The sequence below is a fragment of the Lathyrus oleraceus genome, chromosome 4 (assembly GCF_024323335.1).
Source record: "Lathyrus oleraceus cultivar Zhongwan6 chromosome 4, CAAS_Psat_ZW6_1.0, whole genome shotgun sequence".
NCBI classification, from domain to species: Eukaryota; Viridiplantae; Streptophyta; class Magnoliopsida; order Fabales; family Fabaceae; genus Lathyrus; species Lathyrus oleraceus.
The window spans coordinates 360,804,060-360,865,007 of record NC_066582.1 but is presented as its reverse complement, the minus strand read 5'-3'; the positions used below and the strand labels follow the sequence as shown (position 1 = coordinate 360,865,007).

Sequence of the window (60,948 nt, the reverse complement as noted above, 5' to 3'; positions counted from 1 at the left end):
TCAAATCACCATTTGAGAGAAAGAAAAATCAGAGATCGAGGAAGAAGATGAAGTGAGAATTTGATTCATTGATTGATAATGGAAAGTAGTTGAAGATTTAGATTTATAGTTGCACTAACTATTAAAGTTAGTTATGCAATGTAAGCACCTCTAACTAACTCTCCAAGACCGAAAAGAAAAAGATACATGAAGTGAACTCATCATCATACATGATCATGCAACTCCATGCATGATGGAAAAAGATACCTTGCGCCATAAGTCATTTGTACTCATCTGATCTTTTCTTCTATGAGTTATATCACACACACAAGTTTGAGATTGGTAAATGTCTACCAAAGCAAACTTGGACAAACATTCAAAGAAAGTTCAAGGACTAAGAGTCTTGTGAATACATCATTCGCTTGATCTTGAGATGAAACGGGAAGCAACATTATAACACCAAGTTTCTCTTTAACTAAACGACACTCAATATCCAAGTGTTCCGTGCGTTCTTGAAAAAAGGGATTGACAGAAATATGTAGCGCGCTTTGATTATCACAATATAGAATTGGGAGACGTGATGGATGTTGCTTGAGGTCTTGAAGAAGAAAGAAAAGTTAGTGATGTTCTCTAGTAGCTGAAACTAGGGTACGATACTCAGCTTTTGTAGAGGAACAACTGATTGTGATTTATTTTTTGGATTTCTATGACACGGGAGACTGACCAATGAAAAAACAATAATCGGATATAGAGCATCTAGTATCAACGCATCTACCCCAATCTGCATCACAGAATCCAAAGATTTGTAAATCCGAAGATTGGGACAGAAAAATACCTCTAGTTAGGGATCGTCTGAGATACCTCAAGACGCACATAGTTACATGATAAAGAAGTTCAGTAAGAACACTCATGAACTAACTTAACTATATTTTTCTACTAAATTCATATGTGAAAGTAACTAAATTCATATGTGAAAGTAATAAAATGTCTACTACCTTCATTTGATGATGGTTAATTGGTCCACAGCGTACGAGTTATAGTTTGGTAATGGATCTCCATGAGACATGTTTAGGGATGGAATCCCTATGTTGTTTGCCAATCACACAACCTGAGCATATATCATTCAATTCCTTCAAAGCATGCAAGTCTTTCACCAAGTTTGTTTTGTCACAAAAGTGTTGAGCCCTTTGAAACTCAAGTGACCATATCAGCAGTGCCACAAATAGCTATTGTCTTCTCAAGCAGTAACAGGTAATAAACATCTGTAATGACCCGAGTTCTTCCTCATATGCACAGATTTAAATTTCCTCTTCCCATGACTGGTATCTTAGAATCATTTCCAAATTTGAATGATTCTCTAAAAGAGTCATCAAAATCAAATAATCATTTCTTAGTTTTTATCATGTGATTGCTACATCCAAAATCAAGGAACCAAACCTCTTCTTTGACATTGGTACTTACATGATCTTGAGTCATGAGTAACAATTCTTCATTATCATCGAATTTTGATAGTGTCATATCTTGTGACGCTAGAAGCATTCTATAAACTCCCTTTCAACTTCTTGATCCTACATGCCTTCTACCACGACCAAAACCCATCTTGATCCTACATGCCTTCTACCACGACCAAAACCCATTATGGAGTGAGACATATCGCTTCTCATCTTTCTCTTTATGGTAGAAGCATTCTATAAACTCCCTTTCAACTTCTTGATCCTACACGCCTTCTACCACGACCAAAACCCATTATGGAGTGAGACATCTCGCTTCTCATCTTTCTCTTCATGGGCCTTCATTTTGTGTTCATGCACAAGCTTTTCAACTCATCGATGGATATAGTAGTGACATTAATGGATTCTTCGATGGAGCATACAACATAGTCAAATGATTTCATCCATCTTCTCCCTATGAGAAGTCATATTGTTGACAACTTCAAGAGTTCTTGCAAAGTAGTCATTAACAGGTTCACTTTCAACCATACCAAGGATCTCAAAAAAAATTGAAGGGTTTGCAGCAAGACACGTTTCACCTCGGTAGTGCCTTGATACTTCTTGTGAATGGAGTCTCAAATATCTTTTGTTGTGTGTCGCACCAAAGTTGTCTCTAGGATGGAACGATCAGTGGATTGAAACAAATAGTTCTTCACCTTCAAATCTATGGAGCGACCATGACATCATCTTCAATAAAACTCCAATACTCCTTTGATCACAACAATTTCTCCATTAGCTATGCCCAATGATCTTAGAAACGGTCAAACCATAGAATTGATGGTGGTGCATAATTCAAATTTGTGTTCATTGCAAAAAATATGAATTGATAAAACAGAAAAGAAAAGAAAATCTTGATGGATATTAATTAACTCAAACGGTTTGCATTCAAACAAACAAACAAAACTGCATTATGTGATCAAAGAGAACCCGAGGATGGCTCTAGATACCAATTGTTAGATAGTGACTCCTCTTTTAAAAAAATATTGTAGACAGTTAGACACAATCTTCTCCTGAGGTTTTCTTTTCCACTGAAGAATCAGCAACAGCAACGACAATATTATTACTTCCTTCATTGTCGAGCAAACTTGATTTTTAATCAAATTTGTTTGTAGTGAACAAGCAACATCTAACATAAGAACTACTCTACAAGGCACAACACATTTATTGGTTCAAACACTTCCTATAAATATCTTCTCGGCCTAGTTCAATTTGGTTCCATAGTGAGGTTCAATTCACTATTTTCTTTGTTGTTGTTAATGAGTCTAGCGGTGAAAATCTCACACACATGAAGTGTTGAAAAGTGAAAAATTGTGGGATCAAAACTGCGGCTCAACATATCAAATATCTGCAATCTTTTTTCATCCAAGTTGTACTTACAGAGCAATTCAATATAATCTGGATTTCTAGAGAGGTTCAATTCACTATTTTTTGTTGTTATGAACCTAGAAGTGAAACTCTCACACACACAAGTGTTGAAAAATGAAAAATTGCAGGTTCAAACCTATCAAATATCTCTGTAATTTTTTATCATCTGAATTGTATTTACAGAACAACTCAATCCAATATCTGAATTGTATTTAAAGAAAATTTTATTGCACGATTGCAAGACACTATATTTTATGAAACTAGCTTGAGGGACTTAGATCCTCTCCACCCAAACTCTCTTCCGTCTTCTTCGTCTCTATCTGTCTCCTCTCATAAGGGTGGAGTGGATCCGATTACCTTTTGGAGATGTACTTCGAATCGTTGATAAATTTAGTAGACCAGATAAAAAATACTAGTAGTACAACAGTTAGAGAGGAAGGAGACAAAAAAATTATAAACCAAACTATTAAGGTAAATAATCAATCTTTAGAGTAATATGGGCGATCTTTAGGGTATCTGTTGATCCATGTAATCAAAGACACCTCCTGTAGAATGACTTGAATCTTGATTGTTGTGGTAGGGAAATACAATAATTAAATATAAAGTTTAAATCTGATTAAACTTTTTCGTATCTTCCAGTCAAAAATGTTAAATATTGAAGGAGGTATAAAAATTATAAAGTTAAAATCTTGAGTAATCTGATTTGAATATTGATTAATATGGAATGGGAAGAAATGCACTTGTATTTTCTTACTGAAGCTAATTTAGTTAGGGTATAAAATAAAATATAACTTCTCTTCAAGAAATCTATTTTCCACAATGAAAAAGTGTAATTTAAATCTTGAATCATAATATTATAACAATTCTAATTTACAACACAGCCTGCTTCTGGAAAATCAGGCTGATACCAAACAGCATACATATTACAAAGAATGAAATGTTTTTACCTGCTCAGATAGCACCGTAAGACTCAACTTTCCTTTGGTAATACAAGGCGGTCTTGGCCTTCAATCAGCTTTGCCGAACGAATGATATCACCGGTTTTTATCTGGGGGAGAATATCTCTCCCAATGGTGGTATATCTGCATAGTGCATAGTACCAGAAAATAAACAACAAAAAGATTAAAGAGAAAAAAAAATGTTAAATTTCAAAGTTGATTACTTGGCAGATTATACAATACTAACACACGGCTTACCCAAAAACTGAAAATTGCCCTTCTTCAAATGATATCCCTCCCAAGCCAGCCTACAACAGAGGATAAGATTAAAAAGAATACTAACTAAGCTTTAACAAATACGAAAAAGAAAACAAAACAAAAAAAGGACGCATTCTAGTTTTGTAAAAGATACTGCATCCGCTCATTAAATTCTGCTTCCAACTTTCACTATTATTTTGTATAACAAATGCTTAAGAAACCAAATATAATGCGTGTAGCAGGGAAAGTGGTGGATTGCACTTACGTTTCGTTTATCATAGAGATAAAAGAAAAACTGATAAGGTGATGAATACTCCTCAGAGGCTTCATTATGAGCCATAGCAACTGCTCCATATACAGATAGAGGCAGAACTGGCAGTTCTCCGTCCTTCCAAAAGACACATACATGAGAAAATAAATGAGAACATGACTATAAATGTCAGTAAAGTGTGCTGCAAAAGATGCGATGAAATAAAACAAAAACATACCTGTACACTTAAAGCTGTTTTATACAGGGGCTCAAATTGTCCGGTTGGCATTATTTCCAAGGGAACACTGTAACCACTGCTCTTATCTAATCTATTTTCCGAGAGAATAGCTTGATTGGAACAGTTGAGCTTTATGCCATTATATGTTCCATCCATCACCTATAGGATATGTGACTGAGTGTGGTGAGAGACCACATTAGATAGATATAGCTTCAAAATACGTTAATAAGTGGGAGGTGTGTAAATCAAACTATCTAGATGATTAAAACAAAACTTTAAAACATGAAAAATACCGCATTGTACAGCTTCATATTCACATTCTAAACAATATATTTTTTACAGAAAAAACAGAATGTTCCAATTGGCAACACAATCTCATTCCCAATTTTCCATAGCTGAAAACCATACTTCCTTATATTTCCAACGTTTGTTTTAGAATTTGACTTGCTCATTATAATCACTTTGGACTGTGTTATGAATATTAATTCTCAACTTGACAATCCATGCATTCCAGTTAATCCATGTGGAAGCCATTCTTTTTTCTCTATTTTAACTATCAAACCAAAAGCAAAATAAGTAATTTTCATAAGAAAAACAAAAAATGACGGATATACCCACAATGATACATGAAAAATTCCAGATAAATAATAAGACAGTAATGGATTGAGACATTAGCCATTGATGATAAACCATTCAAGTAAAAAAAAAAGAACATCGCTGATTTAGTTCACTCAGTGAACTTGGAAATCTGACAGAACGTGGATAAACCATGCCAGGCGAGGAAAACCTAGAGTGATATACACGGGATACTGGGAAGTAATTGCCATACTAAGTTCACAAGGCTGAAGTACTGTTCCACTACCTTACCAGTTTTGCGAAATTCCCTGCAGTTAATGGAGCCGAATATCCATCTATAACAACCTGAGAAGAAATTAACTGTCAGTTAGTTTCAATATAATATCTACGGACACTAAATTATCAATGCACCATTCAGGGAACTACATACTTGAAGTTATGTTATACTCCCATTTTTCCAAAATAAATGTCATTTTAGCAATGGAAAATTTTCCAAAATAAGCATCGCTTTATTTTTTCAATACAACATTAATAAATTTATTTCTATTTTACCCCAAGGTAAATATTGTGTTCATCACTTTCAATTCATTATAACACACAATGCATTTATGACGACTGTTTTATTTTTTTTGGTACACAAACCACAACGAATCGAGAAACCGGAGTTCCCAACAGATCAGCATCCACGAGATGTCTCATCCAAGGAGGACAAGAATCAAAGAAACAGTAATCTTCAGGAAGCTCCATACCTCTTTTAGCATGAGCATCAGCACAATAATTATCTTCCCTAAACACATGCCGGACCTCAATATCCCAATCAAGCTCATAGTATTCTCGAATTTTGCTCATCAACGCTCTGCCAATGGGGTTAACAACCTTATGGTTTTTAATACCATTAACTTCATCAATGGAATCAACATTTATTTCTATGGGTCTCGCACCTAATCTCTTCGCAACTACTAAACCTTCCAACACTCCCCACAATTCAGCAACTATCACATGACACAATCCCAACTTCTTGGAAAAAAATTGTAAAATGGAAAAACTTATTAATTCATATATTGTAAAATTGAAACACTTGTTAATAAAACTGAAAAACCTTAGAGACACTTATTTTGGAACGGAGGGAGTGTTCTTTAATATTGACCTTTTCTTAATGTTTATGGATCATTTAAGAGAATTGGCCTATCAAATCAACAACCAGCAGCTAATCATAAAGAACAAGTTATGGAGTGAGTTTTACCTGAATGGTGGCAGTTTTTCTCTCTTCTCCACCAACTGGAGAAAATGTTGATCCATCTCCTTTCTCAACGATGAACTCAACAGTTCCTCTCCCTGAAAGCCTACAAAGGAATTAGGAAAATGTTGGTTTTCCCCCCATGTTCTATTTTTTTTTTTTTTCGAAAGAATTGTAATACGAATGATTAAACGTCTAATCATTTTTTATGCTTGCCTCATATCAAATGATAATTGTATGTTCAAGATCTAAAGGGCCACCAGGTGGGGATATGAAATGTGTAAGAAGATCCATTATAAACTACATCAACATAGTAACTGACATGAATTTTTAATAGGAGCCACTAACCGTGGATATTGCATGTACTGCCCCGGCAAGAGAAAAGATAGTCCTGGTGCCTGTTGTCACAATATCAAGTTCAGATTATGGACATGGTGTCATATTGTTACATAGATTCAGTCACTTTAATGGAAAAATGAAATTAACTACTCTTGATTTCAAGATAACATCATTTTATCTGGTTTGCATCACCTGTAATGTCTCTAGCTCTGCCACAATATCCAGTGTAGATTGAAGGTTCACTGACACTTTATCCGCATCCTGTTCCTTAATAGATTGAAGGAGAACTTGCAAACCCCCCTGTAAAATACAGATATCATTCTGGTAGCTTCTACATTTGATAAAAACTACCAATTTCTCATAATGCGTGAATTATATAACACTGTTGATGATTAGTCCCCCCAAAAAAGTAAGGAGCCCAGTGATCTGAAAAGAAGTGCAAATAAACAAAGACCACTGAATCATTTATCTAGCATCAGTCAATTAGGAAATAATATCAATGTGTAATTATATTTATCATATTTCTTGGACAAACCAAGAATTGATTTGGTCGCTTTAATATGATTAGTTGTAAATGTTGTAACTATTGTATATTCAGTGAAACGTCAAAACAAAAGGCATCAAGCCAAAATTTCTTACATGATATCAGTTTGGTGACGAACCCAAATCAGGGTTTTGAGTTTTTGCTTCATTTTGGCTTGCATCTTGTACATTAGGTTCTTCCTAGTACGTGCATGTTCGTGACCTGTGTGCAAGTTTTCTTGTCCGTAGCCTCGTTCCTTCATCGCGCCCTCTGCATTGCTGCGTGTTTTTCTGTACATGGTTCTTGAGTTGGAAAACCTTGTGGTTGGAGGTTCCCTGCATCATCTCGTCTTCTCTTTTTTTCCGTTGCTCAGTTTTCATTCCGTTTCGTAATTCATCACTCATGACTCTTGCTTGAGTTTTATTGGTCGCATCTCTCTTGGCCCTGTTTGGTTCAATTTCTTTTTTTTGGTTCAACTATGGTTCCGGTTTAGTTCAAGTTCAATTTCATTTTTTCATGATCCTGTTTGTTGCTAATATGTGTGATTTCATAGCTTCGATATCCCCAACAAAATGGGATGGAAGAATATAAGAATTGTCATTTGCTTGACAAGACGCACACCTTACTTCTATAAGCGTTTGTACCATCCTGATTTTGGATGGAGGCTCTTTCTACAGTGCCTTCTTAATCAATTGTCTTCCTTCCACGATTATTGGTTTCACTTAATCAATTGTCTTCCTTCCACGATTATTGGTTTCACTTTATTTCGGTTATTGGTTTCACTTTATTTCGTGATCTTGTCCCAATACCCCAATAAAATGTGATATCAGAATGCAAGAATTGTCATTTACTTGACAAGACGCACATCTTACTTCTTCAAGCATGCACCATTATGACTTTGGGTGGAGGTTCTTTGTTAGGTTCTTATATGAATATATGGGAGAAATAAAGAATAATTGAATGGAATAATAAAAGAATGAATCGATTGTAAAATAATAATGAAATTAACAACTGATGGTGAATACCAATCAGCCCCTAAGCACACAGTGCTTCCCTCACCAAGATGGTGAATCCTAATTGATTTCCTTGATACCTAAATCCTACCTTTCTGTCCTCTTTTATAGCCACAAGCTTATTCCTATTTTATCGAAACAAACCCACCTAATTAAAATAACAAACTTCTGTAATAACTAATTCCTATAATAACTCTAACAAACTCCTATGATTATTTCTTTTATTCTTTTATTCTTTTACTTCTCTTGTAAACCCTCCAAACCTTTGGTTTGGGCCCACTGTCAAGGCCCACCACTTGATCCATCTTTCTATCAACTCCCGCCTCCATAGAAACGGCCTTGTCCTCAAGGCAAAAATCTGGAAATTGACCCTGCAACACTGCATTATCCTCCCATGTCACATCCTCCCATGTCTTGTGCCTCCATTTAATGAGACTTTGCTGCACAGTCACTCCTCCCTTCATAGTCACCCTAGAGCCCATGACCTTCTCTGGGTACACCTCACTGTCATCTGTGAGTTCCAAATCTTTGGGAAGTTCGCCTAGAACCTGATAGTCTCCCACTGCTTTCTTCAATAGTGATACATGAAAAACTGGATGGATCCTGGACTGATCAGGCAGTTGTAGCCTATATGCCACTTCTCCAACCTTAGCTATGACTTTGAAAGGCCCATAAAAACGTGCCGCTAATTTTTTATTGATCCGTTTAACCACTGACTGCTGTCTGTGAGGTCTTAATTTCAAAAAAACCCATTCACCCACCTGAAAACGCACATCTCTTCTCTTCTTGTTAGCATAGCTCGCCATCTGTTCTTGCGCTCTTTGTAGGTGTGATTTAAGTTGTGTTAGAGCCTCATCTCTCTCACTTAGCTCTAATGCCACCGCAGCCACCTTAGTCTCATTTGATAAAAACCGCAGAATACTAGGAGGATGCCTTCCATAAACCACTTCAAACGGAGTTCTCCCAATCGACACATGATAGGTGGTATTGTACCAAAACTCAGCCCACGAAAGCCAAGTTGACCAAGTTTTGGGTTGATCTGAAGCAAAACATCTCAAATAGCTTTCCAGACATCTATTTATCACTTCCGTTTGCCCATCCGTTTCTGGATGGTAGGCAGAACTCATCTGCAATTTAGTGCCCTGCAGTTTAAATAATTCCACCCAAAAATGGCTCACGAATAAGGGATCCCTGTCACTGATAAGGGACTTTGGAATTCCATGAAGCCGCACTATTTCTTTTACAAACAATTCAGCAATGGACTTAGCTGTGTAAGGATGCTTAAGCAATATGAAGTGACTGTACTTAGACAACCTATCCACAACCACCAGTACAGCCTCATAACCCTTAGACTTAGGCAAACCCGTAATGAAATCTAGCGAAAGATCCTCCCAAATACCATTAGGAATGGGGAGAGGTTGCAGCAAACCTCCGGGAGTAGTGGCCGCATACTTTTGTCTTTGACAGATATCACAAGCACGCACAAATTCTCTCACCGACTTCTGCATTCCCAGCCAATATAAATTATCCGCCAGCTTCCGATAAGTTCTCAAGAAACCTGAATGTCCACCAGTAGGAGTGCAATGAAATTCCTCCAACAGTAGAGGGATAGATGGGGACTTAGGAGAAAGAACCAGCCTGCCATGATAAAACAACACACCTTGCTTAACAGAATAGTCTGGCTTAGAATCAGGAGCAGACAACACGGTTTGTATCATGTCCTGAATTTCTGGATCATCTTTCACCTCATCTAAATTTTTTTTGCTATCGGTCCATTGCGGGTACGAAATCAAGGTACCCAATTCAGCATCGTCATCACGTCTGGATAGAGCATCAGCAGCTTTGTTATCCCTCCCTGGTTTGTACTTCACCTCAAATTGATAGCCAAGCAACTTAGCCAACCAACACTGCTGGTCTGGGGAAGTTATTCTCTGCTGCAGGAAGTGTTTTAGACTCTTGTGATCCGTGTATACTGTGAATTGCTTTCCCAACAAGTAGTGTCGCCAATGCTGGATGCACAATACCAAGGCCATAAGCTCTTTTTCATACACCGACTTTGCTAAATTGCCTTGAGATAATGCTTTGCTGAAAAAGGCTACAGGTTTCCTTTGCTGCATTAACACTGCTCCGATACCTCTACCAGCTGCGTCACATTCCACTTCAAAGGGTAGAGAAAAATTAGGTAATACCAAAACAGGGGGTGAAGTCATGATAATCTTCATCAATTGAAAAGCTGCATTTGCCTCTGTTCCCCACGCAAAGTTATCCTTCTTGGTCAGCTCAGTCAAAGGCTTGGCCACTTTGCCATAATCCTTAATAAATTTTCTATAGTACCCAGTAAGTCCCAAAAATCCACGAACTCGTTTTACATTCTTTGGTTCTGGCCAATCCAAAATGCACCTTACTTTCGCAGGATCTACTGCTACCCCTTTACCTGAGATAATGTGCCCCAAGTAGTCAATCTGCTTACACCCAAACTTACACTTAGCTTGATTTGCAATAAAGCAGTTCTCAAGTAAAACAGAAAGAACCTGACATAAGTGCTTTTGATGCTCTTGAATGTTCTTACTGTATATGAGAATATCGTCAAAAAAAACTAGGACAAATTTCCTCAAAAAGGGCCTAAAAATATCATTCATGGTTGCTTGGAACGTGGCTGGAGCATTCATTAACCCAAATGGCATCACGAGATACTCATAGTGGCCATTGTGAGTTCTAAAAGTTGTTTTGGGAATATCATCTTCATGCACCCTGATTTGATGATAACCGGACGTAAGGTCAATCTTCGAAAAAACAGTCGAGCCGTATAATTCATCCAATAATTCGTCTACGATGGGAATAGGGTACTTATCCGGAACTGTAGCTTTGTTAAGCGCTCTGTAATCCACACACATTCTCCAACTTTTATCTTTCTTTTTTACCAAAATCACCGGACTAGAGAAAGCGCTCATACTGGGTCTGACCACTCCTGCCTCCAACAGTTCAGTCACTTGTTTCTCAATCTCCTCCTTCTGATGGTGAGGATACCGGTAGGGCCTAACATTGATTGTTCCATGATTTGGAAATAATTTGATATGGTGCACTTGAGATCTCTCCGGAGGCAGCTGAATTTGATCTTTAAAAACTGCAGGAAATTGTTCCAGAATCGCAATTACTTCTGTTGGCACAGAGATCTCGCCAGCTTCCAATTGGTGATGCTGAGATCCCCACCATTCAGTTCCCATCCTATTCTGCTTGTCATCCAAAAAGGAGTTCAGATAACTATGCTCCTCTTGCCTGCTACCTTGACCCAACACCTTAACCATCTGCCCCTCATACATGAACTGCATAGACAACACCTTCCAATCCATTATTACCTTTCCTAGTGTGCTCAGCCACGAGACTCCCAATACTATATCCAAACCTCCCAGATCCAGTACCAACGCATCAATGACTACTTTCACAGAACCCATCTTTATTACAATTCCTTTGCACACCCCTTGAGAATTCACCCAATGTCCATCTCCAAGTTTGATGCTCCTGGCAGGGTCAGGAGTGATTTCTAACCCCAACGCATTTGTTATTTGAGGGGAGATGAAATTGTGGCTCGCACCACTATCGATCAACACTAACACATCCACATTTTCAATTTTTCCCTCAATTTTCATGGTACGATTTCCACTCATACTTCCCAACACACCCATGGATTGACATTCTACCTCCTCCCCCTCTTCCTCATCAGTTTGCACTTCTTCCATAGATACGATTTCACCTTCATCGTTAAGAGTTTCTCCTTCACCCAAAATCAATACTCGTAAGGATCTCTCAGGACACTTATGGAGAGTAGGGTGATACTTTCCACCGCACTTGAAACACAGCACCTTCGCCCTTCTCTCATCCATCTCGTCGTTGCGAATGTTGCGAATCCCTTTCCCTTTTTCAGGTCGCGAATCATTCTCACCCTTTTTCCCAGTTGAAGCTAACGACGTCGTAGACAGCGTGTTAGATCCACTTGATCTTGTTTTCTGAGTCGGATTGGCCCAACTGGAACGACTTGTCTCTTTCAGATTTGACCCGTTCCTGTTCCGAAAAGTTGGCCCAGCCCAATCACTACGGCCCCATCGATCCTGCCCTCCTTTTTTGCTACCATATCTGCCCGCGTCATCATCATTTTCTCTCAACTCTTCCTCTACGTCTTTTGCAATACGCATCATCTGCATCCGATTCAGAGGATTGAAAGTCCGAACCCTACGACGAATTTGTGGCTTCAAACCACTCATAAAATAACCCAGATATTGTTCCTCTGGAAGTCTTCCCACTTGTGACGACAAAAGCTCAAAAGCTTCCACAAATTCTTCTACACTACCCCTCTGTTTCAACGTGGATAATTCCTCAAAAGGATTTTCCAGACGTCTTCCTCCATAGCGCGTAATCAGACCCTTTTTCAACTTTTCCCAGGACAGATTGTCCTCTGTTTCCATCAAAAGGTTAAACCAGTGTATTGTAGAACCTTCCATACTCAGACGTGCCAACTTCACTCGCATCTCATCAGTCGTATTCTGCACATCAAAATAGATCTCAGCTCGTGTGATCCATGCAACAGGATCGTCTCCTTCGAATAATGGCAATTTCACCTTCTTCCCTGACAAACGTGATTCCTCATGCGAAGACTCACCCATGGGACCCCCACTCTCCTGATTCGTATTCTTCTGACCGATCTGTTTGCATAAATCAGAGAGAACAGCGCTTTGTTGTTGCATCTGTTGAGCTAACGTCTGCAGTGTTGCTTTGACGTCCACCATCTGTGTTTCGACGTCAACCATCTGTGTTTCCAACGCGTCCATACGATCCCCCATCTTGGGCTTTCGTGGCATCTACAATTTCGGTGTGGTGGTGATTTTTTTGATCCGGTAGGTCGGACCAATTGTTAGGTTCTTATATGAATATATGGGAGAAATAAAGAATAATTGAATGGAATAATAAAAGAATGAATCGATTGTAAAATAATAATGAAATTAACAACTGATGGTGAATACCAATCAGCCCCTAAGCACACAGTGCTTCCCTCACCAAGATGGTGAATCCTAATTGATTTCCTTGATACCTAAATCCTACCTTTTTGTCCTCTTTTATAGCCACAAGCTTATTCCTATTTTATCGAAACAAACCCACCTAATTAAAATAACAAACTTCTGTAATAACTAATTCCTATAATAACTCTAACAAACTCCTATGATTATTTCTTTTATTCTTTTATTCTTTTACTTCTCTTGTAAACCCTCCAAACCTTTGGTTTGGGCCCACTGTCAAGGCCCACCACTTGATCCATCTTTCTATCATTCTTTCTCCGGTTGTCTTCTTCTTGATCAATCGTCTTCCTTTAATGGTTATTGATCTACTTTCTCTCATCTTTTTAAAACTCAGTCTGATTATAATGATTTACACACTTTTTGGTGTGTATGTTTTGTCCACCTTCCTTTGTTAGAAAGACGTGTGCTTGAAGACTCTCAATGTGTATTCATGGGTAGAGTCACTCATATAAAGATTTTGTATGTTATGATGTCACTAACTAATAACTATCACTTCAATATTTTTCAGAATGTAACATTTATTTATAATCAATTCGTCTTTCTCCTTCCAAGAATGATACTGCTATTTTTCCAAATTTTTCTATTATGCCTCAATCTATAAAACGTTATAAACCAGCTAATATATGTGTCAGACGTTATAAACCAGCTAATATATGTCTCAGACAGCGCAGACATCACATTTCCACCCCTTTCCGGACGTTGAACCATCACTTCAGCCTGTATTGAATGAACTGCGATTTTCTAGTCAAATATCTCAAGCACCATATAGATATTCATTAGATATATAGATATTCATTAGATATGTATGATTTCTCGTATATAGATATTCATTAGATATGTATGATTTCTCGTATACTTCTCTGATTGTCTCACTCTCTAGCATATCCATTCCTACTTGTTACTTATAGGATGTTAAAGCTTCAAACTCTCCAAGAAAATTTCACATGAGATATTGTATCTTGTCCTCCTGATGTCAAACCCATAAACGGTAAACGAGTATATTTTGTGAAATTGAATTCAGATGGATCCCTCAACCGTTACAAGGCTCGACTTTATGAAACAAATAGGAATATAGAATTGATTATGACAAGACATGTCCACCAGTTGCCAAAAAGACAACTATTTGCACTGTAATCTCTACAGTTGCATCTAATGGGCAGTATCTACATCAAATAGTATCTTCATCAAATGGATGTGAAGAATGTTATTCTCTATGCTGCTTCTAATGGCAATATCTTCATCAAATGGATGTGAAAAATGTTATTTTCTATGATGTACCTTATGCTGGTTCTTTTGTATGTTGATGATACGGTTATTATTTGTTTTGATAATGCTTCTATTCAGAGAGTTAAACAACACTTACAAGCCTCATTCATATGAGAGATCACGGTAATCTGCATAATTTTCTTGGTCTTGAGGTTCAATCTACACCCAAGGGCATTTTCCTCCATCTATACAAGTATGTCACAAATTTGATTTCTATGACCGAGCTCCAATCGGCTAACCTGGTGGATCTTTTGCCTAATCCATTATTATATTGGCGGCGTGTTGGTAGCCTTAACTACTAGACTATTACCTCCCCTAACATGTCTTTTGTTGTTCAAAAAGTAAGTCAATTTATGCATTCTTCTCGTCATCTTCATTTGGCAGTGGTTCATCTTATAATTTGCTACTTGAAGGGAACCTCTCATCATGTTTTTTTATGAACACGTCAAGCATATTGAAGTCGATTGTCATCCAACCTGTTGTGACACCTATGATGACCAAATTATATCACTTCTTCACGTCAATACTCAGTTTCAAATTGCACCTAATCTTACCAAGAATGTTTGCGCCAATGCTATCATTTTCTTGTTAGCTCATTGATGAGCCACAACAATTTGAGGGAGGCGTCAATCAAGAAATAATATTAATGTGTAATTATATTTATCATCTTTCTTAGAATAGGTTAGACAAATCAGGAATTGGTTGCTCCCCTTAATTTGTAATTATTAGTAGTAAATGTTATAATTATTATATATTCGGTGAAATGTCAAAGCAAAAGGCATAAAGCCTAAATTACTTACAAGCACAAGGTACATCAGCTATATATGAGAAACATAACCAATAGAAAATTCCCGCTACATTGTAATACAAGAACAATCATCTTATGTATGGCCATAGCCCCAAAGTTAAACAATTGAAATCATCATAAGCATATGCGACTTGGTTGAAATGTTAATGTCATTTATGTTAGTAGAAAGAAGAGTTGGAACTTAAATGATATACATACAAATAATGATATAATCAAAGGTGTATTTTCCAAAATACCTTTCCATCTATTAGAGTTGCATGCACCAAAGAAGCCTTTTCCTTCAGTTCTGCTGGTATACTTGCCAATATAGAATCCTTTTCATCTACCGCTATCTAAAATAAGGAAGGAACTTGTCAACATTTGAAGTCCTTGTGTCAATATGACACAACAAAAAGGATATCGCCAAACAAAATTTATAAATATTGGAAACTTTGCAAGTAAATGGTAAAGTTTTAAATTACTCAAGTTGCATTCGCATATCTTTCTATCAACAAAAACGACACACCAAGGCTTTAAAGATGTAATGGAAGCTTGAAAGACCATCAAGTTGCACAAGTATAATGCTTAATAAGTTAAAAATATTTTTCATTAATTAAATTAAATAACAGATCCGTCAAACTTTAGAAAGGAAATAACACCTAAGAATCAGTGATTTTGCATCTACTATTATAAGAAGAAAAAAAAGCTTTTAGATATCTTGAATAAATGATGTATCTGATCATTATTATATACCAGATACATCAATTATTCAATGAACCTAAACTTTTTTTTTTGTTACTTATAATAATGACCAGAGAGTGTACTTTCTTTTCACCTCTTTATCACCATGAAAGAAAGTCTTACAACAGTGCTGTAAAATTTTCCTTGAACTCGAGTATTAAGATATAGTTAGTTGATAATGAGGAGTACTTGTTAGTAGTTAGTGGATGTCTATAAATGGGCTTTGATGTAATCTTTTACTTTTAACTTTCTCACAATTGCATATCATGAATACAAGAGTTATACAATTTCTCTCTCTTTTTTCATGGATGTCAGCTTTCATAACATCCGAGTGTTAATTTTGAATACAAATTGAATATGAATCCTATGGTTTACATATTTTCTAATTCTCTTCATCATTTCATACCATGCATCTAGAATACTTAAACCATGGGATCTAAGGTGGTATTAAAGTATGATAAATAGAACCCAAAAAAAGAGATTATGAATACCTTCAAAACTTTCTTGACATTCCCATCCATTGTTCCATAAGGTTTTCTTTGTGGAATTCTCAACAGATAAGAAATATCTTCAAGAGTCTCCTGAATCAATATCAGTTGTAATACAGTTTGTCAGTTATTTATAGATTAGTTAATTAGTGTGGATCTTATATATAGAATGAAGCACAACAGAAAAGGGAATAGAGACATAAGCTATGAAGCACCAAACACGATTACCCGGGACTGACACGACGACACCGATCATAATTTTAAAAAAATAAATAAATTAAACTTAATCACATAATGTGGGTACAGGTGTTCCCTTTTATCAGAGGGTGTCGGTGTTACATAAGTATTTGCGGTGGTAACCTGTATAGCCTTCATGTTAGAGTTTGCAGGAATGGCTCTCCTAAGAGCAACTTCACCAGTTCTGGGAACCTTGGTATCTGGCGAATAAAGAATAGCCTTGGCAGCAGGAGAAGACACATAAGGAACCGAATCGAGCAAAGGAAAGAGAAAACTCAACTGAATGGTGGAGGCAATTAGGATAGGAACCACACTCTTCAATTGCTTCATTAACCTCACACTTATAGTCGCTGAAGTTTCATCGGGTTGGTCCTTTAGGAGGTTGTGGTTCTTTGAGAAGCAGAAAATTCGAGAAGGAGGTATTGTGGTGCGATGGAAGAAAGGGAGGCGAGTTAAGGGAATGTTGAAGGTGGAAGAGAAAGGGTACGCCATTGTTGATGTGAAAACAAGTGTTTATGCGCGCGCCTAATCTGTTTTTGTGTGAATGTGAATAACCAACACGTGTACTCTGTGTGTCTTCAACTTGTAATCACATGTCTTTAACTTGTCAAAATGTTGTATTTAGAAGACATTTTTACTTTTCTAGTCCATATTTAAAATTAAAATCTCAAATTATTTCACTTTGAAAATAAAGATTTAAAATATCTCTTTTAAAAAGGGACTCGTCCATCCAATAGAAGAGTGTACACTGTTTTTTGCAATTATGAAAAAGTTCGATTATTCATTGGCCGAAGATTAAATATTTTATTATTTTTTTAAGCATGCACTCGTCTATTGATTGGACGAGCTCCTTCATGATTACAAATGCAGTATGCACTCGTTCATTGATTGGACGGTCTCTTCTTAAAAAGGGGAGTCTTAAGATTTTTTTTTTAAAATAGAGTATTTTGGAATTTTAATTTCAAAAATGGGGTAGAATGGTAAAAAGTCTATTTAGAAAAGCAAAAATTATTTATTTACGATGACTATTTTACCGTTGATCATTGAATAATATTCTCTCTTTAAAAGACATGTAGCTTAAATAACATGATGAGACGACGATGTTTCAACCTCTTTCAAAAGTAAAGATTGGGTTGCTTGTCTTTAGAAAGGTAGTCAAGGTTAGTGTGTTGTATAAAATCGGAGGAGAATAATAAGATAATGAAATGTAATAAAATTGTAGTTAAAATTGAAAGATTCTATCCAATTATAACATTCTATTCAATTGTAACATTGAGATGGGTACTGATATCTTAAAATATAAGATTGCAATAAAAATCATAATATTTTATCTAATTGTATTTGTAAAAGTCATAAGATTCTTAGCGTTATCGATCTTGTATTATTTGTAGTATTAGGGTATAGTTTCAAAGGTGTGTTTCTTATCAGGACTTCTAAGTGAATAGTCTATTGAGGCAGAAATGACTATTTATCAAAGTTAAGTAGAATAGCTGAATAAGGCTGCAATGACTCATTCTCAATATCCAATAAGATTGTCTAATAAGGTGACAAGGATCCCTCGTAAGGTCTAGCAAGATAGTCGGAGAAGGTGACAAGGATCCCCTTGTAAGGGTCCAACAAAAAAGTTTAATAAGGCTGCAAGGATCCTTGTATATTGGTCCAATAAGATAATTTAATAAGACAACAAGAATCTGTTTGTAAAGGTCCAACAAGATAACCATATAAGACAATAAGGATTTGTTTGTAGAGGTCCAACAAAAGACACTAATAAGGCGGTAAGGATCCTTTCGTAAGGGTCCATCGTGATAGGCTGATAAGGCGATAATGACCCCTTTGTAAGCGTCAAGCAAGATAGCATGATAAGGCGTCAAAAATCCTTTTGTAAATGTCCAACAAGATTTTCTAATAAGACGACAAGGATATCTTTGTAAGAGTCCAACAAAATAGAATGTTAACGCAATAACGATCCCTTTGTACGGGTCCATCATGATTCCCTCATAAGGCATAAATGATCCCTTTGTAAAGGTTCAGTGAGATCTATAACATATAACAAACTCATGGCACCAGTAAGTTAAGAATATGTGACGCCACATTAAAAACGCATGTCATTGTCGGAGGAAAGAGTGTCACCCGTTGGACTGAAAAGTGACTTAGGCAAAAATTAGGGCATCCCGTTGGATGGAATAAAAGTAGTCCAGGAAAAAATTAGGGATAAAAAGCAGAAAAGAAGGAAAGTAAAAAAGGAGGATTACCAAAAATTATAAACAAAAGAAAGAACAAGAACCAACTTGTATGAATACCAAACAAAAAGTAGGTAACTGTCACCTCAAGCAAAAAAACATAATGGATTCTCAAACCATAACATCTTCACCTTTAAACTCTCTTAGAAATTGAATGTTGTGTAGAATTAGCTGAATGTAGAACATAAGGTTGTCATGGAGAATGGGGTGGGTTAAAATTTGAATTTTAAGCCTCATATCCTTTGTTTTAAAAACAGTGAACCATGCTGATGGATATTTTCCGCAAGTATACGGAGTGTATCTGAGTAATATAAAAGGTTATCGAATCCACGGAGACCTAATGGTCAATCTACCATTTTCTATTGCTACGGTGTTTATCTAAGGTGGTTGTAAAAGATTGGGAATAGGAACAATAAAGTAAAAATAATGGACTTGAATAAATTCATAAATATAATACCGGGATATGGATCTCATCGATCAATAGTACACTTACTATTCCTAAGTAGAACTACTTACGGGACAATATGTTCTTCCTTGTAAAAGAACTAATTAAAAAGGAATCGTCACTCTCGCGTATTCGAAACCAGGTTTTACTCTCTAAATTAGACCGTCCGCTCTTGCTTGCCCGATGCGCTTTGCATTAAAATAGTGAAATCCTTTTTTAGAAATTAGATTCTGTTGCTTAGTAAAAATAATAATTTTGGTTGGAAATTTTGACTTTAAAGGGTTCCCGACTTTCACTCGGATAACCGGATTCTAAACTGCTAAACGTGTCTAAAAATAGTTTTAAAATCACTTTCTAGAAATATCAACTTCTCCTAATTAATTAACAAAGTGCTCTCGCGGTGTTTATTAATCAAAAACTTAACAATTTTATCTTAGGTACCTGACGAATTTCGATCTTACCCCGCGTATTTACGATCCTACTCTCGTAGTAATCTGTCCAATTTAATTTCTGAAAATTTGAGATAAAAACCAAAATAACCCTGATAGTAATCCTAAAGAAATAACAAATTGAGTATCGTCGAATCGACGGTCCTCACATTCCAGCATCAGTAGATTAGTTGGACATGGTCATAGTAAACAATAAAGTGATGGGTTGAAAATTAAACATAACAAGCGATTTAATTAAAATTACGAACGTGCAGTGAAATAAATTTAACTTCGAATTTAAGGCAAGGCAAGAAATAAGTATGAATATTATGAGTAATATTTATACTTGATTGACCCGTGTAGCGGTAAATTCATGACCATCAAGCTATGGATAAGCTAGACATCAATAAAACCAGAGTCGCCACCGTGCTTTTATTGTTTCCAAGGGAAAAGGGAAAAGTACGAATAAAACCCAAAAGATAAGAAGATTTCAAATCAAAACTAATAAAATGGCAGAGATTACAGGTAAGGGGGTTGGTTACACAAAGGGAAGGCGTTAACACCCAAAGTGTCCTAGGTACTCCTAGGGAGCCCTTTTTTGTATGCATGTGTATTTTTGTACAAAAGATGTTTGTAATAAATAGAGTGGATGGATGAGAAAAGAATTCATTAGTTATATTTTTGTGTTTGACAAGACCTTCGGACTTGTGGCTACATACCAACATAAAATGAGGGATCAAAACCTCGTAGTTCGTGATAACAATTTCAAAGTGGATGCATTGCTTTTAACAAAAGTTTAAGTTTAACAAAGGCACAAAAGGCCTAAAAAGGTTTGAACGGGTGTTAGTTCTTTTTGGTTTTTAAAATTTTTAGTCAAGTATAGTTATGTTCATTTACAAGTTTGATTAAGAAAAGAGTTTTAAAATGCAACGACATAAGGCCAAAGTTTCTAATTTGCAATATGGTCTAAGTTAAAAAACACAAGCAAAGAAGATTTTAAAAGGAGGGAGAGATTTGAAATTAAAGAAGTGGGGAAGAGATGAAGAGACTAATCCTAAGCAAAAATTAAAAGTTAAAAGTTGAAAAGGTCTGACCAATGGGCTGCAATCCAATAGACAAGAATGTCATATAGAAACCCAAATTTCCCTTGGACTTTAGAATCAAGCAATATCAATACGCAAATAGCAAGATGAAGAGCAAGGCATCAAATAAAGATAGCCACATCCAAGCTTAGCAACTTCATGATCTTCTTAAAAATTTCCCATGTATCAGATGGCTTCAAAGATGGCATAAGACACATGTTCAAAATAACAGCTTCAATATGATCATGTTGCAGATGAACTCAAATGAATCTTCAACATTGTATCAGGTGAATGTTTTTTTCACAAGTACTTGGTTTTATGAAAGTTGGCATTGGCCAAGTCCTTTGCATAGGGAGTGTTGCCTAGATTCTAAGTCCAATAGTCTCAGATCAAACCAATAGTCCACACAAATTATTTTTTAGGGTTTTTGTTCTTATTATGTACATTAAGGTCAAAAGACCACACAAACAACCAAGTATATACAAAGACAATATCATAAAATATGGCCCAAGTGGGCAAAGTGAAAATGGCATTAAAGTAAACAAATTAAATGGTATGAATAATGGCAAATGAATAAAAGCTTAAAATTTAAAGTGCATAAAAGTAAATGACTTGAAATTAAATGTTAGTTGTTAGCTAATTAGAAGTTAGTGTTGCTTTTGCTTTGTTTTTTTGTTTAAATCATTCTTTGGAGAACACTCAACCCACTTATCACAAGCATTATTCCTTGAGCCAAGACATCTTCCAAAGGAAGGAAAAAAGGTCAAGTTTCCACATAATACCATGAAAGAGGGGAGACTTACAATCTCACTTACTAGAATGCTATTCCTTTTTGTGTCACAAATTTAGCGTTATGTTAAGCAATCGTAATTGGACTTATGTAGAAGTCACAACTATTTGAGGTCGGACAATAGAATTTTGGTGTTAATGCATGTTAGAGCATAGTATAATGGACTATGCTCATGAAACATATCACACACAAAAAGAATATGTAAAGTGGTGGACCTAATCTCATTCATACTCTTGTTGATTTTGCAATCAACTAGCCTTAGGATATAGAGATATCATATGTCCATGATATGAATGAATAAAGAATGAGGATGAGATGAAGAGGGAGGGGGAATGGAATCAACACAAATTGGTCAAAGGAGGACTTTTACCAAATTAAGATCATTCGTTCATTTTGGAAGATGAAATGTACATTTCATTAATCCCCTAAATCCAATGATCTTAACCTAACAAAATCAAATCAACCTTGACCAAGGCCCAACAACACAAGTCAATTAAAATGGCTCTACACAATTTATTTGACATTTAAAAAATTAAAAATAATCAAAATATGCATTAAATTAAATAATGGTTGGTAAATTTCCTAAAACCCCATCAAAACACCAAAGAAATGGCCATGAGATTTATCATAGGTCAAACAAGGTCAAAGGACCTTGGAGAAAAAATTTCATAAGTTTTGAAAACTTAAAACTATTTTTAAACAATTAAAAATATTCACAAAATCAATTAAATCATGAAAAATATTAATAATGATCCAAAAAATCATTTTTTTTAGAAAATGAAAGAGGATTTTATTTTAAAAAAATTGGTGAAGCTCTCATATTTTTTGGATCAATATTAAAATTAAAATAAATTAATGAAAATAACACAATTAAAATGAAATTCAAATAATCAGAAAAAGCGTGTAATTCAAAACAAGTAATCAAAACCAACGCTCGTGATTAAAACAAATTGAATAGATCATGTGGCTCTGGACCTTGCCAACTCACCACCGAAGCAAATCTCCGGTCACCTTCTCAGGCGACCTCATCGGACTGGTCCAATCATAACCATCACTCAAATAAAAAAGAAGGACTTCAGACAACATGTGGCTCTGAGCACGAATTTGACCTTAACTTATCCTAACTCCAAGTATATTGAGAGATACATGGAGTTGAAATTTGAGGTGCATGATATGAGTTGCTTCGATTTGACCTCAAAGCAACTCAATCTTCTTGCCTACATTGGTAGGACTTCAGACAACTAAGGAACCAAGAGAATTATGGAGAATTTAGTGAGAATCAAAGAGATAAAATTTGTGGAAAATACCTTCAATGCAGGTCAGAATTTGCTTGCTCTTGCTTTGATTCGTGCTTGATCTCACTCAGGAAGCTTGCAGAAGTAGATTAGAATCAAACAAAGGCTTTGGATCCATGGAGTTTTGAATCTCAAAACAATGAGATTCAAACTCAATTTTCAAAGAAAATTCTCAGGATTATCCTTTCAAATGGAAGGGTTTGGGGTCTTAGAGCAAAACTAACGCGAGGGGATCCTCAATTATGAACCTAGAGGCTTCTATTTATAGTTGAATCACATGTTATTTGCACCTTCAAATTGAATTTCCAAATTTGGCAATGGATGATGCATGCTTGCATGGGCGTGTACAGGCCCATGAAGTCACTCTTTTAGGTCCATAATCAAGTGTGAATGAGTCTGAAATCAACTTGGAATGCAAGGCAATTGTACACAGTTGTTTGAAGTTTTTATTTTGCCAAATGATGATGCCATGTTCAAGCCATGCGCAGACCATTCAAATCTTATCCAAAATGGATGAAATTGGACTTTTTTGGAAATTTTAGATCAATAGGAACAACTCTTATGTTTAACACTTTTCCATTTGAAGCTTGTATCATGGTGAATTTTGAGGTGGAAGTTTGGAAATTTTAACATATCAAAAAAAATTCTAGTGTCAAGCCATATGTTCACTTATTCTATCTTGGCTAACTTTTTGTGTGAGCTTCAAATGAGAAAAGTGTATTCATAAATGTCATAGATATTTTAAAGTCCTTCAAAATAGTCACAATTTGACCTCATTTGGATTTAATATGAATGAGTTATGCATTTTTGAAGTTTAGGAAAATCACTTGTTCAATGGTATTGGTCCAAAATGACCTATAATGTATCCTCATATCACATGCTCATAAAAGTTGAATTAGCTCTTCATACAAACATAAAAGTTGAATTAGATACCTTGAAATTGATTTTACAACTTGGAAATCCTTCATCTCATAAAATTGAGCAAGTTATGGCCTTGGGAAGTTGACCTCTAAATTAGGGTTTAGACAAAATGACCTATAATCTTTCAACATAAAAAATGACTTTCCAAGAAAAACTAGCTCTAGAACTTAACATGAAAGTTGTTTGTAATGTTATTTAGAGTAACTTTTCTCTTGTAAGTATTTTCATATGATAAACATTGTAGGAGATAGGGTCTAGGGGACCCCAGTTTTGATCAGATGAAATCCTTTGGTCAACCACCATCAACCAACTTGCTAGCTTGCAATTCTCTTGACTTTTGGGACTCATGGGAGATCATATACGCATAAGATAATGGAATTTTAAGTATCCCTTGAAGTATTTGATCAAAGGTTGAAGAAGCTTGGTGAAGAAGTTACACAAGATACCCAAATTAACTAGGGTTTCCAAGGCAAACCAAATCCAAACTCTTGATGCTTTCTTGACCAAAATAACATGTAAAGATCATAGGGACTCATATATGATGTATAAATCCATTTTAGACCAATCTTGATTGTGCTCTTATCCATGAGGGTCTTAAACCCTAAATATGAGCTTGATGGATCAAAGATGATCATGTGCCTTACCTACAAAAGAGTTAGACAAATGCTAAGATATATTTTTGGTATTTTAGTTAGTAAAGATGATAAAATACAAAGTAAGATACAACCAAATGGTGTTTGGTGATCTCTCCCAATGCAAACCCAATGAATGAGGGGTAAGGAGGATGATAAGGTATGATCCCAATGCTAATGCATATTGTAGCGGGGTATTCGTTACCATTAGACATATTGACTAAATCCAAGGTAAACCATACAAGTCGAGTCGCCACCGCACTTCTATTTATCCAAAAGAATGGTTAGAAAGCGAACAAAAACCTAATAGTTTTATCGAATCAAAAACTAGTAAAAATGTCAGAGATTGGGGTAAGGGGGTTGGTTATGCAATGGGAAGGTGTTAAGCACCCAAAGCATCATAGGTACTCCTAGGGAACCCTTTTCACACTTGTTGTAAGGTTGGTATTTTGTGAAAAATTTGTTTGTGCAAACATGATTGAAGAGATGAGAAAAGAATATACAAGTTATTTATGATTTGTGTTTGAATGGATAAACCCATTGCCTACGTACCATCTTAAAAAAGATTAGGATCAAAATCTCGTAGTTCGGGGTAAAAATCTCAAAACAAGTTGGTGAATTGATTGGTCCAAAAGCCTTAAGGTCTTTTGTTATCCAAGGGAGGAAACTCAACCTAAAACCACAAATCCACCATGTGAGGATAGCTTCAACATGCTAGTGAGGGGTTAACCCTATAATAAGCATGAAAGACTCATTGTCCATCACTAAGGATATAGGTGAGTAGTATATCTACCTCAAGAGTTGACTTGCTCTGCTTGGATTCCTGTCAAGAGTTGACAATCCGTAGGAGTGTGACCTTGGATTCCACAGACCTCGCAATTCTGAGTTACAGCAGCCACGGCGGCTGGAGGTGATACGTTTAAACTTTCAATTTTCTGGACCAAAGCGTCCACTTTTGCATTGACGTGATCAAGGTTACTTATCTCGTACATGCCAGTTTTCGTTTGAGGCTTTTCCACCATTGTTCGTTCGGTTCCCCACTGATAGTGGTTTTGGGCCATGCTCTCGATAAGCTGGTAAGCATCAGCATAAGGTTTGTTCATTAATGCACCACCTGCAGCGGCGTCTATTGTTAACCTTGTGTTGTACAAGAAACCATTATAAAATGTGTGAATTACTAACCAGTCTTCCAAACCATGGTGTGGGCAAAGTCTCATCATGTCTTTGTATCTTTCCCATGCTTCGAAAAGAGACTCGTTGTCTTTCTGTTTAAATCCGTTTATCTGGGCTCTTAACATAGCTGTTTTGCTTGGCGGAAAGTATCGGGCAAGAAAAACTTTCTTCAACTCGTTCCATGTGGTGACAGAGTTGGAAGGGAGAGACTGAAGCCATCTTCTAGCGCTATCTCTTAATGAGAAAGGAAAAAGACGAAGTCGAATTGCCTCTGAAGTGACACCATTAGCCTTAACAGTATCAGCAAATTGGACAAATACGGATAAATGAAGGTTTGGATCCCCGGTAGGATTTCCAGAGAATTGGTTCTGTTGCACTGCCTGCAACAACGAAGGTTTAAGTTCAAAGTTGTTTGCTTCGATTGCGGGTGGAGCAATACTTGAATGCGGCTCATCTTGTGATGGAGCGGCGTAATCTCTAAGAGCACGAGCTGGTTCTGCCATCTCGGTTATCGAAGGAAAAATGTTTTTGAAATCAGGAAATTCTACAGGAGGGAGATTGTTTGCAGCACGATATTCCCGGATTCATCGTAGGACTCGGAGATATAGTTCGATATCGTTGATTCGTAAATAGAGCGGTTCGCCTTGTGAGCGAGTGCGTGGCATACAAATCAACGAAAGAAAGAATAGAAGAAAAAGAAACCTTAGTCTCTACAGCGTAACGGAAGAGTTACGATATCGATTAAATAAAAGTCCCCGGCAACGGCGCCAAAAACTTGATCGCTCGACTTCGTGAGTCGAGAATGGGGTACAAACTGCAAGTGCACAGTTCTATCGCGTAGTTTTAAAAGATATCGATCCCACAGGGACTTATGAATCGATATACCGTTATCTAAGGTTACTTCGTAAAGCTAAGGTGGATAATGTTTGATTGTTTGAGAAAAAGCTAAAAACTAAACTAAGATCTAGATTAAATATTAATAAAGCGGATATCGGTATGTAGTTCGTCGTAATTAGGGAATCAATCCTTTGTCGGTCTCTTGGTTTTAAAATAAATCTTTTCAGTTGACTTTATTGATTAAAAGTTTTATCTCAAACTCTCGCTCTGTTGAATAAACCATGATTTTATGTTAATGTAGCTGTCACTTATAATTAAGTCAAAAACCACTTTTTGAAAGCAATACAATCCATAGAAACTCTTTTCAAGAAAACACTGACCGTTTAAACACCCTTATCTCAAACTCTCGCTCTGTTGACTTAGGTTATATAATTAAATTCGAATGCTTAACTCTCGTCCTCACATTCAATCTTTAAAAATACTTTTTGGAAAAGATCGGAATTTAATTAACTCTAAAACTTGCTCTCGCCCTGATCTAGAATTAATGTCTAGTTTACACTGTCCAGTTAAAACCTCAAACTCTCGCTCTATTGATTTTAACTTCTTTATGTCTTTTACTTTCGTAAAAACCTTTGTTATTAAACCTGTAAATTGAGACCGTAAAAAGAGTGATTTTAATTTTAAACTTAGTTAAACCGACTTAGTCCTGATCCCTTATTCCGCTTACTTTACATACCGATATCTAAGCGAATTAGCCAGACATGCTAAACAAACTAAAATACTTATCATGCATAAACAGACTCATCCCAGGCAGATAATATAAATAAATAATAAAACAAAGCATTAAATAATAATTAAAGAACCTGAATAAGTTAAACAGTAGTCTTGAACACTCCACCACAAGCCGGTAGGATTTGTTCTTGGATTCTTCAATTAAACAACAAATTAAAACGAAGGAAATAAAAACTAGATTCTAACGTAAGGTTAGATCCGGTAAAAAGGTACACAATAGTTTCCGGTGTAGAAACTATTGTGCGAAAAGAATTGACTAAATGCTAAAAAGGAAAATAGAAATTGCAAGAAAAATAGTGTAGAACTCGTAAAAATAATAGAGAAACAATGCCTAAGCTGCTGGAAAAGAAAATATGCAAAAGCGAAAACGGCAAAGAAAATTGTGGAAAAGCGTGGAACCCTTTTAGGTTTGGCAAGTGGCTATTTATATTGGTGCACTTGAGTAACTGCTTCCGCTTCCAAAGGTCTTCAACGTGCAAAGTATTTAGGCGTGGACATCGGCTTCAACTCTCCCTCAACGTCTCTGAAGCATTGCTTGCGCCAAAAATGTAGGGGACTGGTGTGACGTTCGTCACACCATGTGTGACGTTCGTCACAGGAGTGTGCAAGGCGTGACACTCGTCACAGCCTCTGTGACGCCCGTCACAGGCACAACACCTGTGTTCTTGTACTTTGGGCTGGGCTTTGACATTTGGTTCATTTTCTCTCTTTTTGCACCTCATTTTCTTCCATTTTTACTTGCGCTTCAAAATAAGCCACCTGAGACAAATAGGAAGAAAATACCGCATAATATCTAATAAAATGAAGTGAACTGGAATAAATAATGATAAAATTTAATTGAATTAAGTCCTAAAATATGATATAATTTCATGTTATCAAACTCCCCCATACTTAGATCTTTGCTTGTCCTCAAGCAAAAATTCAGTATAGAACTCGTTAAAGGTTTTAGCCAGATAAAATTTCAAAACACACATCAATTCGTAATAGGTTGCAAGTGGATTTAGTTTAGAAGCAACTTGAGTTTAATCTTGACATCAACAACCACCGTCACAACCTAGATAACCCTGCCTTATGCAAATCAGTTCAAGTACACTACGATAGCTATCCTGGTTCCTTTACTCTTATTTCACCCGTTTTCATTCAAGCGAAATCACATTAAGCCCTTTATCTTTTCGCGCACATAGTGGAGTAACCGGTTAGTGATTCTGATCCCCTTTTTAGCCTGAAGTTCTGGTACATAAGTCGGATAACTTCGTTATTCAGTCCATTGCAAATTGCGGGGGATCGGACCGTAGTCCGCCCTACCAAGTTCAGTACCAGATACCTACTGAACCAACTCATAATGGATCTTTCATCTTATGCTTTTGTATGATCTGCAACCTTTGGATTAAATGATCTGGTAAGGATCACCTAACTTAATTAGTGCATTTCCTGATATATTTATATTATTTTTTTTTATTTTTTTTTTATGTTGCTTTGGGAATCATTCACTTATATTCATCGGCTCTCCACGTAGTTTGCTATTAAGATGGTGCTGACTTCTCGTATAAACTACTCGGGGTTACTATAAAACTAAAAGTTCAAGGAATTGGTGTAATAGGTACTTATCCTGATCTAACATGTTGAGGTTCTCAGAGCGTTGTTATGGTAATGATTTTGTTTTTGATTTCACTCAAGTTTTATAAAATAAGCAACCTTTATACTTATTGGGTGTGTTAAATTTTTGTTATGGCTCAAGAAAATTGAGGGAATAGATAATAGAAATTTGTTCACACTCGGGACTTAACTTAAAATAATAGATTTTTGTTTTTTTGTTTTTTTTTTGTTTTTTTTTTTTAATAATTAAAATAACAATGAAGGGAAAGGTACATACTTGAAAAATGGAAATAGAAAGAACATGGTTTCCCCCCCATACTTAAACTGAACATTGTCCCCAATGTTTTAAAGAAATGAAATACAATATGGAAAGGAAAAAGAAACTACAACTAAGGCTGCCTTCCGCCTCTGGTTCTTGGGCCAGGTGATCTCTGACGTAAGTCTAAGTTGTCGAACCTGCTGAACAACTCAGTAAACCGCTGGTCGGTTATGGCATTCCTAGCATCCTGTTGTTGTTGCATTTGACGCATCATCTGCATCATCTCGACATTCTGTGCCTGCATACCATCAATAGCATCCATGATGTCGTCGTTGGTTGCAGTCTTTCTTCGTCGACGATGTTGGGAGGATGGGTCAGTTGCATTATCGGAAGGGTTGAGCGGGGCAGATTGTTGTGCAGGAGGCTGATCACCTTGCTCCATTTCTTCAAACTCGTCTATGGGCGGGTTTGCTTGTGAAGGCTCGGTGGCTTCGGGAGCATTTAGATCATAGAGGAGGCGGTTGCGGTTTGTGACATCGGTCAGGGCCATGTTGGGTAGGACAACGCTTGGGATGGCCTGGTTGTTCACCATAAGATAATATCCTCCTCCTACTCTATTCTTAATCATGCGGCTGGATCGACAGTAGTTGATGTCCATAAATAGGGGAGGTAGGGAGTCTAAGGTTTGGAGTCGGTCCCCTAAGTTTAAGCCAAGCGCAATGGTGGTGATTAATCCACCAATTACAAAGGGTTGGCGGCCTCTAGCACATAAGGTGCGGATATGATGAAGTAGAAAAGAGGCAGCGTTTACCTTAGCAGTCGGTTCGAAGACGCATTCGAGGAAGAATAGTTCTTTTGCGTTGACCTTACTGTTGTTTGGTCGTCCAAAAACTGTGTTTTGTAGGATCCGGAGAAAATATCGGATGGTTGGGTTATGTATGTGGGAAAGAAAGAGTTCTTCCCAGTTGTAGGCATCTAGACCGGATATTTTCTTAAAAAGGGTGGAAATGGCAACTGTGCTCCAGTTTATTTCGGGAGGGATTCTGGGGTAGACTTGACCTTCTGTGGGAAATTGTAGCATGGTACTCAATTGGTTTTGGCTTAAGGAGTACTCGGTGTTGAACATTCGGAAGGTTGCAGTGCCGGTTAAAAATTCATCTTCACCTGCGGAAGTGGTGTATGCGTATGAACTTAAGAATTCTAAGGTTAGGGAGGGGTATGTTGGTTGGTTATGGGTGCATAGAAAGGTTAAGTCGGCTTGACGGAGCATCCATTCGATACCTTGGAGTAATCCTAATTGGTGTAAACAAGTAAAATCAGGGTACCTGGTGGAGACGACGCCTCGCTGTTGGAAACGCTCGAATTGCTCCCTTTGATAATTTTCGTCTTCGGATCGGAAGATGATATTTCTGAAATTCTGGTTTCCCGCCATAGTGATGAATGAATTTGAAGGAGTAATTTGGAGAGTAAAGAAATGTATTTGATAGGAGAGAATTGTTTGTGGTGAATGAAGGGAGGTTTTGATGGGTATTTATAGGAAAAGAATTTGGAAGTTGGAAAAAAAAATGGTTGAAAAGTAAATGTGGGTAAATGTGAATGAATGGGGAAGATAAAAAAAAAAAAAATTTGAAGGATGTAACGTTCGTCTCCAACGGCTATGTAACATTCACCTAGTCAGAAAGGTGTTACGCTCGTCACAGGGGTGTGACGGTCGTAACAGGCTCTTGGCGTGCCGTTCGTCATAGATTGTGTGACGCTCGTCACACATTCTTTGTGGCAAGGCTTCAATAGCGTTCTACAGAATTACTTTGGTAATGGACTTATTTTTTTTTATTATTTTGTTTTGCTTTTAGATTATTTTATCTTGCTAATTAATTTATCTTGCATGCTATTCTACATAATATTGCATGAATAATTCAATAGGTTATGGGCAGCAACAGTAGAGAATATAATAGCTATTGCATAATAAAATTAAATAAATAGCTTCAATAAAATGATCATAATGTAATATTGGAAAGAAAAAAAAAAAAGAAAAAAAGAAATGCGAAAAGGAAACAAATGCGAACATGAATTCAAATAACATTAATGAATAATCTAACTTAAAACTAGATAGCTAAGAAAAATAACTAAATTCTATCCATCTGCACGATCTCTGGCCGGAGGAGCAAAAGAGTTAACACGGTGTAGCAACTCGTGAAACTGATCTGTCATACTGCTCATGTATCCTAGAACTTCGTGTCTCATGTCAGTAAATTCTTCTCTGATGGCGTCTTGTTCTGACATCAAAGCTTCAATGGCGGTGTTATAATCAGTTCCGGGCATATGATGCCGGAGGTCGGATATTGCTGATTCTTCGGTCTGAACAGGCTGAGGAGGAGGGTCAATATCATAATAGCCAGATGGTGTCTGAGGGTCAGATTCAGCATAAGGGATCTGGTCATTGTAAATCTCATAGTCATCACAAATCTCATAGTCCTGGATGGATTCAGTGGATCTAGCAGGAGTGGGGGTTTCGTTCAGATTGTAGAGCCAGTTATTGCGGTCATGAATACTAGTCCTAGGATCGGGTAAGGTAAATAGGCAAAGAACCTGGTTATTAATAATAAGCTCAAACTCATCAAATCCTAGGTTTGCTATAAACAAGGTGTTGAAGAGGAAGGGTATACTCATAGTAGTAATGCCACAAAAAGGGTTTAGGTCGAGAATCGACTGACGTAACCCGATAGCGTTACCAATCATGGTTATCAGACCGCCTATTCTAATGGGTGCTCGCTCATCTTGGATAAGGTGGTCTAAATTTGCTAGCATAAAGGTGGCACCGTTTACTGGACGGTTCTGAGAAGCACAGAATAGGATGAAGAGTTCATCACGTGAAACTGAAGTGTTGTCTGGCTTCTCTCCAAATAAGGTGTGGGTGAGGATCCCATGGAAGTAACGGAAGGTCGGGTTGTGAATGTTTCCAGGGAGAAACTCATGGTCCTCGGGTTCATCATTTCCAGTCAAACTACCCCAAAAGTGTTCAAGTTCTCTATACTCAAAAAGTTCTTCCTGGCTTACTGTGAATGTGTCAAAGGAGGTAGGAAAACCCAATAGGTTTGTAAAGTCTCTAATATTAAATTGGTACTCCATGTTGAACATTCTGAACTGGATAAAACCTCTGCTAATTCCTTTTCCACGGCTGGGTAGGTAGATTAATGAGCTAAGGAATTCAAGTGTGAGTCTCTGGTAGGTGGCGAAATGTCTTAGGATAGGGGATGTCTCCCATCCTATCTGATTCAGCAAATACAGGACACTTTCTCTTAGTCCAAGGGCAGTCATAGCCCAATCATCAGCATATAAACTAGGTAGCATCTCTCTAGTGGCTAGTTCGTCAAACTTTTGTTTCTGAGCCATTCCTCTGAATTTGATACCCATACGATCAATATGTCCCATCTGGTTAGTGTTAGCTAGAGAAAAGAAAACATGAGTTTTAGTTAGGATTTGGCCAAATGCCGAAAGAAGAAAAAAGTTGTTATTATTATTATTATTATTTTTTTTTCTTTTGAATTAAAATAAATCAGGAATGAATACTAAACAGAAATTAAAAGAATAATTAAGGAAGAAATAGAAAAATGATAATAATAGAATAAGAAAATAATAAAATAATTGTGGGTTGTCTCCCACTAAGCGCTTTGTTTAAATGTCGCAAGCTCGACAAAGAAACTGTTAAGTATAATCTATTGATCCTGGGGGCATTTCGTCTAAGTGTAGGATTTGCGAATCTTCGTTGGTTTCCGCATAGTGATAGTGTTTTAGACGTTGCCCGTTTACGGTGAACGGTTCTGTGGATTTGCCTTTAATTTCTATCGCTCCACTAGGGAAGATGTTAGTGATATGAAAAGGACCTGACCATTTGGATCGTAGTTTTCCCGGGAATAACTTTAGTCTAGAGTTAAATAAAAGGACTGCGTCGCCTTGCTTGAAGATTTTCCTTGATATACGCTTGTCATGCCATTGTTTTGTTCTTTCTTTGTAGATTCTGGCATTTTCATAGGCGTCTCTTCTGAGTTCCTCTAATTCGTTTATGTCAAGGATTCTCTTTTCGCCGGCGGCCTTATAGTTTAAATTCAGATTTCTAATGGCCCAATAGGCCTTATGCTCTAACTCTACCGGGAGGTGGCAGGATTTTCCATAAATGAGCTTAAATGGGGTCGTCCCTATGGGGGTTTTATAAGCAGTTCGGTATGCCCACAAAGCTTTTGGTAATTTTAATGACCAATCTTTCCTTGAAGTGGCGACTGTTTTTTCTAGTATCTGCTTGATTTCTCTGTTAGATACTTCCACTTGTCCACTGGTCTGAGGGTGGTAAGGTGTCGCTATCCTATGTCTCACGCCATATTTAAACAATAGTTTTTCGAGTACCTTGGATATAAAGTGCGATCCCCCATCACTGACTACTATTCTTGGGATTCCAAACCTCGGAAATATTATATTCTTAAAGAGTCTAGTTACTACTTGGGTGTCATTTGTTGGAGAAGCTATAGCTTCGATCCATTTTGAAACGTAGTCTACTGCCACGAGTATGTATTTGTTACCGAAAGAGGATGGAAAAGGTCCCATGAAGTCTATTCCCCACACGTCGAAAATCTCTACTTCCAAAATACCCTTTTGTGGCATCTCGTCACGTCTAGATATGTTTCCTGTGCGTTGGCATCTGTCACATTCCTTAATAGCCGCATGTACGTCCTTCCATATAGTTGGCCAATAAAAGCCGGCTTGTAGGATTTTAGAGCAGGTCTTGGATGTACTTGTGTGTCCACCATAAGGAGCGGAGTGGCAGTGTTGGATTATATTTTCTACCTCTTCTTCGGGTATACATCGACGGAAGATACCATCGGGGCCTCTTTTGAAAAGTAAGGGATCATCCCAGTAATAGTGTTTTATGTCGTAGAAGAATCGTTTCTTCTGCTGGTAAGATAAAGTAGGTGGAACTATTCCGGCGGCTAAATAATTGACGAGATCAGCGTACCATGGTGTGACAGATATAGCTAAGGTGGTTTCTACTGGCTTGTCAGAGTTATTCTCTTCCAAAGTAGCTATAAGTTTATCGTACGAGAAATCATCATTAATTGATGTTCTTTCCGGTTCAAGGTTCTCAAGTCTAGAGAGGTGGTCTGCTACTACGTTTTCAGTTCCTTTCTTGTCTTTTATTTCTAAATCGAACTCTTGTAGCAACAAGATCCATCTTAGGAGTCTAGGTTTAGCATCTTTTTTTGTTAAGAGGTACTTGATAACGGCGTGATCAGTGTAAACTATTATTTTGGCTCCGACCAAGTAGGAACGAAATTTATCTAGCGCAAATACCACTGCTAGGAGTTCTTTCTCAGTAGTGGCGTAATTCATCTGCGCTTCATCTAGGGTCCTACTTGCGTAATATATAACGTGAAGCTTTTTATCCTTTCGTTGTCCTAAAACAGCACCTACAGCATAATCGCTGGCATCACACATTATTTCGAATGGTTCATTCCAGTCGGGTGTCTGCATTATAGGTGCGGAGATCAATGCTTGCTTAAGCGTTTGAAATGCTTTTAAACAGTTATCGTCGAATATGAATTCAACATCTTTCATCAATAGTCCGGTTAAAGGCTTAGTTATCTTAGAGAAGTCTTTGATGAATCGTCGGTAAAAACCGGCGTGTCCTAAGAAGCTTCGTACTTCTCTCACGGTTCTTGGGGGTTGAAGATTTTCGATTACCTCTATTTTGGCTTTGTCTACTTCAATTCCTCTGTTCGAGATGATGTGTCCTAAAACAATTCCTTCTTGTACCATAAAGTGGCACTTCTCCCAATTAAGTACTAAGTTTACTTTTACACATCGCTCAAGAACTCTTTCTAGGTTTTCAAGGTATTCTTAAAAACTTTGTCCGTATACGGAAAAGTCATCCATAAATACTTCCATGATGTTTTCGAGAAAATCGGCGAAAATTGCCATCATGCATCTTTGAAAGGTTGCAGGGGCGTTACACAGGCCAAACGGCATTCGTCTATAAGCGAAGGTACCAAAAGGGCACGTGAACGTTGTCTTTTCTTGGTCATCAGGGTGAATTGGTATTTGAAAGAAGCCTGAATAACCGTCTAGATAACAGAAATGTGAATGTTTTGCTAATCGTTCTAACATCTGGTTAATGAATGGTAGAGGGAAATGATCTTTTCGGGTTGCTTTGTTTAGTTTCCTATAGTCGATGCACATTCTCCATCCCGATTCGATTCGTTTCGTTATAGTTTCCCCTTTTTCGTTTTCAATAACGGTTATGCCTCCTTTCTTTGGTACTACGTGTACAGGACTAACCCATTTGCTATCAGATATAGGATATATAATGCCTGCTTCTAATAACTTGGTTATTTCCTTCTTTACTACCTCACTCAGGATCGGATTTAGTCTCCTCTGGTGTTCTCTAGAGGTTTTACAGTCTTCTTCTAGCATGATGCGGTACATACAAATAGAATGACTTATTCCTTTAAGATCGGTGATGTGGTAACCTAGTGCGGTTGGATACTTTCTTAAGATATGTAGGAGTTTTTCTGTTTCGAGTCTTCCTAGGTCTGCATTAACTATCACAGGTCGTTCAAGTTCTAAGTCTAGGAATTCGTATCTCAGATTTTTGGGAAGTGTTTTCAGGTCAAGGGTTGGTTTGTTAAGACATTGCGTAGGGTCCGGTGTTATTGTTAAACATTGGTTAGATCTGTCTTCTACAAGGTAGTCAGATGATTTGTCTTCTACTAACTCTGCTTCTTTTATGCATTCATCGATGATATCCATGAAGTAACATGTATCTTCTATTGCAGGTGCTTTCAAGAATTGGGAAAGAATGAACTCAATTTTCTCTTCACCTACTTCGAAGGTGAGTCGTCCTCGTTTTACGTCTATGATTGCACCGGCAGTTGCTAAGAACGGTCTTCCTAGTATAATGGGTGTAATATCATCTTCTCTAATGTCCATAATTGTAAAATCAGTTGGAATGTAGAATTGACCTATGCGTACGGGAACGTTTTCAAGAATTCCTACAGGATATTTTATGGAGCGATCTGCTAGTTGCACAGACATTTTGGTTGGTCTTAATTCTCCCATTTCCAGTTTCTTACATATGGATAAAGGCATAACGCTAATTCCGGCTCCTAAATCGCATAAGGCTTTGTCGATGACAAATTTTCCTATGTGACAGGGTATAGAGAAACTACCCGGATCCTTGAGTTTAGGAGGCATGTTTTGGATTATAGCGCTACATTCGGCAGGGAGTGTAACGGTTTCGCTATCTTCAAGTTTCCTCTTATTAGAAAGAATTTCTTTTAAGAATTTGGCATATGAGGGCATCTGCGTAATAGCTTCGGTGAACGGAATTGTAACGTTTAATTGTTTAAGGAGATCAACAAATTTTCTAAATTGGCCCGCATCTTTGGTTTTAACCAGCCTTTGAGGGTAAGGGATAGGTGGTTTATAAGGTGGTGGAGGTACATAAGGTTCCTTCTTTTCTATGGTTTCCTTATTACTCTCTTCCTTTTCCTTAGGTTCGCTTTCCTCAGTTGATCTTTTAGGGTTTTGGTTTTCTGTCCTTGGATCAGACGGTCCTTCCACTTCCGTTCCACTTCTTAATATGATTGCATGAGCGTGGCTTCTCGGGTTAGGTTGGGGCTGTCCAGGGAATGTACCAGTTGGGGCAGCAGTAGGCGCTTGTTGTTGAGCTACTTGTGATATTTGTGTTTCCAGCATTTTGTTATGGGTAGCCAGGGCATCTACTTTGCTTGCTAGTTGTTTAAGTTGTTCGCCAGTGTGTACATTCTGGTTTAAGAAATCTTTATTAGTTTGTTGTTGGGAAGCTATAAAGTTTTCCATCATGATTTCCAAGTTGGATTTCCTAGGGGTGTTATTGTTAGGCATGGATGGGTTCGGTTTCTGATATCCCGGAGGTATAGCTGGGGCTTGATTTGGAGATTGTCCAGGTGTGTACAAAGCATTATTACTTTTATATGAAAAGTTTGGATGGTTCTTCCAATTTGAGTTATAGGTATGCGAGTAGGGGCTTCCTTGAGCATAGTTCACTTGCTCTGCTTGGATTCCTGTCAAGAGTTGACAATCCGTAGGAGTGTGACCTTGGATTCCACAGACCTCGCAATTCTGAGTTACAGCAGCCACGGCGGCTGGAGGTGATACGTTTAAACTTTCAATTTTCTGGACCAAAGCGTCCACTTTTGCATTGACGTGATCAAGGTTACTTATCTCGTACATGCCAGTTTTCGTTTGAGGCTTTTCCACCATTGTTAGTTCGGTTCCCCACTGATAGTGGTTTTGGGCCATGCTCTCGATAAGCTGGTAAGCATCAGCATAAGGTTTGTTCATTAATGCACCACCTGCAGCGGCGTCTATTGTTAACCTTGTGTTGTACAAGAAACCATTATAAAATGTGTGAATTACTAACCAGTCTTCCAAACCATGGTGTGGGAAAAGTCTCATCATGTCTTTGTATCTTTCCCATGCTTCGAAAAGAGACTCGTTGTCTTTCTGTTTAAATCCGTTTATCTGGGCTCTTAACATAGCTGTTTTGCTTGGCGGAAAGTATCGGGCAAGAAAAACTTTCTTCAACTCGTTCCATGTGGTGACAGAGTTGGAAGGGAGAGACTGAAGCCATCTTCTAGCGCTATCTCTTAATGAGAAAGGAAAAAGACGAAGTCGAATTGCCTCTGAAGTGACACCATTAGCCTTAACAGTATCAGCGTATTGGACAAATACGGATAAATGAAGGTTTGGATCCTCGGTAGGATTTCCAGAGAATTGGTTCTGTTGCACTGCCTGCAACAACGAAGGTTTAAGTTCAAAGTTGTTTGCTTCGATTGCGGGTGGAGCAATACTTGAATGCGGCTCATCTTGTGATGGAGCGGCGTAATCTCTAAGAGCACGAGCTGGTTCTGCCATCTCGGTTATCGAAGGAAAAATGTTTTTGAAATCAGGAAATTCTACAGGAGGGAGATTGTTTGCAGCACGATATTCCCGGATTCATCGTAGGACTCGGAGATATAGTTCGATATCGTTGATTCGTAAATAGAGCGGTTCGCCTTGTGAGCGAGTGCGTGGCATACAAATCAACGAAAGAAAGAATAGAAGAAAAAGAAACCTTAGTCTCTACAGCGTAACGGAAGAGTTACGATATCGATTAAATAAAAGTCCCCGGCAACGGCGCCAAAAACTTGATCGCTCGACTTCGTGAGTCGAGAATGGGGTACAAACTGCAAGTGCACAGTTCTATCGCGTAGTTTTAAAAGATATCGATCCCACAGGGACTTATGAATCGATATACCGTTATCTAAGGTTACTTCGTAAAGCTAAGGTGGATAATGTTTGATTGTTTGGGAAAAAGCTAAAAACTAAACTAAGATCTAGATTAAATATTAATAAAGCGGATATCGGTATGTAGTTCGTCGTAATTAGGGAATCAATCCTTTGTCGGTCTCTTGGTTTTAAAATAAATCTTTTCAGTTGACTTTATTGATTAAAAGTTTTATCTCAAACTCTCGCTCTGTTGAATAAACCATGATTTTATGTTAATGTAGCTGTCACTTATAATTAAGTCAAAAACCACTTTTTGAAAGCAATACAATCCATAGAAACTCTTTTCAAGAAAACACTGACCGTTTAAACACCCTTATCTCAAACTCTCGCTCTGTTGACTTAGGTTATATAATTAAATTCGAATGCTTAACTCTCGTCCTCACATTCAATCTTTAAAAATACTTTTTGGAAAAGATCGGAATTTAATTAACTCTAAAACTTGCTCTCGCCCTGATCTAGAATTAATGTCTAGTTTACACTGTCCAGTTAAAACCTCAAACTCTCGCTCTATTGATTTTAACTTCTTTATGTCTTTTACTTTCGTAAAAACCTTTGTTATTAAACCTGTAAATTGAGACCGTAAAAAGAGTGATTTTAATTTTAAACTTAGTTAAACCGACTTAGTCCTGATCCTTTATTCCGCTTACTTTACATACCGATATCTAAGCGAATTAGCCAGACATGCTAAACAAACTAAAATACTTATCATACATAAACAGACTCATCCCAGGCAGATAATATAAATAAATAATAAAACAAAGCATTAAATAATAATTAAAGAACCTGAATAAGTTAAACAGTAGTCTTGAACACTCCACCACAAGCCGGTAGGATTTGTTCTTGGATTCTTCAATTAAACAACAAATTAAAACGAAGGAAATAAAAACTAGATTCTAACGTAAGGTTAGATCCGGTAAAAAGGTACACAATAGTTTCCGGTGTAGAAACTATTGTGCGAAAAGAATTGACTAAATGCTAAAAAGGAAAATAGAAATTGCAAGAAAAATAGTGTAGAACTCGTAAAAATAATAGAGAAACAATGCCTAAGCTGCTGGAAAAGAAAATATGCAAAAGCGAAAACGGCAAAGAAAATTGTGGAAAAGCGTGGAACCCTTTTAGGTTTGGCAAGTGGCTATTTATATTGGTGCACTTGAGTAACTGCTTCCGCTTCCAAAGGTCTTCAACGTGCAAAGTATTTAGGCGTGGACATCAGCTTCAACTCTCCCTCAACGTCTCTGAAGCATTGCTTGCGCCAAAAATGTAGGGGACTGGTGTGACGTTCGTCACACCATGTGTGACATTCGTCACAGGAGTGTGCAAGGCGTGACGCTCGTCACAGCCTCTGTGACGCCCGTCACAGGCACAACACCTGTGTTCTTGTACTTTGGGCTGGGCTTTGACATTTGGTTCATTTTCTCTCTTTTTGCACCTCCTTTTCTTCCATTTTTACTTGCGCTTCAAAATAAGCCACCTGAGATAAATAGGAAGAAAATACCGCATAATATCTAATAAAATGAAGTGAACTGAAATAAATAATGATAAAATTTAATTGAATTAAGTCCTAAAATATGATATAATTTCATGTTATCAATGAAAAGAAAGTTTTGAAAATCAAAAGCATAATGCTTAGGTTTCTAATGTTTAAAAAACAAGTGTGTAAATGTTTGCACAAAAGTTTTGGCTTGGGTTAGAGTGGAGGGAAGAAGAAGAATGGCTAAAGTCCTAATCATACAAGAGATGAAGGATAAGAAACAATACCACAAATGGAGTTCCTCTCTTGAGATCATATTGATGATCCAAGTAGCTCCCATCCTTTGGAATATGCAAGCAAAATAAGTGTAAACTCAAGCAATCAAATTAATCAAGCAAACTCTTAGAAGATCCCCAATGGCTCTTGTATCTTTCTCCTTTGAAGCATATGGCAATGGTTCTTCAATTTAGCTCAAATAGGATTCCCTAGCACAAAAGCACACACATCAAAAAGTTCCATGAAGTAAATCAAGAATAGACAAGAGTGAGTTTTAGAGATTTGGTCCTTCTAATCCATCTTCAACATTAAGGCCTTTTTACTCCATTTTGCATAGGGTATGTCCTAAAATCTAAGTCAATACACCAAAGAAGTACAGTCTCGGTAACCAAATACAATACAAGAGAGAAGGAAAATAAACATCCTATGGAACCCTAGAAGCAATCATCTAAAGCTCTGGAGACCGGAAGATGAGCTGCACGAAGCCTCTTCACCTCCCTCTTATAGGCTGCCTCCATATCTGCCTTCTCTTTGGCAAGTCGATCATACTTCCTCTTCCAGAATTTGGAAGACTGAGGAAGAAGAGAAGTCAATGCATCCTCAGGCTCATCAATAACCTGGTGCTCGAGGAACTCTATCAAAGCATCCTTCTCTCTAATCTGCTAAAGCAACTCCTCTCGTTCACGGATCCAGGCACATGAACGGTCTTCGTCTCTCAACTCCTCTACTCCTTGGTCAGGGAGGGTTGAAGGCCCAACCACAACCAAAGGTGTAGGTCTATACTCATAAGGCATAAGGTACTCGGAAGCTCTCCTCTTAACCCAAGAGGAATAGGGTTCGAAAGCAATACAATTCTTCGGACCAAGCTTTTTCCTTCCCTTCCTATGGATATTGCGCCAAGCGTGAACCATCATGCCCTTCAAGCCTTGGGGATCTTTACCCTCCTGGAAGAATACACCTTCTAACAGAATGTTATTAGGTTTATCCTTCAGGGGGAACCCAAGCTGACGACGTGCCAAAATAGGGTTATAGTTAATCCCACCACATGTACCAAGAAGAGGCACATTGGAGAATTCACCACAAGAGTCGATAATCTGCACACCATCATATACACGGTTGTACCAAAAGATATCATTATTAGTGAGAGACATAAGTCTCGTGGACCACCGTAGACATCCTTTGTTCTCCTTGAAGGCGACCGTTTGTGGCAAGTGCGAAATAAACCACTTATACAACAGAGGCAAACAACACACAATGGTACCACCACCCTTTGCATTCCTCATATGCAAAGAGAAATAAGTGTCACCCAACAGAGTCGGAACGGGATTAAGAGTAGAGAAGATCCTAATAGCGTTCACATCCACAAATTTGTCGATGTTGGGGAATAACACTAGCCCATAGATGAGAAGTACAAATATGGCTTCAAAGGCATCCTCACTCATGGCCTTCCCATACATAGTAGCTTGAGCGATGAGGAACTCAAAAGGGAGACCTTGAATTCCACCTTTGGTAGTCATATAAGCACCAACCAGAGATTCATCTATATGCAACATATCATATATCTCTTAAGAAGTAGGAACACTTTCTAAGCCACCGAACGGCAACTGGTCTAGGATAGGTATGCCCACAAGATAGGCATACTCCTCAAGCGTGGGAAAAAGCTGGAAATCCGGAAATGTGAAGCAACGGTACAAGGGATCATAGAACTGCACCAATACACTCATCAAACCTTCGTCCACTTGAGTAGTCAGAATAGATAGAACCTTCCCATAACGAGCCTTGAAACCCAAGGGATCTAGTACATAGGATGTCAAATTCCTTAACTCTTTCAAGTCGGGTTGTCTGAAACTGTACTTCTTCGTATTCCTTCTTTGTCTTTCCATGTCTGAAAATTTGCAAATAGACCTCTTAAGTTCCTTGAAAATTTTCTCATTATTGATGATATGGATGCAAATGGGTGCATGAATGCATGGATGCAATAATCACACTCAAGGATCAAGCAAAGCACACCACACAAAGGTCATGGGATGGATCAAGTCATCCTTAATATCAAGCATCCATTTTGGTGGATTATGGTTTACACCTTATCAACACCCAAGTTCCATTGATATTAAGGATACACAAGAACGGATCAACCATGAATCAAGGGTTTGTTGCAAGTCACGAGCATGGAGTCTTGGTTAAGAACCACCCAAAGGGAGTGTACTAGGATTTAAACCTGCCAAGCATGTTCTACAAGAGGTTCCCATAGTCATCATCCCATCTGTCGGATATTATCGGATAAACGACTACTCGCATTCCAAAAATATTCTCAAGAGAGACTCTTATGAGTGCAGTATCGCGTAACAATCGTATCAAATCTTACATTTGAACGACTTTCACACTACGTCCTAAAAAATAGGCCAAGACGGGCTTGGTAAACTAAGGTCCTTGGCTTCTAAGGTCTATATTGGAAAGAGTAATGCCTAACCACGACTACTCGTGTGACATTATTGATCCCAACACAACCTCCACCAAGTGAATGGGCTTGCAAGTCAACTTGCTAAGGAATAACTCCACACAAGTTGACAAGACTATGCCATTCTCCTATCCTAAGTGCACTCGAGTTCGGGTATAGAACTCATCTCACAAAGATCACCAAGCATACAAGGAATTAATATTCAAGCAATTCAATCATTACATACAATACAGTAATCCCAAATTGCACAAAAATATGTCACAAAAAAATATACAATACAATACAACACAAAATGTGAAAAGTAGGCAAAACCCACTAGGCAAAGATTCCCCAGCAGAGTCGCCACTTTTCTGTAGCGGGGTATTCGTTACCATTAGACATATTGACTAAATCCAAGGTAAACCATATAAGTCGAGTCGCCACCGCATTTCTATTTATCCAAAGGAATGGTTAAAAAGCGAACAAAAACCTAATAGTTTTATCGAATCAAAAACTAGTAAAAATGTCAGAGATCGGGGTAAGGGGGTTGGTCATGCAATGGGAAGGTGTTAAGCACCCAAAACATCCTAGGTACTCCTAGGGAGCCCTTTTCACACTTGTTGTAAGGTTGGTATTTTGTGAAAAATTTGTTTGTGCAAACATGATTGAAGAGATGAGAAAAGAATATACAAGTTATTTATGATTTGTGTTTGAATGGATAAACCCATTGCCTACGTACCATCTTAAAAAAGATTAGGATCAAAACCTCGTAGTTCGGGGTAAAAATCTCAAAACAAGTTGGTGAATTGATTGGTCCAAAAGCCTTAAGGTCTTTTGTTATCCAAGGGAGGAAACTCAACCTAAAACCACAAATCCACCATGTGAGGATAGCTTCAACACGCTAGTGAGGGGTTAACCCTATAATAAGCATGGAAGACTCATTGTCCATCACTAAGGATATAGGTGAGTATTATATCTACCTCAAGGATAACTCAAACCTAATAGCTAAAGGTTATGAAAGGTTTTTGATAAGAAAGTGGCCATTGAAACCACAAAAGTATTTGAATGGGTTATATTTGCCAATGAAAGGTATTTACAAAATATGGTCAAAGTTGACTTAAAGATTCAATTCAAGATAAATGTTATGAAAAGAAAGTTTTGAAAATCAAAAGCATAATGCTTAGGTTTCTAATGTTTAAAAAACAAGTGTTAAATGTTTGCACAAAAGTTTTGACTTGGGTTAGAGTGGAGGGAAGAAGAAGAATGGCTAAAGTCCTAATCATACAAGAGATGAAGGATAAGAAATAAGACCACAAATGGAGTTCCTCTCTTGAGATCATATTGATGATCCAAGTAGCTCCCATCCTTTAGAATATGCAAGCAAAATAAGTGTAAGCGCAAGCAATCAAATTAATCAAGCAAGCTCTTAGAAGATCCCTAATGGCTCTTGTATCTTTCTCCTTTGAAGCATATGGCAATGGTTCTTCAATTTAGCTCAAATAGGATTCCCTAGCACAAAAGCACACACATCAAAAAGTTCCATGAATTAAATCAAGAATGGAAAAGAGTGAGTTTTAGAGATTTGGTCCTTCTAATCCATCTTCAACATTAAGGCCTTTTTACTCCATTTTGCATAGGGTATGTCCTAAAATCTAAGTCCATTTGTCCATTTTTGCATTTGGTCCACAACAATCAAAACAAAAGCACAAGCACAATAATATATACACAATTATGTGCTCAAGTGAGCAAAAGGCAAATTGCATTAACATAAACATGTGCTTAAATGAGAAAAGGAAAAAGCAAATGAATAATATGTACAAGAATAGTAAATTGCATAATTGTAAAGAGCAAGAATTAAATGTTAATGGTTAATGGTTAGTGTTTGAGTTAGTGTGCCATAAGGCAATTTAGCGCTATGTTAAGCAATCGTAATTGGACTTATGTAGAAGTCACAACTATCTGAGGCCGATCAATAATAATGTAGGCAATAACACAAGTTAGAGATCTTGATTAGTGAATCAAGCTCCTACAACTTGCCATGCCAAAAAGAAGATGAGAAATGATCTTGTATTGATTTAGGTTCTTTGCTTGATTAGGAAGCAACCTATCCTTAATGCAAAGCCATTCACTTGATCCATGATCAAGTTGAATTAGATTTGAATCAAGGAAGGTTAAACCTCCCATGTATCAAGGCTAACCACCAATCTTTAACTCATTTATCAAAAAAGAAAAAGAAGAAGAAGAAGAAGATGAATATTAAAGTGCATTAATGGAAATGAAATGAAACAATCCACAAGCATTGACCAAAGATAGAGAAGATCAAGGTCAAACAATGGTAAACAGAAGTAAGATGAAGATTAGAAGTCAAGAAACAAATGAAATATTTTTCGTATTTTTCAATATTAAAATAAAACTTGAATTAAAATAATAAAGAAAGGTCAAACTTCAAATTCACTTCAAATCAACTTTGAAAAGTCCAAGTGAATTATCCCAAGTTCAACAAGGTCAAACAAAGTTTGACAAAAAATTTCAGCATTCTTAGAAGTCAGAAACTATTTTTAATCAATTAAAATGCATAAAAAATGACCTAATTGAATTAAAAACTCAAATAAATCTCAAATCAATTAATAAATTGATGAGAATATTTTTCATAGATCTATCATCATTCAAAGAGGTTGGAAAAATATTTTTGTATTTTTTGAATATCAAAAACTATTTTAAATGAATTAAAAATAACCAGAAAAGAGAAAATTCCTAAAAAATATCAAATGACAAAATAAAAAATATTAAAAATCATTTTTAGAAACTAGAAATTAAAATAAGAAAAATGCAATTGGTCTCACATTTTTTGGACCAATAATGAAGGAGATATGAATTTTTAAAAAGAAATGGAATTAAAAGAAATAAAAGAAAATAGAATCAGAAATTAAAAATGATGAAAAAACATGGAGCGTCTGATCTGAGCTCATTAATTGAGCTGGCGAATCATGAGGCTCAAACACGTGCGCCTACCATGTTCCTTGGTCAATGCATCACATGTAGCATTTAAATAAGTCACAACATGGAACAGACGAGATTTGATCTGGAAAAAGGAAAGGATGGTTCAAATTCATTCTTGAGATTGGACGGTGACCAGCGCCACCGTCTTCTCCGGCCAGCTCCGACGATGCTCAAAATTGCAGAGAAAAAAAATGTTAACCAAATGCCATGATCTAGGTATCAATCGAAAGCTGGGGTGATGTACATCACCCCTGTACCAACCAAATCCACTCTAGGTTTCTACATTGAGAGAAATCAGAGATGGAATTTCTATGGTGTTCAACTGAACTTAATTGAATTTAAAAATTCAAAGCTATAAAATGTTGCCTCTATGCAGAGGACTTCAGATCACACAACAACAGCAAGAAACAAGCACAATATAAGCTAATTCGAAGAAAATGAAAACTGAAGTAAACCTCTGATTTGCAGAGATTGAGAGCACAATTCCTTGGAGCTGATGCTTGCAGTTTGTTCTAGGGAATGAGGTAGCAAGGTTTAGGAACTTTTAGATTTGAAAGTCAATTGAGGAAATTAAAATTCAGATCTGAAAATTGTGAATGAAAATGGTGAGTTCCTTTTGAGTGAGGTTGAGGGATCAGTTGTGCAGCATTTGGGGTGCCTTTAGGTTGCTGAAATGAGAGGCATGAGCAATGTATTTATAGGAGAAAGTAGATGATATGCATGAACATTCCATTGCATGAATGGAAAGGGCCTCCATGCATGGGCCTGTACAGGCGCATGGAGGGCCCAATTCCACTTGGATTTGGTAGCTAAGCATCAACATATGCAAACTGGACGTGCAGATTATATAGTAATGGCTCATGCAATGCAAATTTTATTGATTTTCAAAAATGCACCAATGTGTTCATGTCTTCGAAAATGCCATGTCCAAACTTGAAACACAACCTCATGAGTAATGGTTGGAAAGATTTTTGCATGAGGATCATTTGTTATGTTGATCAAAACTCCATTTGAAACTTGGAAATTGATGAAAAGTGGACATGAAGTGTAGGGTGCAAAACATGTACATGTGAGATTTTCAAAAATAGCCAATCTTTAAGCACCTCTGTTTCAATTATGCAAGCTCCAAATGACAAAATCCTCAATATAAAAGTTGTATATCGTTTCAAGAAAATCAATTTGGACTTAAAGTTTGCATCATTTGGATTTTTTTATGAAGAAGTTATGGGTACTTGAAGTTGGACTTTTTCACATTTCAATGCATTTGGTCCAAAGTGACCTATAATGTTTTGCATTATCACATGTATTTCTTTTAAGATTTTGAAATTTTGCTAAATATAAAATTTGAAGTAGGCATCTTAAACCTTCCAATTCATTTGATTCCACCTCAAATTCATGAAGAATGAATGAGTTATGTCCTTGGGAAGTTGACCCAAAATTAGGGTTTCAATCAAAATGACCTATAATGTTTTGGAATGGATGATGACCTTACAAGCTTCAAATCAATTTTTGATGAACATGAAAGTTGTTCATATGGTTCTTAAGAACATTTTTTATCTTGGGGTTATCTCAATTTGACAAACACATCAAAAGTTAGGTATCAGTGTATTTCAAAATAGTTAGATGAATTGACTGATCAACTTCTCAAGTCCAAACCTCATAACTTGATGAGTTGATGATTGATGACACTCAAATAAGTTAAAATATACATGAAATGATGAATTAAATAACTTCCCTTGATTTTATTTGATCATGGGTTGAGGTTGCTTCATGAGCAAGGCACAACTGATGAACAGATGAATTAGGGTTTCCTTGAGAAACAAGCCTCAAGCCCTTTGGTTTGCTTTGATCAAAATGGTGAATTGAGACACTTGGGAGGCATAGTTGATGGATGAGAGCTTTGGGAACTATTGCCATGCTTGCTTTCATCTCTCCTTGGCCATATCAATGCACATAGGATCTCCTAGAAGCTTTAGACCTTGTGACTGCTCAAGCTACAAACAAAAGATGTTAGTGACATATTTTTGTGCTTTTGGTTAGTGAATAAAATGAGAAAAGCAATAATGTACAATTCAAGCATGCTTGCTGATCTCAAACCCACTCTCAAGAGATCCCATCCAAAGGTAAAAAGCCGAGATGCTATGATCCTTGTAGCAATATGCAAATGCAATGTTATGATGCCATGAGGGATCTTAGGGTCAAAATTAGGGTCTTACAGATGCCCCTATTTAAGGTCATTCTAGCCGGAGAAGTGAAGGTTAAAATCTTCGTCTCGACGAGGTAGAATGGGCTTAAATAATAATAAAGAGATGAATTTTGGTCCCTAAGAGACCTCAGGATGCAAATGTATGTATGCAAAAGATAATACTTTGTGGAGATATGTGTCCACAAAGAAGAAAAGAAATCAGAAGAAACTGAGAATCCACATGAGTAATACACTCATAAATGGGACAGAGACTCTGGGGATTCTTATGGGGATAAGAAAGGGAATAAATTGCGTGAGCAGGTCACGACTTAGAACTTGCTGGGGCACGAATGGATTTCCATGAAAATAAATCAATGGAAAGACTCGAGCTGACTCAAAGATGCATGTATTAGGGAATGTGCGAATACAGCAAAACTATCCATAAAGGATACTTCGGATAAAAATCCGGACTCAGATGGGGAAAATCCACTAAGGGACTTTGCTGGGGAATGTCCAAAGAGGACTCAGCTGAGGAAACAATAGAATGAGGTATTACCGGTTACTGGGTAATAAGCTCAAGGAGACATGTGATCAAAACACCGGTATGAGGGTGAGAAAACAACATGCTCGGGGAGAATGAATATCTAAGACCGGTATAAGGGTGAGAGATATCAAACATCCAAAAATATCTGGGGAAGACCTAAAAAGGTATATTCCGACTCAGGAAATCTGACTCCACAGGGGATAAAAAGTCATAATATGGAGCAGAGAAGGAAGGAACACCAGGGATACCGGTTACTGGGCATATAATAGGTGACAAACAAGTGTGAATTAGGGAATATTTCCAAGACACTCATCATCCAAAAGGAGGGCTGAAAAAGAAAACTCGATTATAGGATGGGCATTCGATTCCATAAGGAAATACGAATCTTACTCGACTGGGGAAGAACAAAAGTCTTCGACCAAAGAGCGCATGAGATATATTATCTATTACCGTCAAAACATAGATAATATACTCGCATGGAAGATTATCCACAACCGGTTACCGGGTTAATAAAGGATAAATCGACCGAAAGGAAAGGACACCGGGATACCAAATACTAGGTATAAAATGATGACCAATCAAAGGGAGAAACAATCATTACCAACCAAGGGTAAATGAAAGATGACTCGATGGGGATACATTGCTTTATCAGAGCAATTATCCAAAAGATGAAGGAATATCAATACCGAATATTGGATAAAGATAACCAACAAGGAGGGGATTACATCTACCAGATACTAGGTAGAAAACCACAGAAGAGTACCCGTCATAAGGTTAACTCTGCAAGGGGATAAAAATAGGGTTTACAACTACCGGTATGAGGGCAGAAAAAATCGCAGAAATAGGACTTACAACTACCGGTTACTGGGTAGAAGGCCACAGCCTATGCCGGGGAATAGATGGACAATTACTGGTTACTGAGCAAACATTCATCCAGACTGCAGGGGAATTCAGAAGAGCAGTCAGTCTAGGAACAAACTAGAGAGACACAATGAAACAAGACTCAACCCAATAAGGATATTGTAAGTTGTAAATGCGCCTAAGAGGGGGGGGGGGTGAATTAGGTGGTTAAAAATTCTTCGAACTTATTTCCGGTATTTGGTTATTTTATGTTTAAGTGCGGAAAAATAAATTGCGGAAAGTAAAAAGACACCGGAAATTATAGTGGTTCCCTTCACAATCCGAAGGTACATCCACTCCCCTTTCGACTCGAAAGAGATTTCACTATAGTTAGAATTATGGTACAGCCTACTCACACCAATGGTGATGCTTACTATCTAACTTATAGGTAATCAAGTGTATGAAGAACAATCCTCTTCAACACCAACCCTTGTGTCCAACAATCCTGGATCACAAGTCAAACAGAAATAAATCTTCTTTGATGATTTTAACAAAGTGTAGTATTATCAATCTTCTCTTGATTGATCTTCTCCTTAGATAAATAATTCACTCAATGAATAATATACAAGTGTTCAAAAATGGAATGAGATGAAAATTTGATTATGAACACTTTTATGAAATATTGAAGGAAATATGAAAGAGTGATTATCTTAAGTTTGTATGAAAATTCTTGGAGGTGAAAATTCATTTTGAAAATTCAAGAATTTATATTGCCAAAACACCTTTACAAAGAGGTATAAATTTCTCATAAAAAGTGATGAAAAGGTACAATTTTCTGGAAATAATCTTTCACTAAAACGAACAGTGTTAACCGGTTAACCAAATGGGTTAACCGGTTAACGCATATAACGTTAACAGAGAATTTCAAAAAACTGGGCCGTTAACCGTTTAACCCATATGGTTAACCAGTTAACACTGTTGAAATGCAGAAAAATACTTTAAGAAAAGTGTGTCTTTCATTTCAACATGTTAACAAATGGTTGTGTTTAAAAATGCAAATGCATATCATGATTGTTAAACACTTGTATACTAATCTAAGAGTGAATTAGATATACCTTAGAAGTGAATCAACAATCTTGCAAACGGTTGGCTTAAAAAAGAAGCTTGATCAAAATGTTTCTCATGCATATGTGGCTTGATTACTTTGATGCTTAAAATATCTTTGAAGCTCTTCTCTTTTTGCATTGATACATGTTGTCTTCATCAAAATACTTTTTGGATTGAAGCTTGCTTCTACAATCTCCCCCTTTTTGATGATGACAACCAACTTTGAGATAGATGCTTGAAAGAGAAGTTTCTCTAATTTGATTCTCCCCCTAAGTTTAAGAACTCCCCCTAAATGAGAGACATACAAAATTCTGCATAGAGAAACCATTAGAGAAACAAGTCTTCTCCCCCTTTGGCATTAGCAAAAAGGAAGAAACTTATGAAAAAGAAAAGTAGACAAGCATACACACATTATGTGATCATTAGATAAGCATTCATGCACACAATAATGACAGAATTAAAATAAGTGTACGGTAAACATAGTCAGCATAAACATAATCTAAGTAAAAAACAGAATAACACATAACAGGAACATAGATAAAACATAATGCTTTAATCTTCTTCCGAACAGTCCTCATTCTCCTCGCCTTCTGCTTCACTACCGGCTTCACCTTCATCATCTTCCATGGGAAGGTTGCGAGAACTTAACACAAGGTTTCGAAGGCTTTTGATAGCGCGGGTGGTTTCACGGTGTTGGCTCATCATGGTGGTATATAGGAACTCGTTTGTAATGCCACCCTCCGGAATAGGGAAGTTTGAAGAAGAAGACCCGTCATCATACTTGTAAGATCCGTCATTACATTGAATAATCTCGGTATTCTTCATAATAGTAACGCCGTTGATCTCATTGGTGGTAGTGGTCATAGCCAGAAACGGTTCTCTCCCGATTTCCATGTCTGTTAATTCCAAAATCCTTGAGATAAGACGACCATAGGGCAGCCTTGTTTTGAGAGATAGTTGCTGTTTGAGATGATACATCATAGTAGGTAGCCAATTAATTCTGATTTCGTTCTTCACAGCAAATAGAACCTGCATCTCCAAATCATTGATTTGTGAAAGGTTTGAATCCTTTGGCAGCAAGACATGGCAAATAACATAATGTAGCATGCGATCATCAACAAACAAGTTCTTAGTATAGCAGAGTATGCGAGAAGTCCGCTGTCCCGACACAACAGCATCCCTTGGAAATCTACAGATTGAGTAGTAATATTCTATTTTATCATATTGAGCCCATTTTCCATCAACATGATTAACACCTTTCCGAAGAAAAAATCCTGAATAGGGAATCCTAAGAGACGCAGCCAGCGATCTTAGGTCTGTTACAATTTCGCAATCTCTCACAGTGGCAGACAGCATATGTTGATCATCATCATTCAGATTCAAAGTGAAATGGTGCAGAAAAGATTTTACCAAATCAGTATAAATTTTGCCATTATCAGTTATAAACTCATGCAACCCTTGATATCTCAACAACTCAGAGAAAGTGAAAGTAATAGGGGTGAAGGATTTGAGATTCACATACTTACCCTTGAGCAGATGTCTAACCCTGACTCTGAAATCCATTCTTCTCTTCTTTGCTGTTTCCATTTTCACTTCTTCCTCTTCACTGCTAGATGCTGACACAGGAGCCTTTTCTCTTCTTGGAGGAGCCATGGAGGAAAATGGAGGTGCTAGGGTTTTGAGAGGATTTTCGGGATTTTGAGAGTTAACAAGAGAGTATGGTTGAGTGGGGTTTAATGGGTTTTAATATCACTCAAGAAGGTTGAAAGTTGAATGAAATGAGATGAAGGGTTTATGGTGAGTAATGAGGGAGGAGAGAGTTATGAGGTGTAGGTGAAGAGTAAAGTACATGCACCAACCATAAACACACATACCACGATTTAAAAAATAAAAAAAACAATATTAAAAATTTTGTATTTTTACAGCTAACGCAGAGTTGCTGTTTTGGAGGCGTTAACCGGTTAACCTATACCGTTAACCGGTTAACGGACTGAAATTTTCAAAAAATAAATGAAAAACAGCAGCTCCGTTTTGAAGATTTGGGAAAAGATTTTTACAAAAAAAATTCACAAAGTATTAACACTTATCAATACGCAACTTTCGATTTAAAAATATCTTAAAACCGATAATTTTTGGACATGCGAAAGTGAGAGAAACTAAAAACGGCGAAAAAGAAGTGCTAGCATTGCATAACATAAAAATTGAAAATAAACAAATTTTTAGCAACTATACCACATAACAAGTAATTTTAAGACAAGGTTAGATGTCACCTTCATTGAGAATACCAAGTTCTCGCCGAATCTTGAAGAATTTCTCTTTAGCCAATGGTTTTGTGAATATGTCGGCGAGTTGGTTATGTGTATCCACGAACGTAACATCTACATCTCCGTTCAGCACGTGATCTCGAAGGAAATTATGCCAGATATCTATGTGCTTTGTCCTCGATATTTTGTAATATCTATTGAAACTCCAGATTCATCTTGATCAACGTACGTTCCGGATCCCTTTGTCACACAATTGACTTATGCTAAGTAGGTTGTGCTTTAGGCCTTCAACATAAAGGACATCTTCGATGATGGTAAAAGGAGGTGCTCCAATGGTTCCTACTCCGAGGATCTTTCCTTTAGTGTCATCACCGTATGTAACATATCCCTTGGCCTTTAAAGATAGATGTGAAAATTTGTCGATATCGCCCGTCATATGCTTTGAACAACCGCTATCAAGATACCATTGATTTGAGGTTGTCTTCAAGCATACCTACAAAACAAAATCAAGTTTTGTTGGGTACCCAAATTGCTTTGGGTCCTTGGTAGTTAGTACCCTTTTTAACCCACACATAATGCCCTTTTGGAACGCTAAAGTTTCGCACATAACAAGCATTAGGTGTGTGTGCCCTTTGATTCCACAATAAAAGCAAGTAGGTTGAAAATCACTTCTATATCTAGGAACATAATTCTTCTTCTTAGCAATCATTTTCTTTTTATGACTTTGATGCATATTTTTAGAGTTGTTTACTTTCTCTTTAACAACTTGTTCACTTGCTTTAACAAAAATGGTCTTATTTGTGCTTGGTTTAGAAAACTTAGAATACCCTAATCCACTTTTATCATTAGAGTACCTTTGGTGCTTAAGAATTTCTTCCAAGCCAATTTGACCTTTTTCATATCTTTCTAAAACTCTTTTAAGTTGAACAATTTGAAAAGATAAAGATTCACAATTCTTACATACAAGACTTTGTTTTTCATCCATCAACTTTTGTTTTCCACTTTCAATATATTTTTCCAAAGCAATATTTTTTCCTTCTAAGGATGAAATTTGTTTCTTTTGGGATGAAATACTTTTATACAATGTCTTGCATTCTTTTAATAGTTCATTTATAACATCTTGTGCGTCATTGTCATAAACTGAAAATTTGCTACTAACCTCATCGATTTCTTCATCGGAGTGATGTGAAGCCATAAGAGCCATGTTCGCACATTCATCGCTTTCCGATTCCGAAGATGAACTGATCTCATTATCGTCCCAAGCGACGTAAGCCTTTTTGTTTTTGAATTTCTTCTTGCCTTTGAATCCTCCTTTCTTTGCAAGTTTTGGGCAATCCGGCTTTATGTGACCTTGCTGTCCACATTCATAACAAGTGACGTCTTGCATTGATGTGGATGCTTCCTTTTTCCTGAAATGTTTATTCTTTTTAGGATAAGAGGAATTTTTATTTTTATTAAAAAACTTACCAAGCTTCTTCACAAGATGCATAAAGTTCTCATCTTCGGACGTCTCATCGTCTTTGTCATTTCTTGAATCAACTTTCAAGGCAATTCCCTTGGGCTTCTTTTCTTGACTTTCGTGCTTCTCGAGCCTTCCAAGTTCCAATTCGTGTTCTTGAAGTTTTCCAAATAGAGACGCGGATGTCATCGTTGAGAGGCTTTTCTTTTCCGAAATAGCGGTCACTTTCGTTGCCATTCTCTTGTCAAAGATCTTAGGACTTTCAGGTTGAGATCATCATTGGTGAAGGTTTTACCAAGAGCAATCAAGTGATTTGTTAGATGGACGAATCTCTTTTGTAAGGCAACTATAGATTCACCGGGCTGCATGCGGAATATCTCATATTCTTGACTTAGAGTGTTTAGCCTCGATCTCTTCACTTCGGTGGTTCCTTCATGTGTTTCAACCAAGGTGTCCCAAATCTCCTTTGCCGATTTACATTGAGATATACGGAAGAACTCGTCCATACTAAGAGCGCTTTGGAGTATGTTGATTTCCTTCTTCTCATTCAGAATCTTTTTCCTATCATCTTCGTCATAAGTGTTTTTCAACTTTGGGGTACCAACTCCATTCACCACATTCACCGGTTTATGTGGACCTTCTTCAACTGCTTCCCATATACCTTCCCCTTGGGCTTCAAGATGTTCCTTCATTCTGATTTTCCAGAAATCGAAATATTCTCCGGAGAAGAGTGGGGGCTTGTTGCTACTTCCACCGTCTTTGAAAACCGGGTTTATGCTTGCGGAAGCCATGCTGGATCTCTAGGAACAAGTTACCTATAACTTGCTCTGATGCCAACTGTAAGTTGTAAATGCGCCTAAGAGGGGGGGGGGGGGTGAATTAGGTGGTTAAAAATTCTTCGAACTTGTTTCCGGTTTTTGGTTATTTTATGTTTAAGTGCGGAAAAATAAATTGCGGAAAGTAAAAAGACACCGGAAATTATAGTGGTTCCCTTCACAATCCGAAGGTACATCCACTCCCCTTTCGACTCGAAAGAGATTTCACTATAGTTAGAATTATGGTACAACCTACTCACACCAATGGTGATGCTTACTATCTAACCTATAGGTAATCAAGTGTATGAAGAATAATCCTCTTCAACACCAACCCTTGTGTCCAACAATCTTGGATCACAAGTCAAACAGAAATAAATCTTCTTTGATGATTTTAACAAAGTGTAGTATTATCAATCTTCTCTTGATTGATCTTCTCCTTAGATAAATAATTCACTCAATGAATAATATACAAGTGTTCAAAAATGGAATGAGATGAAAATTTGATTATGAACACTTTTATGAAATATTGAAGGAAATATGAAAGAGTGATTATCTTAAGTTTGTATGAAAATTCTTGGAGGTGAAAATTCATTTTGAAAATTCAAGAATTTATATTGCCAAAACACCTATTCAAAGAGGTATAAATTTCTCATAAAAAGTGATGAAAAGGTACAATTTTCTGGAAATAATCTTTCACTAAAACGAACAGTGTTAACCGGTTAACCAAATGGGTTAACCGGTTAACGCATATAACGTTAACAGAGAATTTCAAAAAACTGGGCCGTTAACCGGTTAACCCATATGGTTAACCGGTTAACACTGTTGAAATGCAGAAAAATACTTTAAGAAAAGTGTGTCTTTCATTTCAACATGTTAACAAATGGTTGTGTTTAAAAATGCAAATGCAGATCATGATTGTTGAACACTTGTATACTAATCTAAGAGTGAATTAGATATACCTTAGAAGTGAATCAACAATCTTGCAAACGGTTGGCTTGAAAAAGAAGCTTGATCAAAATGTTTCTCATGCATATGTGGCTTGATTACTTTGATGCTTGAAATATCTTTGAAGCTCTTCTTTTTTTGCATTGATACATGTTGTCTTCATCAAAATACTTTTTGGATTGAAGCTTGCTTCTACAATCTCCCCCTTTTTGATGATGACAACCAACTTTGAGATAGATGCTTGAAAGTGAAGTTTCTCTAATTTGATTCTCCCCCTAAGTTTAAGAACTCCCCCTAAATGAGAGACATACAAAATTCTGCATAGAGAAACCATTAGAGAAACAAGTCTTCTCCCCCTTTGGCATTAGCAAAAAGGAAGAAACTTATGAAAAAGAAAAGTAGACAAGCATACACACATTATGTGATCATTAGATAAGCATTCATGCACACAATAATGACAAAATTAAAATAAGTGTACGGTAAACATAGTCAGCATAAACATAATCTAACTAAAAAACAGAATAACACATAACAAGAACATAGATAAAACATAATGCTTTAATCTTCTTCCGAACAGTCCTCATTCTCCTCGCCTTCCGCTTCACTACCGGCTTCACCTTCATCATCTTCCATGGGAAGGTTGCGAGAACTTAACACAAGGTTTCGAAGGCTTTTGATAGCGCGGGTGGTTTCACGGTGTTGGCTCATCATGGTGGTATATAGGAACTCGTTTGTAATGCCACCCTCCGGAATAGGGAAGTTTGAAGAAGAAGACCCGTCATCATACTTGTAAGATCCGTCATTGCATTGAATAATCCCGGTATTATTCATAATAGTAACACCGTTGATCTCATTGGTGGTAGTGGTCATAGCCAGAAACGGTCATAACCAGGAAGCAAAGATCTTTGTAGGGAAAGGAGAACCAGTCACTCCAACTAGGGAAAGCATCAACATATCTTCCTCAGAAGCTCTCATGCCACTCTGCAACCAGGAAAAGTCTTGGCTGAGGGATCTACACACGGATAAAATCCGCCATAGAATCAAATCAACTGGGGAAATTATCGAAGAGGGAAATGAAACTCCATGGGGAACAACCACCAATCAGAAGGTTCCAATGCCTCCACATTTCTTGCACTGCTGAAGAAATCACATCTGCCGAGGAGAAAGGGACACTACTCCGCTGGGGATGGAAAGATAAACATCTCTATCAACTACTCTGCTTGGGAGATGACCACAAACAGGCTCTGATCAGACAATTCCACTAGGGAAACACGACTGTTGACCGAATCGGGGAGTACCCGTAGGCAAAATACTGAGATATCCTACTGGTGACCATACTGGGGAGTAAAAGTGGGGTCAACCCTGCCGAGGATGGTCGAGGAGAAAATTCGCTAGAGATCAAAAGTAGACAAGTTTGCAGGGGAAGAGCTATAAATCAAACTTGATGATGACTCCGCTTATGCTGGGGAATTTCCGGCTTACTCTGGCTGAGAAATTTCTAACTCGAAGTGAGGGAGTACCAACTTCTTCGGAAAGATTAGCATATTCAATTTATCAATCTATAAGGGATTTTAGGTTAATCCATGCAAGGGATGACAACCATATAATTGATAACACAAATGCTAAATCCAGACTCACTGGGGTCTAGAAGATTGAGACCGCATCCAAAACTCTAAACTCTCTAGGGATTTGGTGGGTGTAAGACCCCAATTTTATCCCTAAGATCCCTCATGGCATCATATCATAACATTGCATTGCCTCAAGGATCATTGGACACCTTGCTTCCTTTCCCTATGGGTGGGATCTTTCTTGAGGGTGATTCTTGATCACCAAGCATTGCTTGCATTTGTGTATCATTTCTTTTCTTTTAATCACTGACCAAAATGTACAAAAATATATCATTAACCTTTGTTACTTGCAGCTTAAGCAGTCAACAGGTCAAGGCCAGTCAAGTGAATCCTTTGATCAAGAGATGAGGTTTTCCTTGAGATATGGATCATGTGATCATTATTTTGAGCTAATGTGAGCTAGAGGTTCATTGTGAAGCAAATTCCCCAGGTGGTTGAGGCCCAAATTCATCAGAACATTTTCAGGTCATCTAAGGGCCTATGTAAGTCAACTGAAAGTCAACTGTGGTCTTTAAGTGTGGGAATTGGATTTCTTCATCCCATTCATGTTCCAACAATGCTTATTCATCATGTCAAACATCTACATTGAAGAATTTGAAGCCAGTACAAAAGTTTCCCAAAATGGAAAGTGACCTGTAATTCCAAGTTTCCAAAAATGGAAAGTTTTTGGACCAACTTCAACTCAACTTTCCAACATCAAAGAAGCTTCAACTGAATTTTTGTCCAACATGAAAGTTGAAGATCTCTCTCTCCCATTTCCAAAAAGTCCAAGATCATGAGCATCTGATGAATGGTTGAGGAGATATGATCAAATCATTGCCAAGTGTGTTTGGAACTTCAAAAGGCCATAACTTTTGATTCATAACTCCAAATTGAGTGGCTCTTCTTGAATTTTTCTTCTCATGACATGAACTTTCCAAATCATTCATCACATTGCATAAAATTTCATCATTTGATCCCTTGCATATTCATGCTTATTTTGGAGGGAAAATGGCAAATTTGAAATTGGTGCATCATGGGAACAAATCACCATTGCCATTGTGTTCATTAGAAGTTTTTAAGTGAAATTGATCAGGCACATGGCACTGTTCACGTGGGATTACTCCATGCACCACCAATTTTCATATTTTTGCAAAACACCTTATTTTTGCTAATTCCCATTAACCAAGCTTAATTAACATTTTCAGTGTGATTAAGACATCATATAAATACTAAATCCTAACAGAATTTGAAGGATTCACCATTTCTAGATCTCAAACTCAAGTTCCCTCCATTTTTTCTCTCAACCAAAACTTGAAAAATCTTCACATAACCTTGCTATTTTCTTGCATATTCTTGTTCTCTGGTGTGGATTTGGTGTAGATCAAGCATTGGATCATCAAAATTGGACCAGATTCGTGTGGTGCAAGCTCAAGAACACAAGTATGGGAGTTCAGATTTGAGCAAGATCTAAGCTGTTCCAGGCCTCAATTCATTCATCAATCTTCATAACAAGTGCACAGGAGTGTATTGGAAGCTTGCCAAGCCTTGAATCACCAGAATTCAGAAGCTGCTTTTCAAGAGGTCATATTTTCGATCATCTTAATTCTCTATTTTATGTGTATGTTAGTGTAGATCTCTGAGTGCTGATCAATCTGATATAAAATTCGTGTGAAATGGTTGAGAAATGGATGAGTTATGCTTGATTAAAGTTTGACATGTCAAAATGTTTTTGCTCGTATCTCTTAATCCATGGCTTGTTTGGCTTAGATATTACTCGATCTGTATTCTACATGATAAGAGCTTTAAAATGATGTAAAAATTTCATGATTCTGAAAAATATTTTTGAGCTTCATACTGTGCAACCGCCGTCTTCGCGAGGAAGACGGTTGTTTCCGCCCTAGGAACCACCGTCTGGTTCATGCTTATGTGTCTAGGGTTTTGTCCTATTCAGTGCTTGCATGTGCGTCCATTTGGCCATTCCATTGGCCAACATTCTATTGACCAAGCCACATGGCTTTGACTTGCTGATTGTAGCGCCAACACATTTAATGAAATGGTGCGTATTAGGCGCGCTTCTTTGAATTGGCACCGAGTTCGATTCCAGCATGCGCCATATTTTCAAATGTTCTCACCATTTATCCCTTTCCCTCCATTTCCATATGTCATGATCATTTTATTTCATCATTTTTTTGCCAACTTTAAAAATGCATATCAAATTGAAAAACGATCCAATTAATTCCAGGTTTTTTGCTACATGATCATGTGATTGTCTTCTATTTTTTGATGCAAGTTTCTGGAATTGTGCCTGGCTGGATTTTGAATTGTGTTAGACTATGTAAACATGTATGCTTTTGTGACATTGCTCCATTCTTTCTATTGTGAGATGCTTGATATTGATCCAAATGCCATGAAATTTTGCATGATGATTCTTAACATGTTGATGGATGTTTGAGGCTTGATTGTGCATTTTTCTCATTTTTCATTTCTATTTTATACACATGTTTGTATGGTGTGACAATGTGTGTCACACAATTGGATGATCAACTTGTGCATTTTCATTTCCATATCAAATGAGCTTCTCTGTTTATGATTTTTGGTATGATGATTGTGTTGGACATGTTGTGTGCTCACAAAAAATTTCATAATTGTTTGAATAATTTTTGTTTTGATTTGGAATTTTCATTCTCAATGTCCAAATGTGAGCTTTGAAATTGTCTTTGCCATAGCTTGCTCATGAATTGACTTTGCTTGTTAATTTTGATCTGGTCCTTTTTAGGACATGTTCATATGTGTTTAAAGTTGCATTATGTTGGATATTAGCTTCTGTTTTGAATTTTTTCTCCACCTTTGACCCTAGGCTTTGACCTAGGGGTTTGTACTCACATTTGAGTTTTGAATTTCAGGTTCAAGCATTCATCTCCATGATTGATGTTGCTTCATCATTTGAGCTTGACTATTTGCTGTTGTTTGCTAACATTTGGTTGTTTTGTAGGCTTTGATGATAATTCACTTGAGTGTTTGCCTTATGGCTTACATGTTGTATATATTGGATTTGTCTGTCTGTTGAGATCTGTTTGTCTGTTGATTGGTTGTCTGAATACTGTACTGATTGTTTAGTTGTTTACACAGGTACCTAAGTTGCTTTAAGTTCATTTGGACTTTGCTTTGCTTGTGGTTGGCATACCAATTAGGTAACTTCTTTTCTCCATGTAGTCTGGAAGACCTGCTGTTTTTGGCAGGCACCTGTCTGAAGCCCTCCTTAAGAGGCCATGTTTTTGTTTGTTTATATTTGTGCCATGTACTTCAAAGACCTCCTAAGTGAAGAGGCATTGGCAGATAAAAGGGATGTGC

At 37.2% G+C, this 60,948-nt stretch overlaps 1 protein-coding gene and 2 pseudogenes across 1 annotated transcript; 2 read left to right on the top strand and 1 right to left on the bottom strand.

Moving 5' to 3' along the window:
- Window positions 1-3,610: 3,610 nt before the first annotated feature.
- LOC127075464 (peptidyl-prolyl cis-trans isomerase CYP37, chloroplastic) lies at window positions 3,611-17,383 on the bottom strand. The gene is made up of 11 exons (XM_051016929.1): window positions 16,918-17,383; window positions 16,561-16,650; window positions 15,586-15,681; window positions 6,863-6,970; window positions 6,680-6,729; window positions 6,338-6,437; window positions 5,386-5,439; window positions 4,519-4,677; window positions 4,296-4,418; window positions 4,031-4,080; window positions 3,611-3,916 (listed from the first exon to the last, which is right to left on the bottom strand). Exons 1-11 carry the CDS (start codon window positions 17,284-17,286, stop codon window positions 3,805-3,807), a joined length of 1,311 nt encoding a protein of 436 aa, XP_050872886.1. The 5' UTR covers window positions 17,287-17,383; the 3' UTR covers window positions 3,611-3,804.
- Window positions 17,384-25,818: 8,435 nt separating this feature from the next.
- Window positions 25,819-25,918, top strand: LOC127077252 (uncharacterized; annotated as a pseudogene).
- An 11,827-nt stretch (window positions 25,919-37,745) lies between these two features.
- LOC127077474 (uncharacterized) lies at window positions 37,746-37,845 on the top strand (annotated as a pseudogene).
- Window positions 37,846-60,948: the final 23,103 nt, after the last annotated feature.

Excerpts from the sequence above, each read along its gene's own strand:
- LOC127075464 (XM_051016929.1), bottom strand. The coding sequence starts at position 17,286 with ATGGCGTACCCTTTCTCTTCCACCTTCAACATTCCCTTAACTCGCCTC. Across the intron at positions 6,438-6,679 it reads CAGTACATGCAATATCCACG|GCTTTCAGGGAGAGGAACTG; the intron begins GTTAGTGGCTCC and ends ATTCCTTTGTAG. Across the intron at positions 4,081-4,295 it reads ATCTCTATGATAAACGAAAC|GCTGGCTTGGGAGGGATATC; the intron begins GTAAGTGCAATC and ends CCTCTGTTGTAG.